The sequence below is a fragment of the Poecile atricapillus genome, chromosome 3, assembly GCF_030490865.1.
Source record: "Poecile atricapillus isolate bPoeAtr1 chromosome 3, bPoeAtr1.hap1, whole genome shotgun sequence".
NCBI lineage: Eukaryota > Metazoa > Chordata > Aves > Passeriformes > Paridae > Poecile > Poecile atricapillus.
The window spans coordinates 28137946-28210034 of NC_081251.1; positions in this window are offsets into that span (position 1 = coordinate 28137946).

The window sequence follows — 72089 nt, forward strand, 5'->3', positions numbered from 1 at the left end:
TGTCCACCTCAGAGCACCCAAACAGTTGGGTTCAGCCTACTCATTTCTACATCAAGTACCAAATGTCTTTGAAAGTTCACATTGAAGAAGACAGAGGACTGCCAGAGTGGTTGTTTTTGTAATTAATCCCTAAGGAAACAAAATGTTGTGATTTGAAATTCTGACCAGTCTAAGAAATAAATGGGCTTTAAAAAGGAAAATTTTTGTTATTAATAAAATTTAGGTATGCCACATGATACGTAATGCAATTGGCATGAGTTAATTTATAGTGAATATGAAGAGATACTTCTTCAATAATTGTAGTTCCACGCTTTGATATATAACAGAAATAAGAGTGTACCTGACTTGTTTAATCAAGAAGCTGTCTAATCATAGAATCAAAGAATGGTTAGGGTAGGATGGCACCTTAGTGATCATCTATTCCAATTCTCACATTCCCTGCCATGGGCAGGCACACCTTCCACTAGATCAGTTTGTTCAGGGACCCATTAAACTTGGCTTTGAACCCTGTCACAGATGGGGCCTCCACAGCTTCCCTGGGAAACCTATTCTAGTGACCCACTCCCCTCTGAATAAAGAATTTCTGCTTAAAACCCAATTTAAATCTCTACTCTTTCAGTTTAAAATGCTTACCCTTTATTCTATCACTGTCTGCCCATGTAACAAGTCACCCCCACTTTTTAAAAAAATCTCCTGTAAGTACTTGAAGGCTGCAATAAGGTTTCTGCAGTGCCTTCTCATCTCCAAGCTGAACAACCCCATCTCTCTCAGCCTGTCTTTGTAAGAGAGGTGCTCCATCCCTTGAATAATCTTTGTAGCCCTCCTCTGGACCCACTCTAACAGATCCTTGTCTGTCGTGTGCTGAGGACTCCAGACCTGGACACAGGACTTTAGGTGGGGTCTCACACTCTCTGATTGAGACAGCAGAGTTCAAATTTGACCTGAAGGTTAAAAACCTTCATTTGCATCTGAAAAAGCATATAGAGTGAATCTGGTCATTTTCACTACAAAAAAAAAGGGAATGATTTCTGTTTGACAGTTTGTACTAGGAAGAGAGTTTGCCAGCTGAAGAAGGATATTCACTTGTATGACTGTTGCGTTACAGCACACCTGAGAATATGTTGTGATTTAACCCCAGTCAACAAGCAAGTCCCACGCAGCAGCTCTCTCACTCCTCCACCAGAACCATTGGGGAGACAACTGGAAGAGTAAAAGCTGGAAAAGCTGAATTGAGATGAAAACAGTTTACAAAGGGAAAGCAAAAACCACTCACACAAGCGAAAAAAAAAAACCCAAGGAATTAATTCACTGCATCCCATGGGTAGGCAGGTGTTCAGCCATCCCCAGGAGAGCTGGGACACATCATGCATAAATAGCTCTTTGGTAAGACAGATGCTATCACTCCAAATGTTCCCCACTTCTTCCTTCTTTCCCTCACTTTAATGCTGAGCATGATTTCATACGGTCTGGAATATCCTTTGGTCACTTGGAGTCAGCTGCCCTGGCTGTGCCTCCTTCCAACTTCCCCATGCAGCCCAAACTTCCTTACAAGTGTGCCAGTATGGAAAAAAGAAAAGGCCTTGGCTCTGTATAAGCCCTGCTCAGCAATAGGAAAACCATTTATATTACCATCACTGTGCTCAGCACAAATCCAAAACACATACACTGTGAAGAAAATGAACTCTATTCCAGCCAAAACCAGCACAAGAATATCTGAATCTGCAGCTGAGGCATTCCACAGCCTAAAATATCTTATATTAGCTTCTTTCAAAGAGATTGAGTCAAATCAACACTTTCAGAGCAGCCACGAGAGCAGGATTTTCATTACTTCCCATCAAAGTTAGGAAGTGTAGTGAGCCCATGTAAGAAGACACTTTCCAGATAGGAGAACAGCACCTTCTTGGAACAAACCTAGGGGAGACATATTATTCTTTAATGATAACTATATCTTAAGATACCCTTAATGGTAGTTAAAGGCCTAGATTTAGGTTTCTGAATCAAGCCCATACATGACCAGGGCTGGAGCCCTGTAATTCAAAGCTCAGCTCTTTGCAGAGTGGCTGTATGACATTCACCAAGTTTTATCACAAACTCTTGCTGAGTTGTGACAGACTAGAGAAGGCAATGTCAGGCAAGATAAGTAGAGTGAAAACAGAGAAGTGTTGAGATGGTACCAACACAAGGATCTAGAAGAGAAGCACCAATGCAATAGAATGCATAAAAAAACTAAGCAAAAGAAGGACCAGGGAGGTGGGAGATCTCAGCTTGACAATATCAGGGGTTATGCTGTTCCAAGAAGCAATGAAAGCCAACTTCCAGATGACTGAGGAGACTCAAGTTAGCTCAAGGTTAGATTAGAACATCAATGATTAGCCCTTTATTTTGCAATTCCTACTTCTCAGCTGTATCTATCAGACAGTAAGTACTTTCTGGGTGCTTGTGGGAATGTGCATCTTGTTCTCAAGGTCTCTTTGTGCAGAGCAAAATATGCCTGGAGAAATTGTGGTTCAGTAAGTGAAGGCTGCACCAGGAGACTACTTCAGAATGAGTGGAATCATTCTCCAGAGGTTAACTTCTAGGTAGGTAATATAGGAGTTAGGTACCTCTGATCTTTAGTGCAGCCTTAGTAATGCTGTGAACAAGTCAAACAATCAATGCAGCCAGCCAGTCAATGTGGGATCTTTTGTACTTTCATATCCACATCTTCTAGACTGGTAGAAGTGCTTTGCAACACAGTTCATATCCTTGTGAGGGAGATTTTTTCTCTGCTTGTCTGCTCAGGGAAACATTGCTTTATTACTTGTCAGACCACACTGTAAATTTATTTTCTTTTCAGAGGTTGTGAGTAGATTTGTACTTTTTAGTTGGGTTTTTTTTTTCTTTTTCAAAGGAAAGATGAAATTCTTATTTTACTGTGTGGCACCAGAAAGACAGAACTAAACAAGCAATACATTGCTTATACTCTTATGCTATCCTGCTAGTACCTTCCTAATTAACTTGACACAGGTCTGAATGGTTTTAAGCCTCCATTTGCTTAAAACAGCATAAAATCTAGATTTATCCAATCTCACTTTAGTCTTCCAACAGATATTTGTGTCTATACCTGTTGGAGAGAAGTAGGCTCTCCACAGGATGATTCAGAACTTATCTCATTTAAATTTCTCTCTTGAGGTGTCATTCTGTTAACTACAGGAATAGCTTATGCCATTTTTGTGCCTAGGTTAGACTCCTCAGGAAGGTGCAAGAAGCTAAGTGGAATGAATTTAGATTAAATTTTCTGACAAAGAGTTCAGGTTCAAAAATAAAAAATAAGTTCTTCCAATGATATACATTATATCTGAAAGCTCCTAACATACTGAGAAGGAGAATAAACATTAGACTTCCTTTCAAGTTTACTCCCTAATTTCCAGGAGCATATGGCCTGTTTACTCACCTAGCTGCAAGTGCATTCAACACTAACTTCTGTGCCTATGTTGCCCTGTCAGCCCACAGATTGGTACTTTGTTGGTTGAGGGTTTCTCACTGATGTGCTATCAGTGCTCAGATGACATTGACTATAATTTTGCTCACTTCTGCTATGAGTTATAAAGTTATTCAGGGCCTTGGCTTTCTTTCAGCTTTCTTTGGAGGGGTTTCTCCTCCCCTAAAGTCTGACTAGCTGATAGTCAGCCATCCAATTCCATGAGTGCAACCAGAACCCAAACTGCCTGAAATAATAGTGTATTTTATTTGACTTATAAGACGTGTGTTTTTACAGGTACTATTGCAATACTTCTTCACAGTTCTACAGTTGAAGCCAAAGTGTCAGAATGCAACACATCTCCAGAGAGCAATAATTTGTAAAACAAAGCGAAAACGTAAAATTAAAAAATTGAAGTCCTTCCAGTTCCAGTTTCTATGTGTGTCTAAAGATCTATTGGTCAAGAAATTATATAATTCTTTGTAAAAATTGGGGCAGAAATTTACTTAATTCAGATCTAGGACACAGAACTCACACTGTGTAGTAGCCACAAGAGCTAGATGAATTATTGATGAGTAAAAATAGGATATTAATTCACAATGGAGTAAGATTTTTTTTTTAACTTCTCATGCTGATGATAATATACTCTTTATCATTTGGCATGAGTCTCATTAAATATATGTATCTTGTGCTTTCATAGTTTTAATGTTTTCCAGCTTCTATTTCAGCTTTAAATACTGGCAGCAAAATCAAGACACACGAATTAATAAGAGCAAAGATTTTGCTAAAATGACAGAGCATTCAGTCTCACGTTTTTAAGTCCTTCTATTCACATTCCAAAATTGTAAATAACACAGAGATTTCAAATATTTTTTCTTTATATTTTTATTTTTTAAATTTTTAAATTAAAAATATTTAGTTTTTTTAAATAAAAAAAAATATAATGTAGGATCTTTTCTGCCCAGTGAAAAAAGTTGCCAAAAACCACAGGGAATTAACTTTATGCAGATTGTTTTGATCAAGGTCATATATTTATGAGAGTTGATACCCATATTTTCCAGTGAGTTAGATAATCCCTCAGTTGCAAGACTGTAAAAAACAGGTTTCCTCCTAGATTTGCATTAGAAAATTAAGAAAATAATTGTAATTCAAGAAGAAATCCAAATAACAAAAGTGTGATTTCTCAGCCTAGTAAGATATCTTTTTTCTTGAAATGATAAAGTTCTGGATTTTGTTTCAATGTCGCTTACTCACTACATTTTGTTAACCTTAAAAGAAAATTCAGAAACCATTATTAAGTATGTGCGTTCTAACCCATACTTTGTGGAACTGAAGGTTTGACGAAAATGAGATGTATTTAATATCTAAAGATAATCTGCTGTCTCTCTCTAGAGCTGTTAAATCCTGGTAGGCTAGTGGGGGAAACAGACTGATTTCCTTGCCACTGAGAATATTTCAGTCAAAATAATCAAACAACTATCATTTTCAACAAGTAATAAAGTAATATCATGGAATCCCAGAATAAAAAATATTAAGGCCAGGGGTAACTTCTTGTAGTTTAGTCCAATATTCTGCTCAAAGCAGGACAAATTGAGTCAGGCTGTGCAGGACTATGTCCACAAGGCTTTAATACCTCTAGGGTTAGACACTCACTGCACTCCTCCCTGGGTAATTTGCACCAAGGTTTGGCCATATGCACTGTTAAAAAAATCCAAATATTGAATCAGAATTTCCCATGTTCTGATTACTGTCCTTTGCCAATCACTGAGCACTTCCATGAGGTTGCTCCATGTTGTATGTGTCCTCAGATCAGGTATTTGTGCACAGCAATATGGTCTCCCTGAGCCTTCTTTACTCCAGGCTGAGTCAATCCAGCTCTCTCAGCCTTCCCTAGTCTATCATGCGCCCCAGCCCCATGACAGACATGGTGGCCTGTGCTGGACAACCCCCAGCATGTCCATGTCAATTTGTAAGGAGTAGCTCAGATTCTGTGAAAAAAAAAAACACTGCAGTCGTGGTCTCACTGGTGTTGGATTGAGGATGAGGATCATTTCCCTCAATCCTGCTGCAATCCTGCTGCAGTCCTGCTTGTGCAGCCCAGAAGGCAAATGGCCTCTGCTGCAAAGATGCATTGCTGCCTCATCATCTGCTTAGCATTTGGGTTTACTGCTCTCCAGGTGCAGATTTTTCCACTTGCTTTTAGTGAACTTCCCGAGGTTCCTGTTAGCCCATTTCTCCCTCTCATGCCCTCTACATGCTCTTCACACTCTGGGGTTGTTTGCACATTTGCTAAGACAATGCTCTGTCCCACCATCTATGTTGTTATAAAGACATTAAGATGCATTTGTTCCAGGACTGATTCCTGAAAGAAGCCACAGCATCAGCACACACCAGTCCAACACCTGCTCTTTCCAGCATTAGCCACTGGTCTTTGAGTCCAGCAGTTCAGTCAATTTTATATGCACCTTACTGTCTACCTGTCCACACCAAAAATCTCAAAATTTCAGTACTAAGGAGACTGTGAGGGACTGTGTCAAAGACCTTCCTAATGTCAAACTGTGAAGCATCAGCAATAATCACTTTGTCGCAGAAAGCAGTTAGGTTCCCCAGGTATGGTGTACCCTTGGGACACGCATGCTAGCTGCTTCTTAAATTGTTATTTAAGCTGTTGCTTAAATCATATATATTGTCTTAAGAAATAGCTTCTGGTGGGAAGCCAGGAAAAAAAAAGATAAATAATGCCCCATAAAAGATGAGGTGAGACCTTCACTTGGATCCTTCTCCTGGAAGATGGATGTGATGTTTGCCTTTTTTCAGTCATCAAAAATCTTTCACAATTTCCATTTGATTTTGAAAATTATAAGTTTGGCCACATCAGCTGCTCCTCTGCTAGCCATGGTTACATTGAATTTGGACATACAGGCTTGTCTATGTCTAATTGTCTAATATTTAAAAACCTGAAATGAGAAGTCTGTGTTGCTATCTTTCCACATACATTTTTTAGTCCTCCAAAGTAAAGAGGGAAGTTCTATCTAAATGGGAATTTCCTGCCTGTCAAAATTTTGACAATGACAGGAAATACATTTTTCAGCTCAACTTTAAGCCATTCCCAAGCCTTTAAAGAGCTCAGCTTTTATGTCATGCCACTATTCCATTTCTTCCTATTTTTTTTTTTTTTGTGATGACATTCCCAAGTGTAACTGCTCAGCACATTTTTCAGGCTTTGTAGTGTATTGATTTGAAAACTGTTTTTAAATCTTTTTCTTTCAGTCATTCATATAAATTATCACATGCTTTCACTAGGGCTTAGATTAATCAAATAGGTTTTCTAAACTTTTGTATGCAAACCAAATAAAAAAATAAACTCTACAATAAACCCTATATGAAGCAGCAATAAGATGTATTGGCAAAATATTTCTATTGCATCAACAGACATCAAAAATGAGAGAGATGTCTTTTCATATCATTGTCTTCAAAAACATTCCAAGCAAGTGACTTAATAATTCTATTATTCCAGTTTTGTGACCAAATTTGGTTTATTCAGTCAGGGGAAAATAAAGCTGTTTGTACTGCTGATTTATTTTGCATAAACCACTTTAATTGAAGTGGCGTAATCAGTGGAAAGTAAAGAGCTGTTAGACTGCATGCAGTGAAAAGAAGAGTAAAGCATATTCTGCTCCCTAATCAGCTGCTGGGAAAGGACATAAATTTTGTCTTTCAGTTATCAAGTAAAAGTTTGGAATTAAGTGTGAAGGAGGAGAGAAGAAACAGTTTATTTACAGTTGACTGCATTGTTGGTTTTCTATGAGAACAGAGCTGTGAATCATTACCTAGTTGACAGAAAAACAAGGATTAACAGTATGGAGAAGTATGGAGAACAGTATGTATTTAACATTATTAAATTCCCTTATGCTTCTTCTGTAGCCCAGTAAATATGCTGTCTGCCTGTTAAGGGGATGGCTCTGCTGTGTGTTAACCTGGCAGTCTGGGGGCTCCGTGTTGCCATGGCCTGATCTGGGTGTCACTGGTTTAACCCCTGAGCTGGGGCCAGTGGCTGCTGCCTCCCCTGCTCCAGCTCCAGCCCTGGGGTGACACCCCCTCCTCCATCACTGCCTGACAAGGTATAGCCCTTTGTGTGCATGGGACTGGAAGAACTTCAGCTGGCAGACCAGGAGGAGGATGCCAAATGGATGAGAACATTTATAAAGATAAACCCAAGAATAACCAAGGCCAGAGGCGAAGGTTCCACCCACCATCATGCCTCGCCCACTGAAGAAGGCAGGATGCTGGCAGCTCCATGTGCCACCCTCACCTCTTTTTCTGAAATTGTCAACAGAATCAGAGAATTAACTACATTGGAAAAGACCTCTGAGATCATCAAGTCAAACAACCTTAAACACAAACGGATCCAAGTCTCATAATATTTCTGTAAAAAAGTCTGTATTTTCATTGAGTTGTTAAGATTATAATTAGGTTAATAAGTTATTTGTTCCACATATATACACTGTGTTCTATTTTTGCATATAACAAGATTTGGAGCATAAAATGTCATACCTAGTCACACGGAAGGAAGTATCATTTGAAGTTGTATTTCATAGAGTTCCTCATCCCATGAGCAGTCTTTAAATTCTTATTCCACAATTCATTCCTTGTTCTTTTTTGAGACTAAGTGGGAGCGGTCTGCCTGCAGAATACAGGCAAGATCTGAGACAGGTTTATAAGATTATCTATGTGAATGCATCCTGAATTAGTTCTGGGTTTTTTTCTGCACCAGAAGTGAAGATTTCCATACATGAATTGAAATGAAGATGAGTTATTAGGTATGGCCAAACCATGTCTCTTTTCCCTTATTTTTGGCCTGTTTACTTTAAGACTTTGGAAAGAATTTTCTGACATAATTGAAAGTGAAATTAAAGAATCTCAAAAACTCCTGGCGCTTTCCTATTTATTTTAGAAGAAATTTTACTAATACTTAATTTTAATATTTAACTTCTAAAAGTAGTCTTTTGGGTTTCTTTTCAGAGCTTCTACATGGAGTCATTGGGGAATATTTAGCTGTTAGACAAATGTTACACAGCTCACACAGAGGATTGAGATGTGGGTTTTATTAAATGTTTTATTAGGCACTCAATAGACCACACCTAGGCTACTGTTTCCAATAGAATTGAAAATACTCTGTTTTCTCCAAAACAAGCAAGATATTGCTATACTTGAGTGACTTTAGCAGAGGCCACCAGGGTGCTTGTGCCTTGGAGTACTTGACCTGTGAGGGACTACTGAGGAAGATGATCTTGTTCTGTCTGGGAAAGAAAAGGATTTGGGGGTATGCTAGAGAAGCACCTGATGTATATGGGACAAGGTAGATGGGCTGTTAATAGTGTTGCAGAGCAGAAAGACAAGAAAAAAGTTTTAAAATGCAGCAGAACCTATTCAGACTGGGTACAAAGAGAACATATTTTTTTCCATGAGCATGGTCCAACAGCAGAGGAAGTTGCCCAGAGATATTGTGCAGCGTCCTTATCTGGATTTTTTCTACATTCAATTGGATAAAGATTGGAGCTTCCTGGTTTGACCCCATAGCTGTCCCTGTTTGGAGCAGGAGGTTGGGCTAGAAACCTACTGAGTTCCCTTCTCACTCGAACAATTCTGTGCTTCTATGGTCAAAATGTTTACCCAGACCTGGACAGTTCTCACAATTCCGTAAGTGCAGACAGAGACAGGATCCATGGCTATATGTCATTGTAGTCTTCTAGCACATCATATCTATGGTATTCCTTTATTGACTCTAGGAAATTAAATAAAATTCATTAAATATAAAGAAAAGTGACATAAACCCCATTTCAATGGAGACTAATCCTTTATTCTCCAGTATTAAGAAGAACATATGTACAATAATAAATACAAGATGATTCATATATAAGGCCTTCTTTTAGATAGAGACACAACAAACCACCAGATGATAGATAGGCAGCTGAGAATGAATCATTGGAACCATGGATTGATTAGAAAATATTATTAGTTAAATCTGAAAATCAGTATCCTTTTATGTATTGCTAGGTACCCAAACTGTCATTAATGACAGTATATTACAGATGAAGAATAACAAGTGCCTAGTTATTGGCTTCTGCAATATCATTATATTTGCTCTTTAAACAGCTAGCATGATATTGAATTATTGCATGTCTTTTAAAATCCTTTATGGTGACTGCTGTATAGACACATGCATCAATTCCTCATTTCTTCATTGTCAACATAATTTTTGTCCTCATATTGTTTTATGATAGTTTGGAAGTCCTGGCTATACTTAGGTATGTGTCTGTGAAAATTGATGACAGTAGAAAGCATGAATTAAAAACACTTTTAAAATAAATATGAAATAGAATTTTAAGTTTGATCTGAACTTCCAGAGAATTCTGCTGAAGCTCAAACATTAATTTTCAGTACAACTGAAGCAAAACAATCTATGGAAAGATCATTTCTCACAGAGTGAAAGAATAAGAGTATTATTTAAATGTTTTATTTGTATTCATTCTTAGACCTCTTCTTAACCATATTCTTATTCTCTCTCTTTTTTGCTTCTTTTCTAGATGCATGTGTTTGATAGGTATAGAGAAACTGTATATTTATAACAAAACTGTGCTATTTCAGTCTTATTTGGTGGTATGTAATTTCAAAATGTCTGTATTTCTCTGCCATTTCTCTTATTAACATTCTTTCTCCTCCCATACAAAGTAACAAAATGTTACCATATGAATTTTTCTTTTCAACAATTTTCTTTTCATTCTACAGTATTCCTAGCATTTAATTGGCAAATCAACCACAGTCATTCAGTAAGGAGGATGTTTTTTGTTATAAGATCTCATTGGAATTTATTTTTATTCTAAACAGAATTTTAAATTACAAAGTAAATGTATGCTTAAGGCTTCTAAACATCATTCATATTTGTATTTTTCAAGTGTACTCAACGTAGATGCACTTACTTAAAGAAAAGTTATTTGTACGGGGCATGTTGGATTTGCCAAAATCTATGTGCTGCATCTGTACCCTGTAAAACAACTACCAGAAAACTGAGATTAATGTGGATGGCTAACTGTAAGGCCCCAGAGCTTGCTCAATAATGGTCTTAAAATCGCTTGAGATTCTTTTATGTACCAAACAAGATGTTCCTTAAGAGGTCAGTGCAACAAAAAATTTACTGGTAAACTTCAGAAAATAAAGGAACTTTTGCAAAAGTTTAAAGCAACATTCAATCAAAATAAAGCATTTCACAAAACATTCACTTAGCAAACTCTGATTCATCCAATTTTAAGTTACTCAAACTTTAAGAAGGAGAGAAGAGATACAGAAAAGAACAAATATAGCTACCACCCATGACTCCGGTATTGTTTTAGCTGATTTAAAAGCCAAGAGGAGGTAAGATCAAGACCTTTGTGTGCCTCATGCTCTGGCTTAAGTACACTTTGGCTTTCCTGGGCCTTTCCCCCATGTGGGGCTTCTGGTCATTCTGCCTCTCAGGATCTGGGTTAGGGGCTCCAGGGTCAGGGTGTGGAGCATTGCTTCCCACATCCAGGGTTTGTCCCCACTGCAGGGCTGGGACACAGCCCCTGGGGGTGCCGGGTGTGTGGAGCAGGACATTGCCCTGCCAGGGCAAAGCCTGACCTGCCCCTTTCCCCACACATGAGTCTGAAATGTTTTGAGCCAGGATCTTCCTCCAGTCTTTCACAATAACCTAACTCCACAGTACAATCTAAATGGTTTCAATATGAACAAGTAAATTATAAATGCCAAATGAACTCATGGTACTAGTACTTGAAATGTATATATAGTGGAAAATAATTTTTTTAGTTTGTGGCAATAATGTTTTCTTAAGAATAATTTCCTACCTGAAATGCAATGATATTGCAAAACAGAAATCACAAATTCTATTGTGTAGTTAGCAACAGCTTGTATTCGTCTGCAAATGTTCTAAATTGTGCCAATAATTCTGTGGTTGAATAATTTCAGTTATGGAATGTCAAACAAGATTCCAGTATTGCTGCAACGTTGTTTTTCGATGTTAAATAACACCCAAATGAGAAAAGAAAGAGGAGAAAATTACTTGTTAGTTAATGATTTCAAAGAGATGAACTGTTTCAGAACAATACTTTTGTTTATTATCAAAGTAGAATGAGAATTCTGTGCATTCTAGACACGAAGATGTTTAAAGTATAGACTAGCAATTAAGGCTCTTGCGTCAAGCATTGATACAGCTTAGCTCTCCTCAGTCTATACCATGGATGCTGTTAGTTTTTTTTGTCTGCTACTTTTTTGTCAGACTGCTATAGAATTTTCCTTTATATTATAAATCCACCCTACTCACTGTTCACAGAGTTCTTCACGTGAGGAAAGGCATTCTATCTTGCAAGTAGAGCCTTTTTTTTTTTTTTTCCTGTTTTCTTCTGTCTTTGGATGTATGGAGTAGATATGCCATCTAAAAGCACAAACTGTTTGTGCCTCAGGTAATTCAAGTTATTGTGTATCAAACATCCAGTTTCCTAATTATCACTCTTCCAAGATAATAGAAATGTTTATCTTTGCATGTTTGCTTTCAGATTACTCCACCAAAATGCTTTCCTGATAACTGTAATATAGTTAGCATTCATAGTTAATTTTATTTTTTTTTTCATTTAGCTATACCTAGTTATATAAGGATAATCTTCAGTACTCATTGGGGAAAATGTACAGATCTGATTTTACTATATTCTTCAATTTTCTGTTATTTGTTGCTGCTGAAGATGCATAGATCACATGCACACAGGTCGAGGTGTGGTGAAAAGAAGGGGAAGGTTTATTTTTCCTCCCAGGATTTATAGGCTCCTGACCACGGCCAGGGATTGGATGGTCAGGATAACACTTTCTCACTGCACTGGCCATGAGAGATGCCCATCACAAGACATGTAACAGAAAGAATGCACACATATCTATGTTTACAGTTACTGTCCTGGGAAAGTCTTTAGAAAACCGTGTCAGCAAGCTCAGAAGCTGAGTTTTCAGGGTGACAATCATTGATATTTATAGCACTGCCATTTTCCTCTGGTAAATAAACCAAAGAACATTTTAAGATTGTTTTTCTTTTTGATATTTATTAAATTCTGCTTTTGTTGTTTCACTGACTCTGGCTGGGATGGAGTCATTTTTTTTCCTAACAGGCCATATACTGCTGGTTTTGGATTTGTGACTTAAACAGTGTTGATTACACACCAGTGTTTTGGCTGTTTCTGAGCAGCATTTGCACAGTGTCAAGGTTTTCTGTTGAGCGTAGGCTGGAATCATTAAGAAGCTAGGAGGGGACACAGACAGAACAGGTGATCTGATTTGACCAAAGGGAAATTCCACGACATATATTATGCTCAGTAATAAAAACTCCGCATAGTTTTTTGGGGGACTTTAGCTGTTTCTTGGAGACTGGCAGCATGTAGTTCTTCTTGTGGAGGGTTTTGAGTGGGTGCCCTTGCCTCACCTGGGCTTTCTTTGTTTTTTTTTGTTCTTTCTCTTAACTTATGAAACTATTCTTATGACCCACAAGTTTTCTCTCCTTTGCTTTTCCTGTTGTCTCCTCCACACCTTGGTGGGGTGAGGGAGTAAGCCAGCAGTTGTGTGGAGCTTAGCTGCTGGCCAGCATCCACTCACTGTTTGTGGTGGTCTTTAACTATACTGCAGAAGTATTTTAGTTATGTTGTTTTGCATTGAGTGTTATAAATCTTGATTTTTTTGTTTGTTTTTACTACTTGTTATCAATTTCCCTTTTTGGTATATTACATCAGTATATTATAAACATTTTTTTTCATGTCAGTGTAGATACAACTATATCAATGCTTCATCATTCCAGTCATTTTAATTTTAGTTTAAAATTTCAGTTCTTCTGAGCTGATGTTTATAAAAAGCTGTCATGGGGTGACTTTACCTTAAGATAGCTTTGGGAGCTAAAGAAGTTGAAGCTGCTGGTGGCTGATGGGAGTCTTTTCTCCTGACCAATTATCGATCATTTCTAAGAATTGACAGCAGTTTTGACCATTGGAAAGTGAGATCAACTTGTGAACACCTCCTTAAGATGTAAAGCCAGAGTTCTCTTGGTCTCTTTGGTTTCTGGCTTCTGAAGAGGTAACAAGGCTCCGTCTCGGCCTCCTCCCCCCTGTTCCAGTCCGGACAAGGCTGCAGAGTGCAGAGGGGGAGGGGGAGAGAAACGGAGCTGGACAGCCTGGCTTGGTTTGTAGTTTCTGCTGCTGGACTGAAACCTGACACTATGAACATCTGCAGTTTTTTCCAAGACTTTAATTCTTTTACTACCTGGATAAAACATACAGATTACTCCTTTTTCCCAGAGAGACAGAGAGAGAGAGACAATCAACATGAAGAAGACATCATAAAATCATTAAAGACAGTGAAGAAAAGAGTTAAGTTTTAGATGGGGAAGAGAGAATAAGGAGATGCTTTATAAGCTGAAATATTTTTCTGTTAAAGCTATGGAGATGGACAATAGTGTTCTGAAAAAACTCCTTTAATTCATGACAGAGTATATTGGGAGAAATGGAGTGTTCAAAGTGTAGATTTTGAGCAAAAGGTGGAGTAATTGTGATACAGTGAGGTGCTGGAACAGAGTGAAGCGAAGATTTGAGGCCTTGAAGGCAATGAGAAAACTGTTTTTCCAGTGAAGCTCACAGAGACTGATGAAGTTATTCACCTTTGAATAACTCATCCTTAAAATGACATCCCTAGACTCATTGACCCATACACACCTCAGAGTGATGTGAAATGGGAGGAGTGAACTGATGACAGATTTCCGGGCAGGTGGCATCAGAGAAATAGAAAACTATAATGGAAATAGTTTTCTTGTGAGAAACTCCATAGATTAACAGAAGAAGACGTCCGTTTCTCTACAAAGGCTGATGAAAAGACTATAGCAGGAATTGTTTTAACCACCAAAGTTCCAAAGTTTTTTGTCTCTATATTGTCATGTGAACAAGGAAATGGTTGGGTAGTGGGGGATAAAGGAGTTTTCTGGAAGTTTATTCTGGTGTTCTTATTCTTGTAGTTTTGTTAATAAACTTTATTCCTTTTAAGTCTGTTTTGCTCTTGTTCTAATCCATATCTCACAGCAAAAAATAAGTAAATGTTCTAGTAATTTTTTAGTTGCTGCTTTAAAACCACGACATTTATTTAGTGTGTTAGCTGGGAAAACAAAATTAGCAAATCTAAACCACTACAAAAGCCTTTGTTTAATTATTCTTGCTTAACACTTTAGGCCAACAAATAGTTAAATAATTTCTTCTATAACATATGTCCTAATTAATTTTGGTATCATGATTTTGTGCCAAATTCCTTTACTGAATTTTCACTTCTCTTTGGTCAAGTCAACCCATCTACCATGAAAATTTGTTCTGCTTTTATCAGGAGTCCATCAGAAGTGGGTCATTTTTCTGGAAAAGTTGGAACAGTCAGGGGGAGGGGGGGGAAAATAACCCAACCAAACAAATACGTATGAAAGCAAAACAGAAACACTACCACCTATTTTTTATCTCTCTTATCTAACTCAAACAATTATTCATGATAACATGAAAAAGGAAAACAGCAATAAAGCAGGCACAGACTGTTGTAATCTAGAAATAGGAAAATGCTTTTTAAAAATTTCAGTTACATTACTTCTGTGATTATAGGACTTTAAGACACTTATTGCATACATAAAACCCTAAGAACATTACTGTAGATGCCTTAAATTGGACAATTTACTGGAATGCCAACAGCTACCTGAGAATATTAAGGCACTAGGAAATCCAATTATTTAAAAAACATAATGTAATGCAATGAAAACTCAAACCGTGTGTAGGTTGTTTTTTGGTTTTTTTTCCAAAGAGAAGTAGTTGTTTTAAAAGATGTTTCCAAGTCTATGTTTTTGTATCCATATTTTAAGATCTTGTAAAATGTCCATTTACCTTGGACAAATGACAAATGGACAAATGGACAATGACGCATCATTGTGTCAGTGATGGATATATTTTAGATTGGTCTCATGAACCTAAATTAAAAGGTCAGTGATCATAATGAAAGGCTTGTTGAATTCTTTGGGAAATTGTGAATTGATTTAATGCTTCATAAAACATGCCTGTAATAGGACTGGAGGACTGTCCCTCATTTAAAAAAAAACAAACCCACCCAACTGATTAAAAAGTCAGTATTTCCTTTCTGTTACTCACTGGTCATTGACAATAAATTATGAAGGTGCCACTGTTTCAATAACATTGTCTATAGTCCTCAGAATATTCTTTAAAATCAATCATACAATTCTACCATGACCTTTTTTCTTGTGCTGGTAAAAGTTCTAAGTCAAAAACAGACTACAATCTTTGGTTTTAAAGAATTCCAAGGGTCAGAATTTTATTAACTCTTTTTAGTTTGTTAGCTTGTTTGTTCTCAAAAAAACTCCATCATAAACACTTCAATCTAGCACCAAAAAAAACCAAAAAAAAAAAACCAAAACAAGGTGGGGGGAGGGATGCCAATTTTGAACTGTTTTACAGCACAGTTATTATTCAGAACATATTATTGTACTGCTTCCAGCTGAGCCAGAATACTCAGTCTTGTTCTATGTACTGTAAATAAAACAATGCATAAAGATTTCCCCAGCGGACTGCAGAGGTGTGCCTAACCTGTATGGACAGTATCACATCCTCAGAAAACTTCCTAATGATTCCCTCCACAGCCAAAAAGGAAACCTAAGACTCTTTAATATTACAATTTCATTATTCTTATTTTCTATAATTTAACAACTTTTCTTGTTATACTTAATGGAAAAGTCATGCAATATTGAGCATTAACTGCTATTAATTTCCTGCTGTATATAATTTGCATTTTTTGTTGCTAGTGGAGAGTAATTAACATGCTCTAATTATCATACTGATTGCCTTCTCTAGCTTATGAGAATATAGTCATCTCAAACCTCATTGATCTTACAATAGTACATTTTATTGCCCTCTGTAATTGTGTACAGGGTTTAGTTTTTTACTGAAAAAAATGGTGTGATCTTGCTGTAACAAGTTCCCTATATGTTTCAATTTGGAACAGAGTAATGTAAGATTTTAGAGTGCCTATCAAGAAAATGGAGCCCTGCTTCTGCAGCAGTGTGATGCCACCTTTTTAATAAAAGAATTATGGTTGTATTACCATTATCACACAAAAAATGTTTTCTTGTGTTCTATCCAGATTATCTTTTATGCTGTTTGTGAACAGTGAGCACAGAAAACACCTTCAACTTGGGATATGCTTACAAGCAATAATGAGTGGTTCATCTTCTTGCAAGGGTGCTTCTCAATATATATATTGAGGCAAATAGATATTTATCCGTAGGAAAAATATATTCAGGCAGATAGATATTTATCTGTAGGAAAAATGTTTTCCTTAATCTAAAATTTCTACCTAATTAAACTCCTTAGTGAATTTTATCTCTGTCTACAGCTACCTTATAAAATAGTACTGCAGAATGGAATACATAAGTGAAATCAAGTCTTCTGTTGGAATGCTGTATACAAGAACACTGAGGCTTTGGGATTTTAAAAAGAGAAGAAACATCAAGTACAATGAATTACAGCTGTACATGCAAATAGATTGCATTGCTTTCACAAGATCAAGTCAAACAAGTGGTGAAATTCAAATGGGAGATTTTGTATGAGCCTATTCTGCATTTATTTAAGCATAGCCATTTAGTCTAGAAGACAGAATTCAGCAGTCTGCATTGTCTTACAATTTCCTGAGAATCGGAATTTCATTTACAACAGATTCTTCCAGGGGTTCAATAACTACTGTGAAGATTTATGACTGCTTTGTAAATGTTGTCCATTAATTCTGAAATTAATATTGTCTCTCTGGAAACAAGTGCTATATTTGGATTTTTTTATTCTTCTCAAAACTATCCACAGTATTCACAACTTTTAGAATGCCTGTATGAATCTGCAGGTGTATGCAGACAGGGAATGATAGTGTAGAAGTGAGACAAGCTATGTGCTTTTTTTATTTGTTCGTGGTTAAGACTGTTTTGTATCATAGATCACTTTTTCTATGCAGTCTTAGGGTAGGTGTACTCAGAAGTAACGAAAATACTGGTTTTGAATGATAATAAGTACCGGTAGCTATTAACGGAGAAACAAAGTAAAGCAATCCTGAATTCCAAAGCAGAAAGTTTCTTTGAGTTTTCTGTACTCAAGGTATGAAATAATAAAGCTCAGAGAAAAGTTCCAGAGTACTCTTATCAGCACAAGAAACTGAAATATTTTGCAGCAAAATCAGATGAGACATGTGTCATATTGCATCAGTGACAGAATTTGGATTGACATCACACACATCTAGAAAGCATCTGACCATGAGTATGTAAATAGCTGTCCTTTTTCCATTATTTTAATTTACTGTAGCATTATATATAGGGGTCAAATATTACTCTACTATATTGCACTGGATTCTATCAAAATAAGTAAAAAGACATGGTACCTGCTAATTGATCAAATGCACAATGAAGAACTAGACTAACTAATTTACTGAGAACCTAATCACTTGAACGAATGGAAAATTCAGGATCAGAGAAAGAGTAGAAAACAGTAGTGTTTATTAATACTTAGAATTCTAGAAGCAAGGCTTAATCTTTGCTTGTTTTCTTTCCATTTTTTATCTTTTTTAATTTTATTTCTTTCCTCATCTCATTACAGTCCAGCATTTCCCTGAAATATTATAATTGGGGATAAGGAAGAAACAGTGATTCACTCAATTTAGGCATCTACTCCAGGACTCTGTCAAATGGCTTAATATGGTCTTTCTAGATTTGATGATTCATAGAAGTATTTGCTTTTTTATATTTTCATTTTGGATTCTAAATACCCATTAGTAAAGTAAAGAGTAGGTACAATGTTCTTTGGATGAATAGAAAAGTGGTGACGTCCAAAAATAACCCCGGATATTAATTCTGGGAAAGATATGATTTTTTTAAAATTCGAAGGTGAAAAAAATAAATTTGGGTTTTTATTCTGAATAGAAATGGTTAGTTTATAGCTGGCATTTCCAAGCAGGAAATCACTCACTCCAAGTGAGTCAGTGTACTATGTATCACTCATTGCATTGAGGTTAACATTTTTAAATGATGTTACAAAATAAGAATGTGCTTGTTAAAATAATAAATATGCTATTTATTCCTATATTTTGCAAAATATTATTTGTTTTAGTAGAGGCAAAGTAGTTTCTGGTTGAGTTAAATTGGGATTGGTAGGTATACTGCTAAGAGTTTATTCTCAAGAGTTTTTTGTTTTGTTCTTTAATCTTGATTAAGTCCGTTAAAAAATGGCTGTATGGCCAGGCCCAGAGGGTGGTGAATGGAGTTAAATCCAGGAGAGACCAGTCAAAGTTGGTGCTCTCTAGGGCTCAGTATTGAAAAAAAGCATGTTAAATATCTTTACTGATAATATTTATAAAAGGAATGAGTGCACTCTCAGTCAGTTTGCTAATGACACTAGGCTGGGCAGGATGTTGATCTGCTGCAAAGCAGGAAGGCTCTACAGGAGCATCTGGCAAGGCTGGACTGATGGGCCAAGGCCCATTGTATGAGGTTTAAAACCAGCAAGTGTCAGGTCCAGCACCTGGGTCACAACAACCCCCTGCAGTGCTACAGGCTGGGGGCAGAGTGGCTGGAAAGCGACTCAGCAGAAAAGGACCTGGGGGTACCAGGACACAGCAGCTGAACATGAGCCAGTGTGTGCCCAAGTGGCCAGGAAGGCCAGTGGCATCCCAGACTGTACCAGCAAGTGTGTGACTGTCCCTCTGTGCTTGGCAGTGGTAAGGCCACACCTCAAATCCTGCACTCAGTTCTGAGCCCCTCACCGAGAATGACACTGAAGGCCAGGAGCAAGTCCAGAGGAGGGCCGTGGAGCTGGGGAAGGGTCTGAGGCACAAGTCCTGTGAGGAGAGGCTGAGGAAGCTCAAGGTGTTTAGCCTGGAGAAAAGGAGGCTCAGGAGTAACATTATCACTCTAAAACTCCCTGAAAGGAGGGTGCAGCAAGGTGGGGATCAGCCTCTTCTACCAGGCAACCAGTGAGTGGTGAGGGACATAGCCTCCAGCTGTGCTAGGGAGGGGTCAGGCTGGATATCAGGAGGAGTTTCTTCATAGAAAGGGTTGTTAAACATTAGAATGGACTGCCCAGGGAGGTTGTGGAGTTGACATCCCTGGAAGTGTTCAAGAAATTACTGGATGTGGCACTTACTGCTATGGTCTAGTTGACAAGGTGGTGAGCAGTGAAAGATTGGACTTGGTGGTCCCAGAGGTCTTTTCCAACATAATGATTCTGTGACTCTATAAAACAGCTTTAATTTCAGACCTTCTGGCCCCTCACTATAAAGAGGACATTTGGGACTTTTACAGAGCTATTTTTTTTCCCCATCCATTCATCTTAAACAAGCAAAAACAGACAAAAACCTCCCCCCAAACTTATATATTGCCTAAAAATTAGAGCTGAAGATGTTATGACTATTCACATTCTTCATGAATCCCTTTAATATTAGTTGTAAGATTTACCTCCTTTGAATTTACATGTTTGAAATCTTATCATTTAAGGTGAATTTGTTTAAATTAACTGTGCAGATAATGCAGACAGTTATCTCAGAAGTTTGACTACTCTAGAAATTGACCTCATCTCCTATCTTGTAACTGGTGTGGGTTTTTTTTAAAGATAATTAATGAAATTTGAAGTTACTTCATAATTTATTTTTAAGTCATTGCTCATCATGCTTTATTCACTAGATAACCTCAGTAACTTTGTGTCTCAGTGCTTCCACCTCTGAATTTCATCATCGTCCTGGCAAATTAATTACTGAATACTGAATAGCTAATAACCAGTGTAGCCAACACTAGCTATAGAACTGAGGTAGAAGGCTTGAACTAACTTCCTGCATGCTCATCCTGGTTCCAGTGGAGGCCAGAACTTTTCCATACCTCTCAAGAATTATAGCTGCATACCATTATTTCTCATGTGAATAGAGAAAGGCACCAATTTCTCTTTTATTATCCGTCAGGGTCCAGGGAGAGCAGTATGGAGCAGAAGTTCCTGTGTTAGTACGTCAGAGGCTCTGAATTAGCTGCATAGGTTGTCCTTCATCCTCTACTGCCTTGTGACCTACTTAGTGACTTGTCAAGGACTAATTTAATTACATTAACTTAGCCAGCTATCAGTTGTGTCCAATGTCTCTAATTTCTATTGCCCTCCAAATGTTTTGCCAATAATACTATAATTGCTATTTCTAGTCTATAAAAAAATTGCATCATACTGGATTTTTTATAAAAAATCTGTCTCAATAGCATAGGATGTTTTACAGTTAATATCTTTTAAGATTATGAAACAGATCCCTGGCATAGACTATGGGCCAATTGAATTTCCTAGAGGACTACAGATTAAACATAAATCATGGTTTCGAATGTGAAAGGTCATGTTATTCAACCACAAAGCTAGAGTTCAAAATGTGACTTTATGACTTCTACCACTTCTTTCCACTCTGAATTATTCATCAAGTTAATATTTTACTATCATAAGTTTTCAAACCCTTGAAATTTAGAAAACAAAGTTTGTGGGCTTATGTTAATAAAAGCAATTTAAAAGAGTAATAGAATAAACCTAGCATACCCAGAGCACAAAAGAGAATAAAATATTATTTTTAGGTTGAGTACGAATCCTCTCAATCCAAATATTTTTGCAAGTTAATAAAACTTTAGAAGTATTTGAACAGATTTCACAGTATCACAGAATAAATGATGTTCTAGGAACCCAGGGAGATGTCCAAATACCTGCTGATGTAAGGTCAGCTGGAGCAAGTTGCTCAGGGCTGAGTCCAGTCAAGTTCTAAATTTCTTCAGGGATACAAATGCCACGATCACGCTGAACAACAGAAACTGTTCCAATGTTTCAGCACCTTCACTGTAAAAAAAGAAACAACAACAACAACAAAAAACCAAACAAAAACAAACAAACAAATGAAAAACCAAACCTATTTCTGATACAGGCAATATGTTCAAAAGACGTCTGGATCTGGCACTGGGTGATGTGGTTTAGTGGTTATGTGGTTACAGTAATTGTAACCACACTTTATTGTACTGTACAAATTTATTGCTCTGTACAAATGAAAAGAGATTGCAGCAAGGTGGGAGTCAGTCTCTTCTCCCAGGCAACTACTGACAAGATAAGAGAAAATGGCCAAAAGTTTACCAGGAAAATTTCAGTTTGGACATCAGGAACACTTTCTTCACTGAAAGAGGGGTTAAACTTTGGAATAGGCTCCCTAGGAAAATGGTAGAGATGTCACCCCTGAAAATGTTCAAGAAATGACTGGATGGGGAACTTAGTGCCGTTGTCTAAGTTGATAAGATGGTATTTGGCCAAAGGTTGGATTTGATGATCTTGGAGTTCTTTTCTAATTGAAATGAATCTTTGATTCTGTGTTTCAGATTTTGCCGATTGCTTCTTGCCCTTTCACTGAACACCTCTATGAAGAGTCTGGCTTCACACTGCGTACTTCTCACTTCAGATCAGGTATTCGTATATACTGATTTAAACAGCAGATATATATATATATGTACACATTTTTATAGTATTAATAAACAAAATTGTTTGTTGCTTGTAGACTGTTTTAAAATTTTATTTCCTATGGGTTACAGGAGAAAGTTTAAGTATTTCTAATATTAATTAACTTTATAAAATAGCAAGACAGAAAATCCAGTAGAGATGTACAGATAAAATAGACCAGTTTGGAGCTTTTTTATTGCTTGGTCATCCTGAAGGTCTTTTCAAATCAAAATGGTTCTATGATTCTATGATTATTCTTCCTAAAGAATTTGTTTTCTTAAGAAGCTGAAGGAAAAATATTTTTTTTCAAAATTACTACTATAAATGAAAAAGTAAAAATGGTAGCTTTGAATATAAAACTATCTCCTCCAAGTAAGAATGCATTGATGCAATCATTAATGATTTTAAACCTCTGTTAAGCTGAAGGAAGATAATTTTAATAGATATTACAACAGAACTTTACTAATGTAGGTAAGTAAGAAAGAAATTATTGGGAAAAATTAAAACATAGGTAAGTAAACTCAAGTCAGTATGTCCAACATAAGATATGCCCAGAGATTTTTGAAAGCATTAGGTAATTAACTCATTGTAAAAATATTCATCATTTAAAAAAATAACATTTAAGACATATATCCAGTGCTATTAATGCTGCTGTAGAAGCTTCTAAGTGACCTTCCAACAATGATGAAACAAATGTCCAATTACTACTGATGACCATAGGATGAAAATTTCACCTCTAACTCTTCTAACTATTAAACGAGTTATAAATAGTACTCATATTAAGTGAGCAACCCAATATTCAATTAACAGTTAATGATGCATAGGGACATAGTTTCAAACACTCTAAAATGAGCTTGAGATGATTTTCAAATTTAGCATGAGACTTCTGGATACCGAATTGTGACTAATGCCTAGTGATAATAATTTTATACTTTTTCATCATGTACTCTATTATATATAAAATGAACTCTGGAAAGAATCAGTGAAGTTACTCCTTGGATCAACCCAGAATCCCCTGATATTAAAATAAAGAAGTGGTCCAAGTGTTTTGATTTCTCATGGAGTTTTCTACTATCTTTGAATCACAAGTCTCTTAACACTTTTTATTATATTTTTTCCTAATTAAATACATTCCTGAAACCTACTGTGATTATTTAAAAAAAAAATTTTGTGATGATTACTTTAATGCACATTTAATTAAGTTTTTTTTTAAGGTGGAAAATCAGAGAGAAATCATAAAATTATAAAATTTATTAAAAAAAATATAAATTTATAAGATTGAGGTTCCTAATCTGCGTCTTAATCTAATAAATCTCCTTCCTGAGAGATATTCTCTGGGATTTTTCAAAGCAGTCACTGATGGACACATCACAACTTCTTTAAAACATTTCAGTGTTTCACTACTATGAGTGTAATATTTTAGCGTTTCACGATTACAAAATCCATAGAGTGTTTTTATAAAACTTTTTATTTCTTTTATAAAGCTCTTTATTTCTTTTTATTTAATTTCTTACCAAGGTGAAATCTGATAAAAATTAGACCCATTATTCTTCATCTTTCTTATTACAAACATAACTTTTTTTAGAGTTCATTTTGCATATTTGAATGCTTTAGTTTGTCTCCTCCCAGTCTTCTCTTCCATAAATTAAGTTAATCTTTTATTGTAGATCTTTTATTATTCTTGATGTTCTTAGGCTGTTGTCTGGCTAGTTTGCATCTTCCATAATATTTATGGCCAGTTTTTCCACAAGAGGATTCCGTTAAGACATTGCTAATACTAGCAAGAGTGTAAAAGTGAATTCACCCAACATGGAAGATACATTCTTGTTCATTCATACTGATATTGTGGCTTTCTTTTTTCAGAATGTGAAAATATTGTTCAAGTTCATCTTAGGAACTGAAGTAATAACCCTAAGAATCTTCTTGGCAGAACTTTTGTCTGGTTGTTACCCTTTTCTTATAATTGTTTTAAAGAATTTTAATATTTTAATTATATTGCTTGTTTTTGTTTTTCTTTTTGCTCACCATCCTACAGTTTCTGGGCTCTATTTTAATGTTTAATCCTACTACTTATTGGTATATTTAGCAATAATATTTTCTATGTGATCATAAAAGTCCTATATACATATTCATTCTTATAGACAGGATACACCTTAAAAGATTTCCTGTGAGATACTGTGAAAAGTTCACTTTCATCTCTCTGTTTCTTCCTCTGCATGTATACTTCAGATCATGCACCATGACTTTTTCCCTTGCATTATGGCTATATCACTCAGCAAGATTGCAAATAACACAAAGCTGACCAGTGCAATTGATGCAATGGAAGGAAGGGATGCCATTCAGAGAGACATGGACAAGATTGAGAAGTGATCACAAGAGAACATCATGAAGTTTTTCTAAGGGCAAGGTGCTGCACCTGGGCCCAGCCAATCCCATACATGAGTGAGAGATGAGCTCATTGAGAACAACTTGCTGGTTCTGGTGAATGGAAAGCCCAGCAGGAGCAACAGGAGCACAAGAAACATGTAGACATGTTAGAATGGTTCCAGAGGAGTCCCCAAAGGTGATCTGAGGGCTGGAGCACCTCTCTTATGAAGGCAGGCTGAGAGGGTTTAAAATGCTCTGTGCTTGGAGAAGACTCAGCTCTTTGGAAACCTTTTTGTGTCTTTCCAGTGTTTAAAGGGAGCTTATAAAAAAGAGAAAGAGATACTTTTCACATGGGCAGATAGCAATAGTACAAGAGGAGAGCTGAATAACTGAAGAAGAGAGCTGATAAACTGAAAGAGGAGAGTTGTGTATTAGATGTCAAGAAAAGTGTTTACCGTGAGGATGGTGAGGCACTGGAACAGGTTACCCAGAAAAGTGGATGCTGCAGCCCTGGAAGAGTTGAAGGCCAAACTGGAGAAGGCTTTGAGCAATATGATCTAGAGTAAGGTGCCCCTGCCTATGGCAGGGTGGTTGGAACTAGGTGCTCTTATGAGCTCAGCTCTGAAGCACGTTATCCTTTCCCCTACCATTCCTCCATCTGCTGTAATATGTGAATTTTATGTCTAATTTTAGACTGCAAATGGCTCAACAGTACATGTGTTTCTGCAGGTAGTAAAAATGATAGAATAATTTCAGTCACAGTACAAACAATTAGTACAAATTAATACATACCAATATATGGTTTTAACAAGTATTAACACTTCATGAGTTGAATAAAAAGTCATCTGTATTAGAAAATAGATCTATCCCTGAGAATAATTTATGATTGTCCAATTAGGCTATAGATTAAGGATAATTGCTGTAGAAGATCTTTAAGATTCAGAATATATTAATCTAATGTTTCATATTTAATGAAATTGTCAGCAATTTTTCGTTAAAAATGTAAGATCATTTAAGAATATGTGAGTCATCACTTCCCTGCTACTGGTTTGGTATAAATATTCCTTTTCCTTCATCAGCAAGCCTGCAGGTTTTTTTTTAATTTTACCCAATGTACTATCATGAAATTCTTATTTAGGAAAAAATCAAGTTAAAATCAGTGAAATAGGAATCAGCAGGAAAAAATGCACAGTATTTATTCTTAAAACTTCTGAGTTTATTATCAAAGGGTAAATGTTTTTTCAACCTTGTTATAATGATTAATTTGGCAGAACACTTTAAATGTTAAATCGAGAACTGGAAATTAATTTTAAAAAACCATTTTGGGAATATCACTGTATGTAAAAAACTTTTCATTTCCTTTAAAAAGCAAATGGATGAATCTGTGCCAAATAACATGATGGACTTTGGTTAATATATTCTAAAAAGTATGGAACCTTTGGTATTGTATGGCAAAGAGCTATACAATTTGCTGATACACTCCGTGTAGCCCTGATTCATGGCTCCTGCTCTGGAGTCAGCAAGGAGTTTAGAAGCAAGTTATTGGATTACTCTCAGAAACATATTCAAACTATTTGTTTCATGCTACCATATAATGAGGGCATGATTCTTTGATTTCTTTCTCATGTCCATTGTGTTCTGACAATATAGCATACAATGTAATATGTGTATGGTTGTTAGACCTAAGATGCCAATAACCTATATAATCATATTTTGCTATTTCTGTTCTTCAGATATGCCTTATTTTATGCATATCACAGCTTTAATCAGAAAAGCTCTTTGGAGTACAGTTCTCACTCAGTTATCAGTTATGGCCTTATGTGCATGGCAATTGCTGTTGGGAAATATTTCATCAAAATGTGAAATTACTGTGGTGCTGCTTCCTCTCAAAACATTGCCCAGAGCCACATGTTCTCCCACATTTCATAAGACCAGAGCAATGAAGCTGTACAACATCTGAAAGTGGACATACAAAAGCACCTTGATCTAAAAAGCAGAAGACAGTAGTCATCCCATGTTATTCAGAATTTTAAAGGAACTTCTATTTCCAGAATATCAGAACACACAAATAATTGCTTAGCTGAACTATCCTGATGTAAATACTAGACCTGATGTTTTCATCTAAAGTTGCAGAGCACAGGGCAGTGACTACATAAAAATGAAACAAATTGGCCACCTTTTGTAGAGTCATTTAGTGAAGGGACAACAAAACTTCAGGTGTAAGTGACAAATGTTCTATTTCTGGCTGTATTCTCACCCTTGTGCAATAGCTAAAGTTTCTCCAAGTGCTGTCTTTGCAGAGAGACCCAGGACAAAATTATCTGTTCAGCTGTGGAAAGTGTGTGCATGCTTCAGTGCTTAATTTCATTGACCGCTGTAATTCTGAGTGCACAGCCATCTCCCCTGAGAGGCTTCCAGGGAAGGAAGTGAAAGGACAGGAAGCAAGCAATGTTCTTGACATCTCCCTGTAGTTCTGCATGCCGTGTGGCTGTGTTGCATTTTACTCTAGCAACTTGAAGAAAACACCAGGCAAGCCACCACAGCTCGTTTGCAGGGCTGGTGAGTTCACCTGGTCTCTGTTTCCTGAGCGGTTAAGGGAGCAGCACGTGGGAAGAACAGCATTTAGCCACCAAAGGATGAAAATAATAGAAGTTAATTCAACAAATATTTGTTTGTCCATCTTATGACAGGCTTTGAGTTAGTCTTTTTTTCAAGCTGATGGATGACTACAGTTGCCAGATTTTCAGAAGAGAATTTCTAAGGTTTCCCCTAAAATGCCACTGACTTTAATACGTGACTTATCTTTTACAAACCTGGGAATACTGTGAGATTTTTCCAGAATCAAATTATAAGCTTACTACTGTCAACTGTTTTGAAAATCTTGGCTTAAAGTTCTGTACAATGCAGTCCTTATTCTTTATGTGATTTAACTGAGGATCTAATATCACAGCATTACAGTTTCAGAAGTATTAAACATGGACATTTGTGGAATGTGGCTGACTTTCTAGCAGCCAATGACTGACAGTGAAATAGGTCAGATAGGTTTGTCTAATGACTGCCATCTGCATAATCAGCAATCTTTTAAGATTAATGAGGGTCTCATATGATATTCTGTACTTCATCTAGCTCACATTAAAATCATATTAATCAGAAAGGTCTATATATCTTCTTTCATATTTCAAAATATGAAGTTCAATCCTCGCCTATTTAACTAGTAAATTAAATAATTATAATGACATGCAGATCAAGAGACTTTGTTTTGATCATAGTTTATTATGGGCTGAAAAAGAATCACAAAGAGAGAAATTCAGTTCTGAAAAAGCAATCCTAATTCACATTACATATGCCAGAATTCCCTGCCCAGTAATTCTGAAGAGAACCTTACATATTTTGCATTCCCTTTTACTATATAAAATGGTTACATTATATGTCTGTGAATTGTACCTACTGTAAGAAATCCTTTTATTTTACATGAAACAGAATACCTTCTTATTCTATTAGTTTTAGTTTTGTGTGATTTCCAAAGGAAGCTTTGAAGTGTGAGTGTAAAGTACTAGCTTCCCTGCCATCATAGGAGTTTTTCTGCACTTTGTTTCTACTCTGACATTTTTCTGTCTTAGTAAGCCTTCAAGCGGGGGCTTTGTTAGACAGGAGCATCTCTTTCATGCTGTTGTTCACTCCTCAAATCTTTTCCTAGAATGACTTTTGTGCATGTCCTAAAGAAATGCTCATCCTCTCCCAAACCCTCATCCTCCCCAAAACTTTCCTACTCTCCTGGCTCAAAAAGGCATTTTTCCTAATCAGAAGTTTTCCTGCTGAATATAGAATAATATAATTATTTAGCTTGAAAAGATCTTTAAGATCATCAAGTCCAAACATAAATGAGTAAGCCAGTAAAATATTGACAGGTCTTTGTAATTTTATTTCAATAGGCATCTTTAGTAACTCTAAGCTTAGATCTCATGAGTAATAATTTGTTGGGTCAAAGCTCTGCATAACTTCAGGTATTATCTGAGATAAGAAATAGAGTAAAATTATTTACTTCCATTCCTTGGACTCCTTTACCCATTTTTTTTTCACCTGTACTGATCTGTTACTATGAAACATATTTCAGAAAGCTACATCATAATTTTCTTTTTTATGTGTGCAGGGTTTGTGATCTTGGAGGTTGAGTTTCTTTAAGATAAGATTCAGGACAGGAATTGCAGAGCTTGCACATTTTGTATTTTTACATTCACACCTATCACTGACACAAACTGTAATTCAAATGCATAGTAAAGTTCATCCATAAACAATAAATGAAGGATATTAAAAATAAAGCCACTACACTAGCCACATACCTTTTAGACTAATGAAAAGAAATCATAAAAAAGGCAGAAAACCTGATAAGGATAGCTGGTGGGGTCATTCTGTACTTACAGAAAAGCAAATGACACAGTTTGTTTAGTGATATTTTATATTCAATGAAGCTATCTTCAAAAGCTTCACTCAGGTCCCTAAAATACCCTCTGCTATTTTTAGCTTTTATTCATCATGCTGATAAGCTTTAAGCTTCTCTAGCATAAATTAAGCCCTTCTTTACTTTGTAGGTCACCTGACTCTGAATGGCACGATATGCTTCCAGTCCAACTACTTCAGTTATGCTGGATAAAGAAAACACTGATTATTATAGCTTCAGGGAACCTGTTGGCCATATGTAAAGAGTGAAATTTTATCCTGACATATTTTCCCAGGAGAAGTTGTATAACTGGAACGGGGGCAGCAAATACTGATCTCAAAGGTGATCTTTAATATACCCCTCTCACCTAACCTCCAGCACTGATTTAACTTAGGCAACCTGGAAAAAGGTTCACAGTTACATTTCTAATATTTCTGTATATTCTATGCATTCTTTGGTTTAAAAGACAAACTATCTACAGCATTCTCTATATGTCTTTGACATGTTTCTTCTGCTGCTTCGTCATTGCCATTGTCTCTATGCCAACTTTAGCAGAGCAATAATGTAATATAACAGTATGCATAACCAATCCCAGAATAATTATCTTATATTTTTCAGCCCATTTGTATCAGCATATGTCATGGTGGTGATGGACTAACATCTATATAACTGTATTGTTCTGATGGTTTTTTCCAGCCAACATGAGTGTGTGAAACATAGTGGAATATCTGCTGTAATTGAAAATACCATTCAGAATGGTGTTATAGTACACCACGATGTGCAAGATGGCAATGAGAGATGACACAAGAAAAACACCTAGTAGATTTCTCTTTCTCTATCTTCAATTGATCAGTGAAACATTGTTTTGAATTTCTAAGAGAATTCTATATGCCACTTATCTTTAGTATCTGCATTTCCTTTGTGGTAAGATTAAAAATCAATGTAAGAGATCTTTAAAGTCATCCAGCCAGTGAGTGATATAAAACTTTAAAAATTACAGTATGTTCTCTTTAACAATAAAGCTACATGAGGTGAAATAAAAATAACATCTATTAAATTGCTTAAAACTTATTTAAATTTATTTTTTCTCAGATAATGTATTTTCTTTTTTTTTTTTTCTAAATTTTCCTTTTAAAGGGAGATGGGGTGAGCTGCATTTTTGTTATTTTGTATTTTAGAATTCCAAAGGAGAGTTTGAACTTTGCTGAAGCTATTTAAGTTTAATGGTAAAAAATAATCAAAAAGGTCTTAAGGTTTTCAACGCTTTCCAAAAGAGGTTTTGCTCAAAAAATTAGCAGTTATCACATGACAAGATTTCCCACCTGACTGGGAAGTTTTGTTCTTGATCTCCTCTGTTGAATACCTCTTTTGGGCTGCTCAACAACAGAAAAAATACCAATAAACTGAAGGAAGTCTGTTGAAGGGCAACCAGAATGTACAGGATCAGGAGCACATGCCTTGTGGAGAGAGCCTGTGGAAGACAGCCCTGGGAGGATGTGATCCGAGCTTCTGATGCTTACAGGCAGGGTGTTGAAGAGGTGGACCAAGGTGTTCATTGCAGTGCATATACATTTCTAACATGCCATGAACCTCAGTGATATGTTTAGTACAATAGAGCATGTCAGGCTTGCATACACAGCAAAGTCAACACGTGTAAAAGAGGCTTTTAATATCAGATAATATCAGAAAAATAATAATAGCTTCTGAAATGTCAATTTGAAAACCTGCTATTAAATTTCTTGACCAAGTCCAAGTTCCAAACACATGGTAAAACCTATACATGAAAAAAAAAAAAAAATTGTGTTATGTTATATATATATTTTATAAATATATATATATATAAACTTATTATGTGATTATAGGATTAATGTTCCAAAAGCATGCTTCTATTTTTATGCCTGTTCATATTGATTAGAGACATATTATTTTCACCCAAGGACTAGTTACTATTTAGCTTCCTGAATGATTTTCTTCCTTATTTTGTTTTGTTTTGTTATTTTTTTCCCAATTTATTTTATTTTAGCTTGTGTCATAGAATTAATACTCAGCTCAATTAAATAAATTAATTAAATTTAAATAGGTTTAGATTTCTTCTGTACTATGAAAATTATTTAGACCAAACTAGCTACTAGCTTATTCAGATTCAGAAGTTACTAGTCTGAAAAAAAGAAGTAACATACCAAATCTCTCCAGATGTTCTTAATTATATGTGAATATTATCTATATAAGGTAAAAGAGAGGCTGAAATAGGTGCCACTTAAAACCTCCCTGATACAAAGTCTAGAGAGCAGTCAAATATTCCAACAGGTGCCATGGAAAAATTGACATCTTTAAATGCAAACTTTATGACCTTGACAAGAAAAAACAAGAAAAACTAAAATCAACATTACAACCTTATTCTTTTCCTTTTCCATTAAGAAAGAAATGAAGAAATATAATCTGAGAAATTCGGTCCTCTCAACTTTTTTGTTTACTGTGGACTGTGTCCTACAGATGCTTCTGAAGAGACATTTTATCACCACATTATTGTATATTGTATGGGGAAAATTATAATTAGCTACTTAACATCTTTGGCAGATGTGTATGAGTACATTTTAAATGACTATATAAAATTTTCAGCATTAAAACCATATTCTGTCTCCAATATAATTTGTTTCATTTTTCTGTTTAATGAAGTGTAAAACACTGATAAATTGTGGAATTCTTTGTAAAGAATGTTCATATTATTTGTTTAATACAGTTGGTGAACTAACGGTATTTCTAAAAGGAAATGAGTTGCTGGGATGGAAATGCAATTTGCAGCTTAAAGATCAAAAAGCAAAGCAATAACATGACACTGCTGATACTTAATTAAATTAGAGAGCATTTTACTTTAAGTGGCAGCGTCAGTGCTTCAGCACCAGTAACCCACTTAGCAAGCACAGTACAGTAGATGTTCACTGAGGCACTTAAAAAATGGAGATGGCAAGCTCATTTCCACAGGGAATTACGGGTGCACACACAGAGCTCCACTGCCATTTACAGAGTCTAGGGCTCAAAAGGAGAAACACAGACAAATGGCAAAGTCAGTTAAAGGATTGTGGCTTGGCTGCTTCAAATTGATCACTATTTTAACAGAGATAAATACAGTACATGAGGAAAAAAGCACATCATCTGGACTTTGGGAGACAGATTGTGAGGGTGAAGTATGACTAACATTATAGGAAATAAAAAGTGAACTGGTGAAACTGCATAAATTCTAGCTGATTTTAATGAACAGTTGCCTCCTCATGTACTTTCACATATTATGAAATTTAAGATTGTCTCATGTAAGCGTACAGATTTCATTAGCAGCATACAACAACAGCAATTTAGGATTTGTTATTAAAAGGGTTCCCACTCAGTGCAGAAATATAAATTTAATATCAGAGATGATATTCTTCATATGCTAGAGATAGGACTGGAGCAATGCAAAATCCCTAACATGAAGTGCAAATAAGTTAGAAATTTGTATTAAAATGGAACTTCCCATTGATATCAAGCATGCTTGACAGATGAAACAACAGAAAGATGCTTATTGTAGCCATCAGGGAAGAGAAGAATGAGCGATTAATACAAAAACAAGAAGACAAAATGGGCTCCTTGAAAACAACTAAGTCACATAGCATGTAGAAGAGCAAAGAAAGTATGTAACAAGTTATTATTAATTTCTCAGATGAATGAGAATTTTGTTTTATAAAAACAGCTACACAATTCTTCCAGTTATGCTAGATACCTAATTTAATAAATAAACTGTTTTGAAAAAAAATAAATTGTGTTGTTCTCTAAGCATCATGGAAGGTGTTTTAGTAAGCATTTTCTAAAGCTGACTAATCATTCCAGCAAGATGACAGCAACCTGACTTTTCTGTGAACAGAGCGATAACTTTCTACATAGACATTTTTGCTATAAATGCATTTTCATGATTTTTGCCACCTTTTTTTGGAATTTCTGGAAAAATAAAGATCTCATATGTAGGCCTTGATGTTACAGTGCTTTTACAAGCCTGCTAAAAGTTTATAACCACTGCTTTGAGTGGTTATAATGCTAATTCTTTGTGGTAATGTTTCAGCTTGCGTGCTTAGGAGGATAACTTTAATGCATGGGATAACATTTCCAGTGATGACCTACGGACTACGTCTGTGATGCAATGTTCAAGATGCAGTTTGTAAGCCTTTGAGAGTGGCTACTGAAAAGCTTGCAGTCTCTCAAGCATGTAACTAAATATGAGGAGACCATTTCCTTTTACAGCTCTTCCTTCCCCAGAAATTATTATGGCAACATACACTGTGTTAATGCTACTTAGCCACCACATATCCACTATCTGCACTCCCAAGGGTGAATTAGAACCAAATGTATTTAAATTAAAGACAGAAACATTATCAATTTAGAAATGCATTTTCTCCCAGGCTTTATTAGAGAAAGATGCAAAGATACTCCTTATGCCTTTAAAAATGCTGTTAGTATTAACAACATGACTAGATAAAAGTGTCATAAAAATGTAATGACAGTCTCATTTCCAATATATAGAACAAACAAGCTTAGTTACTAAGGGCAAAATATATGGCCCACAGGAAAGCTGTTTGGAAATGGTACAGTAATTTAATAATTGTAAAAATGCTGAACATTGATTCCTTGAGAGTTCATGCTTTGTGTGTTGCTGCACAGATGATAGCGACAGATTCCTTCATTCACAGCCAGTAAATGAAAAGGCCCATCTATCAGCTCATGTGTATTTAAGTCTGAGCTTTATCCCAGTTTGTCCTTTTCTCTCTGCTGCTGTCAAGTTAAGACAGATCCTTCATAACAGAGGAAGACGCTACTGTGGCTTCAGGGCAAATGATTACAGAATGTCTTCTAACCTCTGTACTTTGATCAAAATTCATAAAATAACATGAATAAAATTGAAACTGCTCTAATGCAGCCCATCATTATTTTTTCTGTGAGCCAAAGAATTCACTCAAAGGCTACTTTGGAGTCATACTGTCTGCCCCAAGACCCTCCCTATACTTACTGGAAACCATTCTCTGCTCTGTGCCACAGGAATGCCACGTGAGTAAAGAGATAATGTGTCCATTTTTGTTAGTACAAAATCCTTAATTTGAACAAGAAACATTTGGATTAATATTTTCTCATATTTCTTTAATATTTTGTCTTCCATATTTTTTCAGACTTTATCTTGTACACATTTTTAATGACATGGACAATATGTATTATATCTAATTTAGTCTTTAAGTCTCTATTCTGAAAACTGCTTGTTTTTGTGAGAAATTAAGCATATTTTTTGTCACAGAACATGAAGAAACAAAACAGTGGTAATAATATTCAAATGCCAACAGTCTTAATACTGTTGGTATTCAAATACCAACGGTCTGAATACTTAGACTAAATAAGACAAAAATTTACATTTTCATTTCTCTTTTTTTTTTTTTTTATCATTTGCTAAGAAAAAGGAGACCATCTGCTGAAGAAGTAGTGGCAAAGTGATATTAGGAACTTCCTGAAGTATAACAATGTTAGAACATAAGTCTGCTTTATGCTAATTTTCAGGACACATTTCATATAAGTTTACCTTAGTTTGTTTTTTCTCAAAGTGCATTGACTTTACACTCAGTTCCTGCTGTCTCTTAACCACTCCTGTATTATTCTTGTCCCTCTTAGAATTACGAGCACCCATAGTAGGAGGGATGGGAGGAGACAGATTAAATAGGAATAAGAAGTAAATGGACATTTTCAGTGCTTTGAGAAAACAAGTTCCAACGTAATAAAGTAGTGTTATTATTACAAAATTATCTGAATAAACATAACACACATAAGTGTCTATTTATGCCTAGCTTTATTCATTTGCATTTTTTTTCTGAGTACCAGTCTCTGCAGTGTATTTCCAATTTCTGTGAATGCTTTTGTTTAGCAAATAATGTTCATAAGCTTAGAATTATATAAATGAGATCACTAATATGATGAAAATAATTTCCATATTAATAAATCTTTTTGATTAGGAGACTAAGTGAAGAATGAAAAGTAGTTATCTGCACGAAAGATGATACCTATTTCTTCTTTTTCTTTAACAGATTAGAAATTTTCATCTGATTTCAAAAGCTCTATCTCTTCATATGACTGCTTCCAGGAACTGCTAATGGTCTATAGAGCTTTTTTTGCAGAACATTAGCACTATCCATTGACCTCTTCATTATCAGACATGAAGTTATTTGGAATTCCTGTTCCTGCTGGGAAGTTGTCCACAGTACAACATTCATGTCTCTGTCAGTCTTATCATCCAGATCAGATACTAAATGGGCCATAAAATATACTAACATATTTTAAATGAGTTTTTTACAGAAAAAGAGAAATGAAAAGAAGTAGCCAAGGTAAGATTAGTAAATGTCAAGATTAGTAAATAAGGAGATGTGATGATTTGCCCATCGTGTATTGTTCTAAACCCTTTACTACTCATAAACAGTTGGAACTAATTCTACTATTAAAAACTTTTACCAACAATAAGAAATATAGGCTTCTGGTAAAATTATTTATTTATTATGAAATAAAATCTTTCTATTTAAACCTAAGAAAATGACCAGGCCTCAATCATTTAGATTTAAAAAATATTAACGTGTTTGTATTGAGTTTGCATGAACTGGTTTTTGTTAGCATGGGGGCACAGAGGTGGCTTCTGTGAAAGCTGCTAGAAGTTTCATATCCAACAGAGACAATCCTTGATGACTCCAAAGATGGACATGATGCTGGCCAAGGCTGGGCCAATTAGAAATGCTGGTAATGCCTCTGTGAAACCATATTTAAGAAGAAATGAAAACAAAGGTTGTGGGGCAGTTTTAATTCCAGTCAGACAAGAGCAGGGTGAGAACATGTGAGAGGAACAGATTGGCAGACACCAAGGGCAGTGGAGAAGAAGGGGCAGGAGGTGCTCCAGGTGCTGGAGCCAAGATTCCTCTTTCAGGCTGTGATGAGACCATGGTGAAGTAGCTGTGCCCTGCAGCCCCTGGGGATCCATGGGGGATGCAGAGATCCACCCACAGCCCCTGGGGATCCACGGGGGATGCAGAGATCCACCCACAGCCCCTGGGGAAGGCGCCCATGCCAGTGAGAGACCCATAGAGAGACAGGCCCTGCTCCCAGGCTGGAGCAGCCTCTCCTTGAAGGATTTCCCCCAGGGAAGAGTGATCCACACCGCAGCAGTTTGAGAGGTAATGTTGCCTGTGGGATGGAGTCACGCTGCAGCAGTTCTGGGGGGACTGTTGCCCATGAGATGGAGCCATGTTGGAGAAGTTCATGAATAGCTGTCTACCATGGAAGGGACCCCACCATGCAGCAGGGAAAGGACTCCTCTCCCAGAGCGGCAGTAGAAACCTTGGCTGATGAACTGACCAAAATCCCCATTCCCTGTCTCCTTGTGGCACTGGGAAGGAGTGAGTGGGGGGAGGAAGATGTTTTTAAGGGCTTATTCTATTTCTTATCCTGCTCAGATTCTGTGAATAATAAATTCACATTATGTCTCTAAGTCAAGCTGGTTTGCCCTTGATAGTATTAATGAGTGATCTCTCCCAGTCCTTTTTCTTAACTCATGTACCCTTTGTTAAACTCTTTCTCCTCTGCCCAGCTGTAGAGGGGAAGGAGTGAGTGAGTGAGTGAGTGAGTGAGTGAGTGAGTGAGTGAGTGAGTGAGTGAGTGAGTGGCTTTCATTGGTGCCTGGCATCTGGCCAGCATCACCCCACAACAGTGTTTTATAAAAGTATGATTTTGAACTGAAATATTTTGCCATGCTGAGATTCTAGTCAAGTGTTGCGGTCAGTCATACTTTTATTCCTTTAATTTTTACTTCATATATTATTTATATTCTTAGGGGTATTTTTCTGTGTGTTTGTTTTTGTTGAGGTCAACAATGCCTATTTCTGGAGTTTATTTGTTTTATTTTTTACAAAATCTTTATCAGATACCACTTTAGAAAAGAGTATTGATATTCACTCTTACAATTTATAAAAATGGATCAGAATTTCAAAACATGACAGATATAACCATTAAAAGCAAAAAGGGAAATTTAGGATTTTTTTTTTTATCAGTTTAATTACTTTGTACTAGGCTAATTACTTCCAAGTAAGGAAAATTTCATATAACACTTCATGATTAATAAAGCACACAGAGTTGTAATTATTGTTAAAAGCACTCATCACAACTTGTCAGCAGAGAAATAATAGTAATAATGTTCAATTTTTAAAGCTCTACAAGAAAATATTCCTCAGTTTATTCTTTGCATGCCTACACGAGACCCAGCTGATATTCAAAATGACAAGAATGAAGCCCTCTGGCCTAGAATGGTAGTAGTTAACTAAATATTTTTGACACAATCTCAAAGATAAATAGAGCTGTGAAGCAGTGAACTTCTTTAAATGAACACATCTGAATGGCAGCTTTCCTTATCATTTCTTGCTTGGTCTCCAATCATGGTTTCAGAAAGATACACTGAAAGGTATAACAGAAACAGGGATGCACTGAAGGAATCCCTGTCACTATCTGAATATAATGAGTTTTAGGCTTCCAAGAAAACTTTCAAGGACATCAGTTTTCACTTTCTAGGGTGTAAAAGTTGTGATAGAAGGCTATGACTGGCTCACACTTTTTGAAAAAATGCCTTTATTTCCTCAGAGTCTGAAATGACAGCTGTACAAATGGGGAACAGCAACCTTATATATATTTTACAAATGTCCATCTTTCACTAGCACTTAACTCAGAAGAAATGAGCTGTGATTCATTAACTGTAATAGAAATTTTACTATTGAAGGTAGACCAAAAGTGTGGCATATAATCAAGACATTAAATAATAAAGAGGCAACAAGATTGTACCAAAAAATTAACACCATTTGTTACTAGTCTTTATTAGATACTCTTTATCTACAGGTAGCTATCATCATATGCTTTAAGAAAAACTTTAGAATCAAGTAAGAAAAGAAACTTTTTTTAATCATTCAGATGTCTCCTAGACTGACAGTTTTTCTAGTCTCCCTTTATATTTATGTAGCACTTAGGGAAATATACCCATGGCAATTTTTGGTTCTCTTAGATATCATTATGATAATGAAAATCTGCCTGTACACTTAGAAATTAAGTGTATAATATGCTCTCCCAAGACTTAAATCTCTGTATTTTCTTTCTTTAATGAAATAAATAATTTAATAAAAAATATATTTTATATTTTAACTGACATATCAAAAGTTCATAGTTATAATATTAAATCTGAGAATTTGTTGTAGAAACAAAAGTGCTGAAATGCATGAGAATATTCAGTGTAGTTAAAGCCACCAGAGCATTCATTCAAAAGGAATACTACAGTCAAGGGCAATGAAAATATATCTATAACTACCAGTTAAAGTGTTAAAAATACACTCTTCCTATGGTAGTTGCTGCAAAAGTCATATAGCTGTTCTCACAGATAATGGTTCTAAAAGTGACAATAAAAAATATTAACAAAAGAGAAAACAAATGGTGCACACTGGATCACATGATGGCAAATTTATCTTCAGAGATGTAGAGAAGGGTCAATGTCTCGGAGTTACGTGCCAAAGTCAGTTTCATTAGTTCTTGCCTAATGTACAGGTTTGATTCAGTCATCCTGAAGTGTCTGGGTTAAGCTGCCCAGTGGACTATAAACAGTCTGCGTTGTTTCCTTCACTCACCATACACATATTGGATCTGCTACAGTGACATGCTGTTGTGATCCAATTATTAAGAGATGCTTCTGCTTGAAATAAGGTGCAAACAAGACCATATGCCAAAGTCAATAGTACAGAATTTATTTAACAGTAAATGTCAGGTAGACAGATAGAAAGAAATAGGAAAGAGTGGGAGGACGAGAAAGAGTGTGATGAAGGACAGTTTAAGTAGAATTCTATCACCATCCCATGGATTTAGAGTGTGTCCTAGTGGTCCTTCTTCTGGTCTTGTCAGTGGTTTCAGTCAGATTGTTCTGAGTCAACAAAATTAGAAAATTAAGATTTTAACTGAAATAGAAGCAGCTTATGAAAAAATTCAAAGTAAAAGGAATGGAAAAGAATTTAAGATAGAAGCAATGCAGGACTAAGTCTGCTTAGTTAAAGGCAAGGCTATGCAGGTCCTGCTTGCAAAGGGAATACAATGTAGCCAACAACGGCTAAGATTAAATGAATTGTCCAAGGATGTATATGTCATTCTACTTGTCTTGTATTTGTAGAAGGAGACAAGGAGGATGGATTGTTGTGGAAAAGCAAGGAACCATGTCTACACTTGCAAGCAAGGGATCTGAACTGTGTCCAGGAGAACCAGGAGAGCTGCCAACAGAACACAGTCAAAAGGTTCAAGCCTGAGGAAAAGGAAGATTTCGTTAAAAAGACCCCAGACCCATTTCAAAGGAAGAACTGAGCATGCCCAGAGTGGCGTGGAGACGAGACGAGAGCAGGTGGAGTCAGACAATTAATTTGTATCGTGTCTAATCCTATGCGTGTGTAGTACTTTGGGGAATAAATAGAGAATAAGGGCAGTGGGGGTCATGTACGCCTTTAGGAGGTGACTCTGGTGTGTGGCCTGGCCATAATGAACATATCCTCCCTCATTTTAAATAGTTACAGGGTCCTTTGTCCATGATTTTACTGCTTCAGTTCTTCTTGGGTATCAGCTTTATACAGTCCAATTCTGAGAATACTTGGGGTGCAGATGCTTTTCTCACAACTTGGGATGGCATGTGCATGAGTTGTTGCTATCTTTTCCTCAGTCTGACACAGTGGGAATTTTTGTCTGGATGCATTAACCAGTATGTTACCCAGATCTGCCTCACCAGACCTGGAACTAATGTCTTCCTCTTGCAAATTCCTCCCTTCTGTTCTTATCTCAAGCTCTCACTGTGGTGGTTCATCTTACCAGTTCTTTCTGTGGCTTTGAGTGTTTAAGGTAATTGTGATGTTTGAGTCTCTTACACATGTACAGTGGGAGATGGACAGATCTGTTTGGTTTTGGATGCCAGTCTTAGCAAGAGCACAAAGAGAAGGTATTACAGCCTCTCCATCATTTACCATCATTCCTTAAAAAGGAGCAGATTGTTTTGAGAGAGGCAAATTAAAGACACAAGAGAAAAAAGTTGCAATTTGCTGAAAGCTCAAATGCATTTTCCTAACTCTGAGCTCAGCTTTTATGCTGCCCTGGGTAAAGAATGTCCCTGTCGTGAGCAGGAGATATGCTTAAACATTACAGTCCCTCTAGTCTGAAAATTTAGGAGTGCGAGAATTACATTGATTTAGAGACCAATCAAATCTTAAATAGTGAATTGCAAATAATATACTAGTAACTCAATATTCTGCTAAAGTTCATAAAAAAAATCCCAAAGCTCAAATATATTTGCAGTAACTAGTGGAGCAGTCCTGAGAAACAAAAGTATACAAATTTCCATCTGTTCAGAGAGAGAGAATAAAGGGCTACAGTCAGCAAATACAAGACTTGTGATGAATACTTCAATCAGCTAAGAATAATAATTTAGTTTCAAACGCCTCATAATCTTTCCTGCAGGCTTCTTTCTCAACAAGCTGTGGGGTCTCACATGATCTGAGATTCCTGAGATGAGGCTGGCTTTATTTGTGTACATGTGTCTGAATGTAACTTATTAATTACACAACTGTAAGAACAAAAGACAGTCCAAATTACTCAAAGAAGTTTTTAAAATATATGGAGGTATTTAAGGAAGTAGAATAAAGAAATAGTAATCCATTGAAAATCAAATTTACCGGACTTCTATTTGACACCAGAGTTGCTATTATGAAAAATTTGTGTACAGGGTCTTTGAGAGAAGATTAACTAATTAAAAAATAAAGATATCCAAAATGGTGCTCTTAATATTGTCTTTGGAGATTGAACATAACTGCAAAGCATGTTTAAAGCCAGGCAAAATTCTAAGGTGTTATAAACAAAATAAAGATATAATTATATTAAGCAGTCCATTTTAAAAAGATATTTTCTAACTGACTCCTAGGAGTATATTGTTACAGAGTAACATCTTATCACTTTTATCCCTTAGGCAAAGTAGAAATAGTGAAATAGTAATTAACATTCTTTTGAAGTAGTTTTGGTGAGTCCTGTTTTCAGTTCCTTATATAACTTCCTGGTGGCTGTCAGTATGTGTGAAGCTATTATTACTTCATTACATTACTGGCTTGACATGCGCTTTAAAACTGTGTGAACAGACACAAAGCAGAAAGGAAGGCACATGTAAGTAGCAAGAATCACTTGCAATTGTATTTCATGGAGAGAATTGTTATACCTCAATATGATAACACTGAGATGCTCTGTAACATTTCAAAACAATGGGTCTTGCTCTGTTTTGGGTTATTTTAAGCAAGTGTTAAGAATCTTCCTGAACTAAGAAACACAATTATTCACTTTCAGATTCACATGCAGCTGTGTTAAAGAGAGTGTAGATATTTATATATAGATAGATTTATTGAATGTTCCTTTAAAAGTTTTGGTAGACTTGACCCCAGAGCCTTCTCTATATTTATATTAATATTTTGGATTTATATTTCAAAAGCTATTAGTAGGATTGAATATTCCCAGGCTTCTTTTTCAAATATTTTTTTTCTCTCTCCAGCAGGAAGTGATAATTTAGGGTGAAAATAATCTAATTTTCTTTGGTTAAATTAGACATCTGATGCAATTTACATCTCTGGGATTGCTAGTTAGTGCTCTGATAAGTCTTCAGAACCTCTCCCTATGAAATGGTTACAAAAAAGCACCTGCAGAGAGAGATTTATTCTCAGTGTCCCAGACCCTGGTGCAGATAGAGTGAATCATCACTGCAGTCTGTTCTCTTCAGACTGAGGTGAACATGAGAGACATAACTGAAGCATGACATTTATCTGTTAGATGGCCAGAGGTACATGAAGTAAGTACCACCCTGACTGGGGATCCCTTTGATGATCTCACTGCTGAGTTGCTTTCCTCCAGATGGATGTGCGCACTGGTTTTTGGGGGATTTTTTTGAGTTTCTTTTTTCTTTTTCTTTTTTTTGTTTCTGCATATTAAATGAAATTCAGATGCAGCTGTGCTAAAGACAAAGAACAACAGCATTCGGGAATGCTATTCTTTCCACCTACGTAAAAACCTACATTAAAGCCAAAGGAGTAAAAGACAGGATATTTTAGGAAATTTTATCTCTAACTTTTTCCCCTTCATTATTGCTTTGTTGAGGTGATATTTTCCAGAAATGAAATAGGAAACACCTCTCTACATAGGTACTGCAGGAGCAATTGTTTGTCACATTGCTTTAAATAATAGCTATTCAAAGTGATAATTTTATTTGCTAGCAAAGAATTATGTGTGTATCACAAACCTTATGCCCATTACAAAAATTGTATTTGACAACATCATGAAACATGACCACTTCCAGGAGAGGCTTCATATCATTTCTTCATGAAATTTTCCTTCTCTAATTTATTATTAACTTGATATTACATTTTTTTTTAGAATGTAAATAGTTATTTAGATATATACATTAGTTTAAATACAAGTAAATATATTTTCTTCCTTCAATGATGTGTTATTGTTTGCTAGACTTACTACCTTTATTTCACTTACTATAAAATCAAATTCTAAGTAAAATGCTTAGAAGATGTTAATAATACATAACTCCTAATTGAAAGAGACAATAATTTATGTTCACAGTGTGTATCTAAAGTTTTAGAATGCTTATGTCAAGTTAACTCAATGTCAGCAGTGTATTTTCACGTATTTAGAATTTGTGGTACCTTTGTTTCAGTCTACATTCCAAATGAACTGAAAGTGGATAGCAAAGAGTCACAAATATTGAAGTTGTAATATTATTTAAAATGAAAATGTGCAGAAAATAATCCATCAGTAAATCTAATAAAATATTAATCATGTGACTACAGTTGTAATTTTGCTCATATTTTCTAGTTAAAAACAAAATAAGGTGAACCTGCACTGCTTCTATGGTTTAAGAAGGAAATATATAAGAAAGCAGATATATATGAAAAGAAAGAAGATATATATGGCAGCTCAAGTTAACTGCATAGAAAAACTGCTTAATTCTACGTAATTCATTAGAGATACGCACATAATGAAATGATTACTGAAATTTATACTCATCAAGATAGGGACATTACATCTCACATGATGAAAAAGAAATATTAATTTCAAAATCTGTATTTATATTTGAGAAACCTGTATGTAAGGACAATAGTGAGCTCCTAAAGATGAAACAACATTCTACAGTAGTACCTGCTCATTTCAAGGTTGCAGCTGGATAAGGATATATATATATGGCTGTTTTTCCCTCAACTGGAATCTGCAGCATATGGTTGCATTATTTATATACAGAAGGGTTTTTTTTTTAATTTTTTTTCTAAGATTTCTTTTTTTAATGCTTTGACCTGTCTTTTTTGCAGGTTTTCAGAGAGATTAACATAGCTCTCAGACCATCTCATTTACTGTATCCTCGAATTCTGTTTAAATCAAATATGTAGACCCTCTCCGCAGAGAAAAAAACAACCAAAAAAACCCAAACAAACAAAAAAACCCAAAACAAGAACAAAAACAACCCAAATCAAACCAAAACAGAAACCTCCCCCCCCCCAAAAAAAAAAGAAAATAATCTCCACATATTTGGATAAGATTGTAGACAATATTTAGAAAATGTTCTAGTATACTTTTTTGCCTATAGTCACTGTGATAGCTCAAGGTCCTTAACTTCCTTCACAACCAGAAGCAGAGAGGAACTTCTGAGGAAGATTTTAAATTATTTGAAAATGTCTCTGGTGATAACACAGAGCCACCTGCTCTTATCTCCTCTCAGCTTGTTCTTTTCCAACTTCTCATAGTTATCACTCTCTTTATTTCAGAGATTTGAGATGATTTCTGATGAGACAAAACTCTTACCTTAAGCAAGAATTAAGTATGATAAATCTGTCTCATACATTGAAATTTATCTGATAAACATATCTACCATAATACCTGTCCTCTAATCCTTTCCCTGTTTTTTTTTTTTTTTTGCATCTCTTTGTTGTGATTTAAGCAATTCAAAATATCATATATGTATTTTTCCAGCACATAATCTGAAAATCAGACTAAAATATGTGTACTGTTAAATAGGTAAGTTATAATTTCAAAAATATGTGTTTATTTATGTATACTAAAAAATGAAATTACAAATAATAGAATTCTTTAGCCACTTTTACAGGTAAATTGTGGAATATTTATAGTCTCATAAAATTAAATGGTCATCACCAGCTAGACTCAGAACACTCAAAATATAAAAAACCAGATAATATATCCTGCAGCTAAACTCTGAACAAGAAATGCACATCAATATGCCAATTTTTTTAATATAATTTTGCTATAACTTTAAAATAATTAATATCTAATTATTTGCAGCATTATTTTTCTGTTAAAGCAGCAGCCAGTAATTGATGTTTTCTGTTAGCTCCTTTAGTAAAATGAAGACTCTTACTACAGCAGCTGGATGGCAGTCTCCAAAGGCCAATTTCCACATTTCTTGTCACTGTGGATTTATTATCTGCAGAAGTGCTTGGAGGGCCCATAATTATGCCAATCCCCACTTGACATTTTAGACCCTTCTGCCACAATCTCAAGCCATCCTAAGTTTCAGCATCACACTGCATCGTGAAAATACTGTTAGACAGCTATCAAGTAGCATCATGAGGATTAGAGATGTGCAATACCCAGCTATAAATGACTATTACAGCTCTTACATCTTGTTCTTTGGACCATAGACCTGAAAGAAGATCTTCTGAATTTGAGTTATAAAAACTCAAATTCAGAGCTCACATTTTTCTTGCTTTTTAGTTTTCATTCTGTTCATAAACCAAGGTATAATTTTGCTGCTTATTAACAGATAAACATCCCATTATACCAATTAATTTGTTTTATATGTTTAGTGGAAGGTTTCAAATAACTGTTCAACAAAACCAGCCCAACAGATGTAATTTAAATTCCATATGGAGAAACAGTATTTTTGTATTTTGCCAAGACTAATTACTATTGTATGTAATATATGAGCTAAAATAAATATGAGCAAATACCTGTAGGCCTAAGTTCTGATCTTTATGCATGTACTTTATTGGTAGTAAGCTTGAGATAGACATGGTAAAATTATCAAGAATGATGAGTTCAATATATCTATATACAGATGAGTCATTTCACTAGAAGTCACTTGTGTGGATATATAAATCCCAAACACTCAAAATCTTTGTAGGTGTCAAGTTCCGGTAGGAAAATGTGAAGAAAGTGGAATTATTATTATATTCTAATCCTGAAACTGTCAGCTGAGAAAAACTGGTTTTGTTAGACATGAACAACTGAGAAAGCTTAACTTTCAAAGTTCCCTTTTTATTTCCCTGTACAATGGAAACACAAATGCTGATCAGAAATATTTTTAGCCTTTTATTCTAGAAAATAATTTTTTTAAAAACTAAGTAGCATTAAAATTTCAAGTCCTGAACATTTTGCTTAATTTGTTCTGGTAAGTGAAATAATTTAATAATTCCTTTTATATATTTTCACCAAAAAAATAGGGAAAACAATGCCCAAATGCTAAGACAAATGGAAAAATATTGACAATTTCAGCATAAAAAAAAATAGAAAAAATTTGAACATATTTCTGCTGAATGCATTTCAACCAGCTGCAGTATGTTATTTTTCTCCCTGAACAGGATGGACCATATTCTCAAAGTTGTCCAGCTCACAGTGAATCAATAACAGTCTTCCCACCTTCAATGGGAGATGGATCAGATCCTGTGGGAAGAGCTATTTATTTATGCAGTTCTAGGACTCGTACAATCCAGCAGAACAAAAACTAAAGCAGGAAGTATGACTCCATACAATGAGAAAGATGCAAGTTCAGCCACATGCTTTGTGTTTTCTCCTCTATGACCTACCAGTCGTTCTTTGTACACTGTTAGCTTCACAGCATGTCAAATTAGGTAAAGTCAAGGTCTCAACTTTACCATCTTTTTTTTTCACTTTTCCTGACCATAAGTGGAGTGAAGGTGAAGTTTCTGTGACCTTTGGGATAATGCACTTGGAACAGCTTCATTTTTTTCTGCATTTCTCTAACATAAATAACAAGTATCAGATACACTTTGTAATGAACATAAAGAAATGTTGGAGGGAAGAACCAGAAAACTTGTCTTTTATATGTTAGTTCAGTGTAGTTTTCCTGCTTTGTCACTGTCTTTAATTTCCCCTCTAGATCTATAAAAACTTCTATCTGTCTCTTAAATCCATTTATAGTATGTGCTTCAGTGGGCTTACCTGACAACTTATTCCTCACGTTTATTACTTTTAGAATGAAATAGTTGTGCTTGAATACTGCTGCTGTTTCCACTTAAAGGGATATTGTCCACTTATCAGGTTTTGTTTTGGTTTAAATTGACTAATTTTTAAAACAGACTTTTTTACTGACATATCCCTCTTTAAACCTTACACCCAGATCTCAGTATCTGTAATTGTATCTCTGCTCCACCGGTGACGTATAGTACAGTCCTGTGGATGGCTTAGAGAGATTCAGCTACCTCTGCTGAGTCAGTGCAGAAGGTGCTCCTGCAGTAGCGCAGTCCCGTAGGCTCTCCTGCAACCGTGCCTCATCTTCCAAAGAGGAAATCAAAGAGACAGCTGCACTTTTGCTGTGGTACTCTGGGTACGTATCAGTGGAACAGCACTGCTGTCCAGTCACCCAGCTGTCTAAGAGAAACTGACATGCTGACCCTGTAAGTCCTTCAGCACTGGAGATATTCGTGGGTATTTGTAACACTCATTGAATCTTTTCCCTGTCAACCAATTCTAAAGTAATAACAGCAATAGGGGATTTTTTAATAAAAATAATCCACATGCAGCGCTTAGAATGTCAAAAACTGTACCAAAACAGTCTTGGAAATTTCTGTAAGAGCTATGCCAGTTACATTTTTTTCTCTAAGCATCTTTGGGAAAACAGGAAGTTATTTGTTAGTTTATTTATTCATGCTGAAAACACCAATGAAAAAAAACTTGGCTGAATGCCAGATGGGAACACCTATGCTGTCAAAAAAGGGGTCTCAATTAGTCAGGGGCATTTTGAAATTATGAAATGCCATGTATATATTTTTATAATGCTGACAGAAAATTGGAAATATGCATAGGAAAGCTATTATTTTTTAATATTTTTAATTATTTTTAACTTATTGCAAGTAAATGGAAAATCTCCAGTGTATCTTCTTCATCAAAATCTATCATTTGGAATGGCCAATTGCATGACATACAACCAGCTGACATAAGAGAAAGGTGTAAAAATGAATTATTACTGGATAATAATTTCATCAAAAACTATTCCTTCTTCCTTCATTCTTCTTCTAAGGATGGCTGATATGACCAAATAGAGTAATAATTTTAAGGCTTTTAAGAGGTCTACATCATAAATGAACATCTGCTCTTAGTTGAGGGCACCATACTGATTCTTTCTTGAGCAGCAGATGTGGTGATCAGCCTCATTTCCAGGGTTTGTTCCTATTCCATGTTTCCATTTACTGCAAGTCAGGTAATGATATGGAAAAAACCTTGTTAAAATAAACTGGTTTCTCAAATAAGAAGTGCTTTATATCTGGCATCCTAGTGAAGTGCATGAGATTAACTTTCTGGTATATATTCCAATTCTCTTTTTTTTGTAAATAATACTTTACCGTCCAACTCAGGTCATCACATAAAAGAGGAACTGGGTTGGTGGACAGATATACTGCTGCTGATACATACAGGTACACTAAAAGACTCAAAAGGGCAGAAGGAGTCATTAAATTCTTCCTAATATGTCCCTTCATTTTTATCTTTTCAAGCTAGAGCTATAATGCATGGTTCATTATCTATTAATAATAAAGGATAAGGGAAGAGAACACATCTCTTGTATAACTGTTGAAAATATGTCAGAAATATTCTTTATAACCTACATAGCTCACAGAAAGAGAAAGAAGTCCTTCCAAAAATACATTGTATTTACACATTCTGCATTTTCCTAAAGGAGCTATTTCTTTTCATTGACTTCATCTCCTCTCTTAGTCTGAAGTAGCGGGGATGAACAGAGTGAATGTGCCCACCAGAGCTCCTGCACAAAATTCTTCTTGGTTGCTACAGAGAACTAACAGCTTTCAACAGGAACTAGCTTTGGAGTTTTTTCTGTGGTATTTAAATTCAATAAGTAAATATTTTTTAAAAAAAAATGTAATTTATTTTTTAAAAAAAGTTATTATTTTAAAATAACAATTTTTCAATTGACAAGTTTTGTCAGTTCTCAACATAGTACTTCAAAATTCTAGAGCTCGTTCTTCTCATATATATCATTATATTATTCCAATCTTTTTAAAAGACAACACTTTTTATGCTTAGATAACTGTAAGGAGAGCAGTCTTTCACTATTGGGAAATGCATCTTTTAAAACTCTGCTTTCTGGGGAAAGTGTGAAGAAGTAAGTTTCTCAAATTATTAAATGAGATTTATCCATTCATCCCAGCTAATGAGCTCTGGGCTAGATCCTAAATTTGACTGACATTATACTGCACAAGGAGCCATGTTTCCCTCTACTGATGAGGGTTAAGCATGTTATAATCTTAAAATGGATGTCCTCAGGCACCATCTCTAGTGTGGGTTTCATCATCTTTTAGATGTTGTTGCCATGGAAAACTTTTATATTGCTCTAAGGACTCCTTCAAATATTCTTATGCTGTGTGTCATTCTGTCTTCGAACATATGGAGGGAAAACAACACTCTCTTGGTTAATTATGAAATTTATCCAAATTTTAGTGTCTAGTATGAATCTCAGATGTACAGTTGTCACACAATAATGGGATACTTAGTTTTGGAATGAATGCTTTTGGTAAAAAAACAAGGATTACCACTGGATCTCAGGGCAGAATGTTTACGGTATGACCATTCCATATATGTTATTACCTGATAAAACATGCGATACTAGTTTGATTTATTTTACACATCTGGGTGTTAGCCATGAATATAGCATTTTTGTCTTTACAAGACATCATTATTTTTACTTCCTGATTTTTGTTTTCTTTGGTTTTTTATATCTCAAATAGCTCATGTATTGGCAATGTCATACAAATAAGGAGATTCAATCAGGCTGTAACAAAAATTAACCCTGATGTTTTTCATTTACTGCTACCTTTTTTTCTGGAGCAAAAAAGAAGCATTAATGGTTTATTGAAGCCTGTTAGGTTGGCTTTTTACTATTTACACATTTTTATGAGGCAACTGTAATCTAAAAATAATTTTATGAAAAACTGTGAATTCAATTTTTTTATTTAACTGTCAATACAAAAGAGAATTTTTCCCTAGAATTAACAATAATAAATCCAGTAAGTATAATCTTTCCTCACTGAGTTTTCCTCAATGTTTGAAGGACCTATAAAAGAAAAATACAGCACTATTTTATTTCAGCTTATGAATCTACCAAGAGAACTTAGCTGTGATGAGCAACATACTTTTGATCATAAATACTCTCTGGTTCTTGTTTTTAATCATCTTTATTCTTGATTGCTGCATCAGCCTCAGTGCTGACATTACTGATTTGCTGGGCTGTTAGGACTCAATTCAGCAAAGTGCTTGAGAAATGCTCGTTTTAAACGGGGGAATAGATCAATCAAGTTACTTATATCTTTAGAATTTAAGTACAATAAAGTGCTTTTATGAATTCCCATTCCAAAGGAAGAGTTAGGATCAAAGGTCTCTTCACATCCTTCATAATTCACCTGCATAGATGATGTGTTTGTGACTGATTGTCAAACTCTTACTATTATTTTTTTCTCCCCACTGAAGAGACTGAAGATATAAAAGAAATGTAGTTTGAAAAGCAGGATTTTTTTTAAAATGCTGTATAGTTTTAGAAGATATCTATCATGGCAACCAAACATGCAAGATTATGATCCAGAAACATCAATTCAGAATAAAATTCAGAAGACTTCCTTGAATATTTAAATAAATAGGACTCAATTGTATTCTCTATAATATTTTCTTCTAATATTAATATATACAGTGAAAAGAGAACTGGTAAGCTGAGGCAATATAAAAAAAAGTCTTGCATTTTTCTTATTTGTTATCTTTTGAGGTTTATTCTTTCTCAACATTTGTGTAGTAATATGTTTTCCATATCAATAAATGCGCATTCAAAATACGCTAAGAAGATTTTACAAGATTAGTTTTGATCCTTACAGTTTCTAACAATGCAGCCACATCTCATTCAGGAAATTGCAGCTACCACAGGCATTGAGTATCCAATCATTCTGAGAATTATCTTTTGATATAAATAGGGAAACATCCTGGTCAGGCAATACTATGATTCTTACAACCACAACAAAATCGTTCATATTTGATGAATAATGGAACAAAATTAATCTCCAAACATAATGCAGGTATTATTAAAAGAGATAAAACCAAATTTAATTTTACCACTGCCACCGTTTCTAATGTTTCTAAAATTTCAAATCTGAACTTGCTGTATGAAAATAGATTACTATGATTCTGTCCATCATTTAAAGGGAGGATAGCAGACACCTTGTACACTGATTGCATTTCCCAATCCACTCATCAACCTACATATTGAAACAGCATGAGGAAGGATACATTGCCATGAAATTGTGAGCTTCTGATATTGCACAATTATTGCTGTGTTTTGTTACTTAACCATACTGCAGTGAATCTCTAGAGAAAGTGTGAAACATTATTTTTAACCCTGCTGTTTGCAGCATGTTTTTCAAAAAATCCAAACAAACATGCTATTGTATTGTTAGGTGGTAGGTTTTGGAAGTCAATCCATCATCTGAAGCCTAAAGTCTTTCCAAAATTATATAATACTGCTGTATCATTTATAATAATGAGTTGTAAACATTTCTATTAAAATACTTGTACCAGGTTCACTTATTAATCTGTTAATCTGTAAATCAACAAAATATATACAGTTCAGCGGGAGGGAAACACTACACTTAAACTTCCAGGAAAAGGGAAGTCAAAGAATCAATTATAACTGGAGGCATAATTTTTATTTTTACAATTGTGACTTATGCTGTTCCAAAGAAGGGAGGAAATCCTTAATCTGGTCATAGGATTACAGATCATCTAATTTGAATTCATGTGAGGGAAATACAGTTTTACCTTTTTTTTTTTACTATTATTATTATTATTTATAAGGAGACAGAGAGAAGGTTTCATTTGTAAGGATTTCCTAGAGAAATACAGAATCAAACATAATTGTTTCCAAAACAGCCAGTTATCTTTAGATATATAAACTTGAAATTCAACACATGCAGAAACACAGTTGGATGAGATAATTGCTGTCATTAGCTCCCAACTGTATCTATTCTATTCTAGTGGGATAAAGTTCCTAAAAAGTCCACTTCAAGAAAATATTTGAAATAACTTCCCTCTTTTCAAAAGAAGAGTTTCAGGTTGATTTTTGTTATGAAGAAGCTTAAAACTTGTTTAATTTCTTCTTGAGTATGAATAACATCTTGAATTTGAAATTTTCCTAATTTTCCAAAAATTTAAACAAAGCATTTCCCAACTCTAGGTATACAAAAACTGTGAAATGAAGAACTGGGCCTTTTCATTGTGGGAATGTATCTAAGTAGAAGAATTGCGTGCTCAAAAAAATATTGAACAAGCTATCTTGATAGACAGTATGAAAGAGAATAAAGAGTATTTTGCCATGGATGTGGTTAAATAAAAAATTTCTGCAGCATGCAGCAAGACAGAGAGGAACAAGTCTGCATCTGAAGGTCCACAGAAAATCTGTTATAGGGCTAAGTCTAAATTAATAAAGAGAAAAAAAATCAAGCTACACACATTGAAAAACTCAACCTCATGTGCATTTTTTCTCTTATTATAAACTGTAGCTTTCAAATTGACTTAATGAAGAACTTTCATCATTTAGTCAGCCATACAATGCACAAGAACTTTGCTACAAGATGAATGCCCATGTAACTAAATTTGCTCCTGTAGGCTGAATAAAGTTTAAATGCCTGCAGGAAATAATATTTCAATAAATTATGCTTACACATAACCTATGATACTATAAAGTAAATTAATACATTAATATCTTGATAGCTAGTATATTCAATCCACTGTAGTTCCTACATTCAGCTTTCCACACAACTATTGCACAATTCTTTACCCTGACATGAAGAGACTGATCACGACTCTAATGTTTGCTCTGAATTGAGCACTGATTTCATTCAAATACTGTCTCACCTGCTTGTTTTCTATTCTATGTTGTTCGCAAACAGGTCCTAATATATTTTCACAGTTTTTATTGCAGCAGAGAGCAAGAAAATTTGCATTTGTTTAGCTCTACTCAGGTGGGTTTATAAAAATATTAAAATTCATGAAATTTTTTTTTCATCACAGTTTAATTTAGAATGGCTTTATTTTATAGGTTACTGATATTCAGAATTTTTTCTTATACCATTTATTTAATTAAAGAGTCATAGAATGGTCTGAATTGGAAGGGACTTTAAAGATCATCTAGTTCTAAACACTCCTGTTGTAGAGAAAGACACTTTTCACTAGACTGAGATGCTCCATCCAACCTGGTCTTAAGCACTTCCAGTAATGGAGCATCTACTACTTTTCTGGATAACCTGTTCCAGTACCTCACTACCTGCACAGTAAAGATTTTTTTCCTAAAATCTAATTTAAACCTATTCTCTTTCAGTTCGAACCCATTCCCCCTTGTTCTGTCACTACATATTATTATAAAAAGTACCTCTCCATCTTCCTTGTAGGCCCTCTTCAGGTACTGGAAAGCTGCAGTTGGGTGACCCCAAAGCCTTCTCCAGGCAGAAAAATCCCAATTCTTCCAGCTTTTTCTGATAGCAGAGGTGCTCCATCCATCTGCAGAATCACAGAATGGTCTCAGTTGCAAGGTGCCCAGAAGGATACTCAAGTCCAACTCCTCAGTGAATGGCCCATACAGGGCAAGCAACCTCGGCCTTATTAGCACCATGCTCAAACAAACTGTGCTAATCTAATTTACTTGGTGTCCCTCCTCTGGTCTTCCTCCAACAGGGAGAAGCTCCTGCTGGGAGCTCCAGAGCTGGATGCAGCGCACCTGATGTGGTCTCACCAGAGCAAAATAGAGAGGCAGAATCACCTCCCTCATCCTGCTGGCCATGCTGCTATTGATGCAGCCCAGGAGTGCACATTGCTGAGTCATGTCCAGCCTCTTGTCCACCAGCACCCCCAAGTCCTTCTCATCAGGATCCTGCTCTTGATCTGTTCATCCACCAGCCTGTATTGATACCTGATGTTGTCCTGATCCAGGTGCCACACCTTGCACGTGGTCTTGTTAAGACCAAGTTAAGGCCCATGAAATTCCCAAAGGCCCGCTTCTCAAGCATTTCCAGGTCCCTCTGGCTGGTACCTGTCCTTCAGGTGTGTCCATCGCATCATTCAGCTTGGAGTCATCTCAAATGTGCTGAGGGTGTACTCAGTGCCTTCACCTATGTCATAAATGTAGATATTAAATAACACTGGCCCCATTATGTACTCAAGGGTCCAATATGTCATTGTTGTCCATTGGGATTCTGACCCATTGACCATTACCCTCTGGACATAGCTCTCCAGACACTTTCTTAATCATCTAACAGTCAATATATGTTATTTATTAATTTCTTTGCAGAAGCATCACTGCAGAATTTCCATCTATGTTCTGACCTGGATTTTATTATTCCCATATTTCCAGAAAAATGTGCATTGTGCATAAATCTAAATATATTTGTTCAAGTCTCTGTGAGTCAGATGTTTATTCATTACCCAGCTCAAATAAAGCGTATTGAATACTATCAGAATAATGTGGTAAGTTTTTTGGGTTTTTTTAATGTAATATTTGGTGAATAAGTTTACCAATGTTCAACCTGATCTGACTTGTTAAAAAACCAAGAGTGTTGAATTTTGGGTTACAGATATAAGGAGGAAAGGTTTTCTTGTAACATTGCTGCACTTATACTTTAGGTTCAAAGTGTAATCTGAAATGTTTGGATGGCTCAGTAATGAAGCAGACTAAAGAAAGAAAGAAATAAAACATTTATTTGCAAATTCAGGAAAGTTCCTGAGATTGTCTGCACTCCACTGTCTGCTCTCAGATCTCTTGTGCTCATCCACTCCACTGTATGAGCTTGGTATTTGGAGACCCAACCAACATGATTAAAATTCTTTCATTATACTGCATGATGGACTTGACTAAGTAAGGAAGTGCAGGAAATCTCTGACAGGGGTAACTCCATGAGTGAATGGCCATGTGAAGGATATAAAATCTGATAGATCTTCCTCTTCTCCACTGAATTTCTTCTCTCTTCCCTTTTCTCTGTCTCCTATCAACTGCCCCAAAGAAAATCTCTTCTCGGTAACAGCACAAGGGAAAGAGGAGGGCGTGGCTGGAGTTTCTTCATGAACATAACCAGTGCAGTAACTCTGAGCAACAACTCTCCTCCAGAGCAGGGAGTACCCGCTCATGGTTATGACCCAAGATACTTCTCTGCATATGTATGCAAGTTATTTCTGGTCCTAAAGAAAATGGTAGTATTGTACTTGGTTTTATATGCTGAAGTTAATTTAGACATGCCTTTATGGGGCTGAATTACATTATATAAAACCATCCTTAATTTTAGATCCAAAATGTTACAAAGCCTATTGGTTTACTGACACCTGAGCTTGGGAAAGAAAAGTTATGCAGCTCAAAGAACATTGACAAAAAACAGCTTTTTAATCAATAAGCCACTTTTGCTTAGACAATGGCTTTGTTGGATTTTTCAGGCCAGATGAAAAAACACTGAAACCTGATAAGAAGCTATATTCCTGAACTTTCCATTAAAACATTACCAGGAAAAAAAATAAAAAATAAAAAAGGGGAAAAATGGTGAAAATAACCTTTAAGATTAGAAATAGCCTATCTTCCACCTGTTCATGAGTCTTTGCTTTCACGCTTTAGAATTTCAGTAGGAAAGGAAAAAAATATATTCATGAAAATCACTTCTTTGATCTGTGTGTGAAAGAAAAGTTCTCATCCTGCTTAATGCTGAAGATGGCTGAGAATTTAACCCCTTAATTTCTAGGAGGAACTCTGGTATACTTTAAAAATTGAGAAATCAATACTTGAGACTTAGTTGAGTCTCAACACTTCACCTTTTAAGGTCAAAGGATAGTGTTTAATATTTTTAATCATGCACAGTGACTACCTGCTGCTCTGTAAGGTATCACAGTGATATTTTTTTAAATAATCCCTTATTTACTAATTTTTATGGGAGAATAACATGAGTAAGATTTTAGGACTAATGATTTACAGATGTAAATTGAAAAAAAAACCCAAATCAACCCAAGCCAGAAATAATAATTTTGAAGCTCAATAAAATTAACTGGAAGTGCTGGACATGGCTGTCTATCATGTAAAGGTCTGGATGCAGATCCCTGTATTAGAAAGTATTTCAGTAAGTTCTCAGTGGTATTTCAGCATTTCACTAAACAGAGAAGAATAAAAAGTTATTAGATCTGTTCTCACTTGCCAGCATTAACAGAGAACCAATAAATCCTCTTTTTGAAATCTTCAGATCAGTTTAAGTTATACCTGACTTTGAAATTATTTCCACTTCTTTATATAGTCAACAGTATCTTCCAGAACTGAGCTAAAATTAGAGAGCAGAGGAGGACAGGAGCAGGCATGATTTCCTGATCCAAGGTTTCCCTGATTCCAGTTACTGTTTATTTAGGGAAAATGAAGGTAGGCAGGTGTGCAGGGTGAAGGTGCCCTGGTGCTGACCTCAGCAGGGACTGCAGGAGTGTCTGTGAGGAGAGGCTGGGCTGCCCCAGGCAGGGTACAGATGGTTCCAGCTGGCTCCAATCCACCCATCACAGGGCACAGCTGAGTGGGGGGGTGAGGGAAACCACCTCAGGGGAAATGTATTTCAGGAGGAAAAAAATAACAAACCACCAAAGAACTTGAATTGTGAGAGAGAGGAGTGAAAATCTGTGACAGCAACTCTATAGACACCAAGGTCATTAAAGAAAGAGGGGGTCAAGGCGCTTCGGGAGCTGGAGCAGAGATTGCCCTGCAACCTCTGGAAAAGACCATGGTGGAGCAGTCTATCCCCCTGTAGCTCATGGAGTTCTAGGTGGAGCAGATATCGACCTACAGCTATAGAGAACCTCTCTTTGAAGCAGATGGATGTGCCCTGAGGGAAGATGATGATCATGAAGGGGAGCCCACATTGGAGCAGGGGAAAAGTGTGAGAGGAGCAGTGGCAGAGAGCAGCTGTTATGGAGTGATCGCATCACCCCCTTCCATCTCCCTGTGCAGCTCAGGGCAGGGGAAGTAGAGGAGTCAAGTATGAAGGAGTGAAGTTGAGGCTGGGATGTTTCTCACCACCCCACTACTTTTAATTGGCAATAAACTAAAATAATCTTTCCACATTCAAGTCTCTTTTGCTCATAATGGCAATTGATGAGTGATTTTCCTGTCTTTATCTTGACCCATAAAGATTTTTCATCTCTTTTTCCCTCCCTGTTTGGCTGAGAAGGGGGAGTAAGAGAGTGGCTATGTCATAGTCAGGTAGCCATCTCACCTTGGGAAATGGCTTAGCATATCTGAGTTTACAAAAATATGTCAGATGTCTTTCTGTATGTATTTCCACTCAAAATAGTCAACAGCAAACATTTCCACTCAAAACAGCCAGCAGCAATGCATTTATTTTTTTCTATAGGAAAAAAGGCAATTTTTGAGAATCTTTATTTCATTTAAATAAAAAAAAAATTCTAATATATTATCCTAGGTAGTACTTATTCCTGCACTCTTTTATGTACTATTGAATGTAAATTTTGGTAGGGACTTCAACAAAGGCATTCTTTCCTAATGTGAATGCTGGCAAGAGTTATTCCTTTTTTTTTTAGTCTCATCGTTTAGAGTCTTCTACCTTTGTGTTATGAAATTTTAATCAGACCTATGTGACGATGCTATGTAAACTGACTTTTTAGTTTAGCAAGACTGTAGTGCTTGCTGAAGACCTTAATGATAAGGGGCCAGCATTCTCTCTCCTTTGTGTTATAACTTCATAGAGAGGACTGAAAAAATTCCAAATATACTATCGTGGGAGAAATAATTGTCTTAGCATGCTTTGGCTGAAGTGCTGCTACTTGTGTGAGCAAGCAGTGAGAAGATTTGATTGTAATACTCTCACATTTTAAGCAAGTACTTACACAGCATTGCTGGGCATACAGGTGTCTCTGGTTGCCACAACTCCATCTTTGTCCTGAATTGTATGTGTGAAGGTGAAATTTTTGAGCAATCAGTCAGATAAGAATTGAAAGAAAAATACAGTGTCATGAAACACTGATGGGAAATACAGATAAAGAGGAATGAACTTGATTTCAGAAGATAGTTACCTATCTAAGGATGCAGACAAGCAGCCAGTGACTTTTTTACTATACCAGTGGCTTTTCATTAGCCTTACTACTCTTGAAAGAAAGGCTATGTAACTACAGAAAATCATACTTATGTGCCCATTTAGGCAACAAAATATTTAAGACTGGGTCAGATGCTGTAATTGTAAAAACAGCATGATCTCTGGTTGCACATCATTAGTAAATAGACTGCACAGTAGTAAATTAAATCAGAGTTGGGTGGCTAGACTTATCGGTTTGTGTGTAAAGAAGCTACAATGTATAGGGGAAGAGTAGTGCACTTCTTAATTAGGCTTCTTGATGGTAAGTAATATACCAAGAAAACCCCAAAACATTTCCTTCAAACCACACCTCTATATGATCTCTACAATGTTTAGTAATTTCCGTGGGAGAACAAAAAGGAGGTGAAAAGATGTGTTAAAAGCTACAATCTGTTCATTAATTAGTGCAAAATATTTTGATTTCTTGTTAAAACACATTTTTCAATGTGTTGAAATGTGTCCAGTTTTGAATCTAGAAATTCAGTATTGTAGTTTTAAACACTCATTAATGGAGCCGATTATAAGTCTTAGGAAAATGAGTAACAGGGTTAAAAAAAGAAAAAGCAAAAAGTGAAAGTGTTTTGAATTCAGCTCTGTAATCTGTTAAAGACACATATTCAAGTTTTAAGTTTCTGAAAATTCACTAACCACAGATTTTGTCTATATTTATAGGAGAGATAAGGGGAAAAAAAAAAAAGGCAAGAGAGACAAAGAAAACTACAAAAAAATTCTAATCCCATGTGGAACTTTATCTTAAATACCTGTAAGAGGACTTGTTTTTCTCTTATTTCAAGTTATATATCAGAGTTTGTTACAACACTGGAAAATTTATAAACTAAATCAATATATACTACCAGTAAATATTTCTTTATACAAACCAAAAGCTTCACTTTCAGCAAGAACATGTAGTCATTCAATCAAAGATTTTTAACAGTTATCTCAATATTTATATAAAAAAGAAATTCCATAAGTTTTAACTGTATTTTGATTATTCAAAATCTGTAGCAACTACAGATAGCTGTTGAAAGAGAAGCTGTCAAATACATAAAATCAGATGTGGTTTATTGCTACAATCACCTGTTATTTTATGCCCTGAAAGTTCAGCAGATAGTTACCTCTTTTTCCTCTTAGTTTATGACATTTTGTAACAGGTAGTGAGTGCACTCAAGAATAAGAATCCAATGCCTTCCACAGAAATTGGTTCTCAGCAGAACAGAAAAAAATTAATGTCCTCACTACAGTGCTTGATATTTAGAGATTTAAAACTATTATTGATGAATTCAGTTCAACATAGTGTTTCATTTTTTTGATTCCAGTGCTGAAAGAGATAGTCCAATTTCTCTATTACAAGTCAAAGTTGCCACAAATTATATTCTGTCCACAGTATGCCATCTTTTCTTTGGAGATACTTATAATTCTTGTTTTGTTTAAGGACTTTGAGATCAGTATATATTCACCATCAACACACTGCTTGTATTTTGTAGTTGTTTTTTTTTTTCTAGCCAGTTCATGCTGCAAGGGAAAGAAAACTATTAATGTGGTTTCAATTTTTTTTTTTTTTCCACAGCAACCTTAGATTTTCAGCAGCATTTTATTTGCTAGCAGAAGATTAAAAAAGTGATGAACAGTAGGTTTTCCATGGCACTCAGTGTCACAGCTGAAATGACTTTGTCAGGCTAGCAGCCTGCATTGGTAGTATTCTTTTTCATGGGCCATGTTTTGACAGATAATATTCCACAATACAGTAAAAAACTGCAACCCCTGTCAAATTTAGATTTACTTCTTACACTAAGAACTCATGGTTTTTATACAAGTAGAACACATAGGAATTTCTAGCATCAGCTTTTTTATGTGTTACTTTGTTTCTTTCATTATGTTTGACATTGTGAGACAGATGATTGCTATTGATGGCCAGCCATGTTCTTAGAAGAGTAAAACTTCAGTGAAATATAAAATATGCAACAAGTACATAGAAACTTAAAATGAAACTGCTTATGTTGATAAATTATAGTAGAGATAATTTACTTTCTCCAACCAAGTGCAGAATATACACAATATATCTGCAGAAAAACTTCAGAACAATGAAGGTTCTTCTTCAGTATAACAGACCTTCACTGAAAAAATCCTCACATAATTTAAAACAGTTGAGATGACTTGTTAGAAATTTCATGACTCAAAAATTGCAGCATTGTTTGAATAAAATTTTGCTTTATACCTATGTGCATATTTCTCTTTTTCTGTGTGATGTACTAACAATTTTAACGTAATTTAGAATTAGGATGTAAAATTAAGTACAGGTTTGTACTCACTGTGTTTATGGCCTTTAATTGTAAATATCAGTTATTTCCTATGAAGGTAGCCAAGTATTTAATTTAGTCAAAATAAAAGCAAACAGTATTCTGAAGGAAAGACATTAAAAGAGTGCAACAAATTAGAGAAGTGGATAGAAAGACAAATCGTGAAGTTCAGGAAAAGGAAATGATCAGTCTTGTACTTGGGATATAATAAGGCAGCAAAAGGAGAAGGTGGTAATTGAAAAGAGCAGAAAGAAGCTTTGCAGCAAAGGACTCAGTTTCCTGGTAGGCACCCAACTGATTGTGAGTCACCAGTGCACCCATGCAGGGATGAAGATAAAACATGTGTGGTCTGCATAAATAAAAACATAAGCTGACAGATAGAATGATGGGGTTAATAAAATCTGTCCAATATGTATGAGACCAAATCTACAGTTCTGTGTCTAGTTTGGGGCTCTGAAGTGCCAGAAAGATATTGGAAGACTATAGAAAGTTCCAAGGATTGCAGCCAAGATAAGTGACAGGCTGGATCTCAGAGGAATGAGGTGAGGCTACAGAACAGAGTTTGTTCAGCCTGAAAAAGGTGATCAGGAAGGAAGAAATTTCTATGTTCAATTACCTAATCATAGAATCATTGAATGCTCTAGGTTGGAAGGGACCTAAAAGACCATCTAGTTCCAATCCCCCTGCTTTGGGTAGGCACATCTTTCATTAGAATAGGTTGCTCAGAACTCCATCCAGCCTGACTGTAAACACTTCCAGAGATGGAGCATCAGCAACTTCTCTGGACAACCTCTTCGAGTGTCTCACTGCCTCTACAGTAAAGATCTATTTTTGTAATCTCTAACCTAAACCTGCTCTCTCTCAGTCTGAATCCATTCTCCCTTGTCCTGCCACTACATGCTCTTGTAAAAAGTCTCTCTACATCTTCCTTGTAGGCCCTCTTCAGGTACTGGAAAGCTGTAGTTGGGTGATCCGAAACCTTCTCTTCTTCAGGTGGAAAAATCCCAATTCTTCCAGCTTTTTCTCCTCATAGCAGAGGTGCTCCATCCCTCTAATCATCTTTGTGGCCCTCCTCTGGACTCACTCCAACAGGTCCATGTCCTTTGTGTGTTGGGATCCCCAGAGCTGGATGAAGTACTCAAAGTAGGGGGTCACCAGGGAATGGCTGGTTGTGGAGAAAAAAGACTCAGGCTTTTCTTAAGGTGAACAGTGTGAGAAATAGAGACAGTGGAGAAGAGTTTCAGCAAGAAAAAAATCTAATTAGAGTTGAAGAAAAACATTTTCAGCAGGGATGTGAGCAAGCATGGGAGCAGTTTTCAGAGAGAAGCAGTGAATTTTCTGTCTCTAAAGAAGAATAAACTAGCCTTGAACAAAACGGCATTACTTCAAATTTAATCTTGCTTTATAAAAGACATTGCACTGGGTGACTTCTTTCATCCTTCTATGAGTCTGCAATATCTAGACAGGGCTATCAAGGTTTGGTAAAGGAAATGCTCTTTGCTGAAACATTTATTCACTGGTATCTTACATAGGCTTTTCTAGCATCTTTAAAATGGAGTTGGAGATCTTTGCAAACACAAATTATGTCTTTTATGGACAATATGTACACTGAAACAACATGATAAAACTGGAATAAATATTGCAATCATATGTGGGAAAATATTTTTATTTTACCTTTTGATCTGTGCTCAGTGTTGTATTCAATCCAGACTGTATTCGAGCATCTGACCTCCATCTGTCTTTAAACACCTACAGAAGAAAGGAAAATAATCAATTTACCTGTTAAAGAGCAGTGGTGGTCACAGATTTCTGGAGTTCAGGGCTCCCTAATGCATAAGATAGAGGGCACTGCTACAGTAACCAGGATTGTTTTGGACTTTTTGTTTGTCATGTACCTAACAACAAAAGCATGAAGAATAGCATGTAAAAAATAACACAATTTTATTAGTGATACTACCGAAAGTGATCCAGAAAAAGATCTTCAGTTTTGAAATGTTATTCCTACTTGATTTAAGTAAAATATTTATGATCTGGAGAAGATACATAGTAGATGGAATTATTTGAAGGCATGTTTTTACACTCAAAGTAATTTTAAAGGCCATAGTCTCATTCATAAAGCAGTTAAATTGTGGGGGTTGTTTTTTAATATTTCCTAGTATCTATGCATCTTCTATGACATTATGATTATCTTTGCAACATCCCTCTTGGTCCTAAGGTTGATGCTTCAGCCCACCTCAAGAAGTATGGGGGACAGGAGGTCACACTTACTTGTCAGTTTGTGCAGGTGTCTGCCAAGAGAAGTGTGACATCAATGTTTTCTTTTTCCTCAAGCTTGGGCTCTGGCTGGTGCTATATTTATATGTTTCCCAATCACATTCCACTTACTTCTTAGTGAATAGCAGCTGCAGCCTGGCAGTGGCCCCTATCATCCCAAAGGGACTCCAGGCAAACAAAGAGCTATGGTTTTTCAGACAGTGACCGCAGTGAAGAGGGGTGTCATCTCTCTGTTAACCTTGGAGCTGAAGCTGGAATAGGGGATGCAGAAGTAACTGGCTCTGGTGCAGGGCTTAAAACAATGAAACCCAGCTCAGTCTGGGCAATTTTCAACTTCCGTGCTTGCTGAGAGCATGTATGAATTTGATATGTGTTGGATACCGTAAAAATTACATTCTTGGGGCTTTAATGCCATGCAAAAATATGACCTGAAAGATTAAATAAAGAATTTCTTATATTAGCGAGCTAGGCAAATTAGTAAGTAGTCTGGAATACAGGATTACAAATACATAGTACTGTTGACAAGTTAAAGAAATGGTTTGAAACAGACTACTAAAAAGGGAAGTACAAAATATTTCATCTGGGTTAGAATACTAATCAGTGTATATATTCAAAATTATAAATAGTGGGCTAAATCAAATTTCACTGCAGAATGTGACTAGAGAATTTCAGCGGTTCACAAAAGATGTTACCCCAAAGAATAAGGTGTGAATAGCCTCAGGTGTCTGTCTGTTCTCCCTCTGATTCATTACAAAGGATATTCTGTGTCCAGTATTCTTGACCAGTGTTTGTCTAGTTTGTTCTCAAGGACTTTGAGTAGTAAAGGCTGCCTAAGGTCTCCAGGGAATCTACTCTTATGCTTTATTCTCCTGCTCTTTATGGCAGTTTATCTAATGTTTGAACTTTTTTTTTACTGCAATATAATCCCATTTTTTCCTTTTCTATTGTGTGCATAGAGAACATGGTTTTCTTTTTTATTTTGAAACCTGTTATGAACATATAGACAAAATATACCTTTCCTCTTTAGGTATGATGCCTATAGCCATGAGGTATGTGGTGAAGGGATTAGTGTGATAGGCTGCTGATAAGGATAATAGTTATCAAGCAGAGACTGACCCTTCCTGCTACAACCAGCCCTGTGGTAGAGGAAGTGTTACTGAGGTGCCAGATGCATGACCCACAGTCTTTGTAATCTTGTCCTTTAGTTCCAAAGAGAGATATTAACTCAAAAGCTCTCATTTACATATAAAGTGGCTGTCTTTTCCTCTTCCTCTCCCCCATTTTATGAGGGCAGCAACAGGTTATTTGGCTGAGGTCTTACCTCCACTTCTCCCAGAATATAATTTTGCCATTTTTAGTACTCCATGGAAGAATACAGGGACACCTCTTTGATAAGATTTGCACCTCTGGCTGCATTGAATGATACACACATGAAATTAAGCTTGATTGATGGTAAAATTAGCCTGACTGAATTACTACATTTATGAATGGCAATTCTAAATTTGCATCTCTGTAGTTTCAACAAACCATGAATTGATTGTAAAAGTTTTTGTGGAACATGTGCAGTCTTACAATGACAAAATGGCTACAATCAGAAATTAAGTCCGGCTACACCTGTTATCTCAAGAGTCAGAGAGTTAATAACAAGCACAGGCAGTTACAAGGAAAGTGAAGTGGGTTCTGAAACAGGTCTTGCCTTATCAGTAAATTGAAAAACAAGCCTCACAGTCTCAAATGTGAACAACATACTGTTTTGCTGAGTTTGTTTAGGCCTACAGTTTTACAGCAGAGATTGGGCAGTATGTGCTACTGGTAGTGGACAGACCTCAAAGTCATTTGGCAGAGATGAGAAATTAACAAAGCCAGCTCTGCAATTGTGCTGAAATCAGTCCAAACTAGGTAAAAGGTAATTCCAGCAGGAGGAGATTGCTACACACAACCCACCAACTCGAGAAATCATCCAGCTCAAAACAGGAAAAAGACTGGGTATGTGGGCTAGTTAGCATGAGAGGCAAGAGAATCATTTAACCAATAGAAGGTAGAATACCAATTAAGATGAGAACTATGTAACTTGTAGCAAGTGAGCCATAATTCTTTTGTATATTAAAATGCATAAATAGTGTAAATTTTTGAGAACTGGTGTGCTGGCTTAGTGGATTTACTACCTAGCACCCATCTTCACACAATACGGAACAGAAAAAGACCTCTGCTCTGTGTGTGAGATTGGTTTATTGCACACTGTGTGACAAATCCCATTTTTTAGGTACCACACACCCAGCCCCTCTAATCCCTGAGGTCCAGCTAGAAAGCAAGGGTGTTTATATGCCTCCAAATTTCTATACTCTATACTTGCAAGTCTTTTCTGCAAGATAGAAAATAAGTTTTTTGGTCCTTCTGTGCTACTAAAGATGCTGTATGATGCTGTCTAACAGTTTGAGCTGTTTCAGATAATTATTACCAAAGCAGTCTTGGTCTTGAGATCATTGGTTTACTATGAGGAAGCTAGGGGCTAATAAAATTAACATTATTCAGGTTATGCTACAACTTGACAGTTGGAACATCCAAGGCTGGTTTTGCAATGTACTCCTGTAGAGTTTTCCAACACCCACCTGCAAGCTCCTATGTTGGAATCCTGTCTATGGATCTAAAAGGTAAATAGTACATACCTTTACTGTAGAAAGGTAGATATGTACCAGACTGGAGGCAAACTGGTGTTACAACGAAATGTTGTATAATTTGGGGCATAGCCAAAACCCACAAATTGCTCTGTCAACTGATCAGATCACAGATATTATCACTGTAACTCAATAACCTCTAACGTTAAAGTAATAACATCACCCCTAGCTTTCTTTGAGTTGGTTCAACTTGTCTACACCCAGGAAATTTCCAGGCACAGTTTTATGTCTGGCATGGGTCAGATACTGTTCCAAAAAAACAATCTGGATATAACATCCTTGGTATGAAACTTTAGGAATTAAATAGTGTAGATATTTAGACTGTTTACTTCAGAGTCATGGGATAAGTTCTGGCTCTTATCTGACTCTTTATTATGCAGTTCTGCCTTTTTACCCTGCCCACATCTGGGTACCACACTTCAAAACATGTTGGATTAGATAGAGAGAAAATTGTGTTCTAGAAAATATATCCTAAATAAAATCTTGAAAGAGCTAGTATATGACAGTAAGTACAAAAGATTTCAGAAGAATACAATAATAGCATTCTATGAAAGATTGTGGCAAAGAAGCAAATAAATAATTACACTCGACACTATGAACAAGACAAGAAATAACAGACCTATTTTGCAGGAAAGATTAAGCCTGAGTATAAATAGAGGCTTCCTGATGGGGAGAGAGCTCACCCAAGTGAGTCACTTAGGCAGTCTATGTAAATAGGATAGCTAAAGATTTTTAGATATACGCTAGAAAAAAAAAGTTCCATTTAGGTAGAATTAAAATAGAATATCCTGGGTTGAAGGAGACTCATTAAGGATTATCAAGTCCAATTTCTTATTGCACATAAGACAACATAAAAGTTCAACTATATGTATAAGAACATTGTCTTAACACTTGTTGAACATGGAGAGGTCATAACCACTTCCCTAGGGGAACTTGTTCCAGTGCTTGATCACACTCTCAGTAAAGAACTTTTCCCTCTTATCCAATCTGAACTTCCCCTGGGGCAGCTTTATACCATTTCCATGTGTTCTATGATAAGAAACTAGAGAGAAGAGATATCAGAATTAAAAAAATCACAGAATATTCTGAGTTGGAAGGGACTCACAAGGATCATTGAGTTCAGCACTTAAGTGAATGGCCCATAGAGGGTTCAGACCCACAAATTTGTCATTATTAACATCCCCTCCTCTTCCTGTCTTATAAGTTGTAGACAGCAATGAGGTGACTCCTCAGAAACTGTACAAAGAGTATTCTTAGACACGTCTTGTAAGTCATGCCTCTAGTACTTTCTCAATATCTATTGTCCTTGTTCTTATACTGTGGAGCTCAAAACTCTTCACATTAGTTGAGGTGAGACTGCACAAATACCAAGTCTAGTGAGGCAATCCCTTCCTTTGACCAGTTATCTATGCTGTGCTTAATGCTCCCAAGGACACTGTCATTACCTTTAGCTGCCAAGGCACACCATTGTTTCATTCTGAGCTTAACTGAACCTTATTTGACATAGCAAATGGAGGAGGTCCCCCTTCGTGGCTTCTTCCTGCCCTGTTTTCTATGGCACTACTACCACACCTGTGAGTGATACCAGGGATGATGATGTCAGGACCCACTGATAAAGGACTTGATATTTGTTATAAATTCTCCTCAGGCTGAAAATGACACCAGATCCCACATCAGGGAACATTTGTGCTTTTATTGCATAGTTGCCTTAACTTTGGCAAGCAGCTGACTATTTAGACTCAAAAAGTGTTGGTCAATGACCTCAAATTTTACTTCTCAAAAGTGGTGGCTGACAAGCTCTTCTCTTTTTACAGCTCTTAAATTCATAGAGTACACTATAATATACTCTCAGCTCCCACAATAAACTTCTCAGAGGTGCTGGGTTAAAAGGTGCTGGCCTAAAGCTCGCAACATACCTCCTCAAGCTCCCCGCTCCCACAACAAAACTCAGTACAGAGTATGGGCTAGAATATGATAGACACAGTTTGCCCAAACAAAGCAAAGCAGGAGAAAAATAAAGGTGGAATAGAGAGAAAGAGGACAAAGACCTTCAGTCCTTAGATCTCACATTTGTCCTGCAATGTGGATGGTCCAGATCTGGATTAGTAAAACAAAGAAAGTGAGAGAGGCAAAAGAGACAGAGGGGGACCAATCTGCTTAATTTATTAAAGTTAACCTGGTGCACACCCCTAATGTAAAAAAGACTTTTTGGGCCATTTCATTCATGCATGTGCAGCCAGCCCTTTTGAGCTCTTCTCCTGGAAGTGAGCCTGAGGTGGGGCACGACTCAGTTTAAGCCTTCAGGCAAAAGAGGAAGTTGGCTGAGAACAACATTGCTCCACCTTTGTGGGACCATCACTTCTAAATTTGAGACAAAGCATGCTCATACCTGGTTCCCCACAGACACCAACCTCTGAGCCAAGCCTGTGCATTGCATCAGAGATTACTGGCTGGATGGAGCTAAAATGGTGCTGGGGATCATGCTAACAATTCAGTGCTACGCTGTTTCAGTACTTGTGCTCCGGATCTGGCAGTTTCCCTAGTGCAGATTTAAGCCAGTATGGGACAATCGGGTTATATCTGTGTGATAAACCAGCTTAAAAAAAAAAAAATCAAACAAGGGGATTTGAGAGATAATAGGTAGGAAAATATTTAACAAATGTTTAGAGCCAAGAGAGAAGGCATGGAGAAGTGACAAACCTGTAATTAATGTTGCTGAGACTGGAAGAGGGAGAAACATGGTAATCCAGCATGTTATGCAAGGTTCAAGTCATGAGAGAACTTGAAAACCCAGAGTAGAACCTTAAAGTATGTGTAAATCAAAGATTAATTTGGGTAAATTTTCAAGTATTTTTGAGAGAAAAATATTTCCTATATTGCTATGTAGGTGGCAGTCTAGGCTAGTGCTTCTTAAAATTCCAAAAAGTAGCTTGTTTTTATGTGGGTCTACAAAAAAAAAAAAAAAAAAAAAAAAAAAAAAAAAAAAAAAAAAGCTTTAAATCATTCTTCTTTTTTTTATTTTTTTTTTTATTCTCAGAATGGAGAACAGCCTGTTCCTCTCTGGCACTAAACTAAAAAAAATGAGAAAGTGGATTTTTCCCAGCTTCCTGAAAAACTAAATATACACCCCCATTTTAAGGCAATGACTAATCCTGAGGGAAGCTAGGCAGTCTTAACCTATTTAAGGTTTTCATCTGAAAACCAGAGATTTTAATGAAAATTCTTCAATTAAAAATAAAATGGAGGTTTTAACATTCAGAACAAATATATAAATCTTACTTTCTTTGTCTAAAAGGTTTCTACTGACCTGGTGAAGTCACTGAAGCTACTTATAAATGATGTATGAAATGAAAACTCACTGTCCAAAGCACAGAGAGAATACAGACACCACTTTTCAATCACTGTTTCCATAAGCTTTATAATTTACTATACTGTAAGGGGTTTAGTTTTTGTTTGTTTATTTTTTCTCTATTCTGAAAAGGAGTCACAAAACAACACTGAAAAAAAGTCAGAAAAAATATACAAAGAAAGCTAATTTTTAAAGACTGCTGGAATTTGAGTTCTTACATAATTTTTCCATTGTTTTCTTTTTAGGAGCTAGATCTGTTTAAAATGATTTCTTATGTTTGTTTACAAAGAGAAGTTACACCAAATAATACAGGTACTTCTTCCATAGTCTCGAAGAATAATGCCTATCAGTTAAATCCCATAAAAATGTTAGAAAATGGAAGCTCTACAAGGCAGTATGAAATAACATCTTAAATTAATTTAAACAACAAAATACATGATTTTAAATACAGAGGTTTTGCCTTGGGGATAACAGAAGTGCACCTTTTTTGATCAAGCGTAATGTGAAACTCCCATTTTTAATAGTGTAAAGAACCTGGTAATTTTAATTTCTAAAAAAGTTCATATTGCACAGGTCTTTATACATGTTGCAGAAGTATGTCCATAATCTGGGTTCAGAGGATATTATCCACATCCCCAAAATATATACAACAATATTTGAAGGTGACAATACTTGATGCAGTTTTTTATGTTTTCTTGTTACTGATTGCATAAGTCATGGTTTAACCCCGGCCAGCAGCCAAGCCCCACACAGCTGCTCACTCCAACACCAGCAGGACTAGGGAGAGAATCAGAAGAGTAAAGGCTGGAAAACAGTTTACTAGGGAAAGCATAACCTGTATACACATGCAAAGCAAAACCAAGAATTAACTCAGTGCTGCCCTTGGGCCTGCAGGTGCTCAGCCATTCCCAGGAGAGCAGGGCCCCATCACAGGTAACAGTTACTTGGGAAGACAAACACCATCACCCCAAACATTTCCCCTTTCTCCTTCTAACCCCTGCTTTACATACTGAGCATGATTTCATGTGATATGGAATATCCCTTAGGTCAGTTTTGGCACCTGTCCAGGATTTGTCTCCTCCCAACCTCCCAGCACCAGCTTTGTCATCAGCACAGCCGCATGAAAAGCAAAGTAGGCCTTGGCTCTGTGTAATCCCTGCCCAACAATAACAAAAATATCTCTAATCAACCCTGTGTTCAGCATAAATCCAAAATACCCAATGCCAGCCATTGGGAAGAAAATTAACTCTACCCAGCCTAAGCCCAGCACACTATACTATATTGGATAATTGTACATACTGATGAGAAGACTGTGTATTCAGATAATGTAATACTGCACTGCTCTTACTAAAAATAGTAACATGTACCCATTGCAAAGCTGAAATGTTTCCACAAAAGTCAGTCAGGGGTCTGTTAAGGCCTCTCTTTTTTTTCTCAACCGAAGACTGAATTCCAATATATGTATCAATAGGAAATATTAGAATAATATGCATTTATGAAGTTGATCCCTTCAAAATGTATTATTATATGAAAATATCTAAGATAAAACTTCAAAATTCTTGTGGCATTTATTTTGCATAGGAGAAAAATCCTGTTATACTGTATTGTTGCATTTTCTCAGCTAAATGAGAAATCCAAAGTAAATTCACTCAACCTGAGTTTATAAAAGGTATTTGCCTATTGTATGGCATTTGTTGCACCCAAGTCAAGTCTTAGCAAGAGTTAAGATACATATCTATGTCATATATCTTAAATTCCAACACGGGATTATTTTAGCATTGGATTCTCTTTCATTTATTTATGCGTCTTTCCTAGCAAAAGAGTTGAAAATATTCAGAAAGCAGAAATAAGTGTTTTCTTTGAATCTCCTTTGGTCTCCTTTGAATGCATTACTTAACAACCATATTATGATTGTTTTGTCATGGGTAAGAGATTAATTTTTATTTATAGTGTATAGTATTTATTTATAGTTTCTCATCTCAGCATAATTACTCTAAATAAAAAGATATATGAAATGCTCACATTATCTTTAGTGGTTTAGACTTCATGTTAAAATACCAAGCAGGAACTTGAAGAGAAAAAAACACATATAAAACTCTTGAATCTGTATCTTACAGTGCACCATCATAGCCAATACTTAGTTCCTAAATGTGAAGAGGTATTTTGAAAAGCAAAACCAAAAAAATTTAGCCATAGAAAGCTTTCTAGAAATGTGTATTTCTCTCCACTACACAAGGAAAGCTACATGCAAATTTCAGAATCACTGTAAGGTGTCTCACTACAGGAAAAATGGATATAGATATTGAATTTTTGGATGACAAGTGATTTTAGGTACTATGGTGTCTTTTACAATATATTAGGGATTCTTGTCTCTTTGTGGAAACACGGCTTCTTTCAGATTTCTTTGTTCTGTGACAAATCTGTATCTTTTTCCTTGTAAATACTATATTTGGCAGACTGTTCTTGTAAGTAATAGAAGTCTTACTTATCTCATTTAGTGTTTATAATGCATCTAGAATGATAAGAAAACTAATAGTAAGCAATGACATGTGTGATAAAACTGAAAACTCTGGTGAACAGAAATCCAAGTTGTCCATAGTTCTTCCTTCTTCATCAAAGTGAAAAGGAATGGATCTTGTGATAAAAATGGTGAAAAGACAAGATAATAAAACTCCTGATGTCCATGACTTAAATACAGAATGAAAAAGATGAACTTGGATAAGAAAATCAATAACATTGGTCACACACATGGAATTAGGAGTGTTGGACCCTTATTAACAAGAAAAGAGAGAAATTGCAAAAACAAAAGCTGCAAGAGTGGCCTGTTTAACCAATTTGTATATGACATTTAGTAAAGATATAGTTTTGAATGTAAATCACTAAAGGATAACAGGCACGTAAGGCAAACTAACAAGAGGATTTTTTTTCTTTTAAGTCTGAATTTTAACAGGCTTTGTGTTTATCACTGGGGCTCATCATGCATGAGTGGAGAGAAAAAGACAATGAACTACTAGGAAAGGGAGAGACTAACAAAAGGTTTTACACAAATATTATGAAAGCCAGAAGGCAACAACCAGCCTACACAGCTGCCTACCTGCCAAAAAAGTGCAAATAATTGGGATGCTCCTATCTAAATTGAGTGCATGGTTCAGTTGTTGAATGTTCCTTTATTGGCTGTTAGGAAATTATATCACTAAACAACCAAGGAATTTGCTACACAACAGCTGAGCATTCTGTAAAAAGTGCAAATGTAATTGAGTGTTTTACATAACAAAAACACTTCTGAAAGGGATAAAATGTACTCAGTAATTAATTTTTTGTTTATGATACTTGTGCTGCATTCCAGTGCTTGATTAACACATGAAAAATAAAACACTTCCAGAGCAGCCCTTATGGAACTAAGAGAAGTTACCAAAAGAAGAAAAGAAAAAATAAATAAGGGGTACAGTGTAATATTGATCATCCTATTTTTATTTTAAAATATAAAATGAACCTTCTAAGAAAGACAGAAAGATTTCATTGTTAAACATCAGGAGTACAATACAAAGTCAAAATACAGCCAGGTTCTTCAAGGTTCAATGTAAAAGCTATTCATTCATACCAGGAATTAAATTTGTCAGAGCAGTGAATGATAGCCATTGTCTGGCACATCTCCCTCTTTTATTCCTTCAAACCATTAAATGAAAATCTGACATGAATCAAATCAAGGATCTTCAACATGGAAAGAATCAAACCAAGGGATTCATTTGGCTTTCAGGCTGATTAATTTCAGAAGCTCTGTGGATTTGTGTTTGAGGAACTGAACACTACACTGTTTAATACTGGCAGAGAACACATTTCTATAAATTCCCAAGACAGACAATCATAGCTTTACCAAACTTTGATTATGTTTTAGTTTGGATAGACTGTTTGAATGAGCAACTGCATAAGGTTATTTGTGGAATGTGCAAGGGCACAGGAGGGAAGATCATGTGGTCAGCCATCCTTTGTGTTATTGGGCTCATGGCTATTAAGCTACTTGAAGAGTGTTGCTTTTCATACTGTGTTTAATTATTTTAAGAAATACCA